The sequence below is a fragment of the Giraffa tippelskirchi genome, chromosome 2, assembly GCF_054371585.1.
Source record: "Giraffa tippelskirchi isolate mGirTip1 chromosome 2, T2T-mGirTip1v1.2.pri, whole genome shotgun sequence".
NCBI classification, from domain to species: Eukaryota; Metazoa; Chordata; class Mammalia; order Artiodactyla; family Giraffidae; genus Giraffa; species Giraffa tippelskirchi.
Genome location: NC_137276.1, coordinates 165,558,109 through 165,630,197, shown reverse-complemented (window position 1 = coordinate 165,630,197; position 72,089 = coordinate 165,558,109). Strand labels below are relative to the sequence as shown.

Below are 72,089 nucleotides of genomic sequence, written 5' to 3'. Positions count from 1 at the left end.
ACTTGGGGAAAAGGAAGAGACCTAAAGTTGACAATCCAGCCCAACTTCCAGAAACCATGGCTCACATTCCACTAGAAAATATCTATAAGGTACAGGAGGTTCAGTTAATTAGCAGTTCCATCCATAAGCCCTCTCATGAATTGATCTCATTTTGTACTTCCAAAGTACTGGAGGGTGGGAACTGTCATCTTGCTTTTACATACCAAGAAACAGTAAATCATGGAGAAACTGAGATTTCAACTTTGGTTTTCTAAACAAGGTGTCTTTTTAGCTGGCCTCTTTTATCAAATATGAATTTCTGCCAGATTCTCGGCCAGTTTTGAAGATGAGGAAGACACAGATTCTCGAGGAAATAATGATTTAATTGGAAACAGGCATGAAAACAAATGTGCAGAGTAAGAGGTTACAAGTACTATTGCCGGAGGACTAACTACAGGGAGACAGAAAGGTGGTCGGTCATGGCCTGTATGTGCAGATATGTAATAAACAGCCACCCAATGAAATCCTTCCATCAATCTTACTGAGCAGCTATTAATACTATGAGTCAGGCACCACTCTGGGTGTGGGAGGTTCAACAGTGAAGAAAACAGATAAAACCCCTGCCCTAACATTCTGGTGGGGGGAGCTTACATTCTTATTGCAGATAGATGGATAGATGAACGGAAACATGGTTGGGTGGACAGACAGATGTGTCTGAGGGAAAACCATCAAAGCCTTCATGGAGTAGATGAGTCTTGAACTAATCTCTTGAAAACTGAAGACAAGGTGTTGGTCAGGGGAAGGAGGGGAAATCTGGGAAGCTCTTCAGGAGAAGCAGCACAGAGAAAACCATGAGGGTGTTCATCAGTCAGGGCTCTCTGGGGACCCTCGGGTCATCCCCTGGGGCTAAAGTGTTGAAGGCAAGCAAGATATGAAGGTAGGGAGGCAGGCAGGGGCCCTGGAACTTGGATTTGTCATGCAGGTTATAAGAAATTCGTGAAAGGTTTTAAAGTTGATAACAAAACAGTACCATTAAGCCCCAAATACAGTGAGGGGCTCATATGTTGGAAAGAGTCCTCTTTCAAAGTAGCTTGTTTAATAATCTTACTCTTTACTAGGAAAAAAAAAATCTAGAACAGTCACTTGGAAGAGGCAGTGTAGGTTTAGAAACTGAATATTTCCTGATTAGCCAACGAAGCACTGATATTTGTATTGCTTTAGGAGAGCAATATGCCTATCACCACCCCAAACTTACACCCCTTCCTACAGGGTCTAAAGAAAAAGCAGCTATTCTTTTCAAGTAAAATCATTCCATAAAGGCCAATTCATAATATTCATCCTCAGATAAGCCACTGAACAATGACCGGCATCTGCCAACAGGCCACCCACCCAGGCATGTTTTATATCGTTAGGCAAAAGACTCACTTCACAAGCTCAGGTCTTTTACCAAACAGCAGAAAACTGTACAAGAATCATAATTACTGGTTCCCCTACAAAAGGGAAAGAAGATCTTGTTTCCCTAAAACAGGATTAAAACATAAAAATGCAGCTTTTCTTTTGTTTGGGAGAAAGGAAGAGGCAGCTCACAGAACCTGCACACAATTTTTCTGCCCAGGCAACTTGGATGCCGAGGTGAAGCCCACCCCTCCCCCACCCACCCCTCACAGCACTCCTCCCCTCCCCCACCTACGTACCTCTTTGGAGCACCAGGCACATTTTGGGTGGATTAGCAGGCATTCTTCACATGAGGTGGCACTTCCACTAGTGCATATGTTGAGACCTTCAAAGAAAGATAAAGATGCAGCCATTAGCTTCCAGCCATAAACTCTATTAATGGGCTTTTGAATGGGGTGGGAGGAGGAGTCACTTCCTTTTCTAACAGGGGGCCTCCCTGAAGCTGAGGGGTGCAGGCCCCTGTGCTAATTGCAGGCCTTTGCTCACTGGCAGAAGCTAAACACTGACGGTTTTTGAAGCACCCACCATGTGCACACTTGCGTTAGCAACTCCTGTTTCTTCTACTGTGCCTACCAGGATTCCCACTGTCTTCTTCCTGACACAGCAGGTCCTGTCTCATCGAGAACAAGGCCCCTTTATGCTTAGTCCACATGAAATATCATAAATAGCATAAAAAGCAAATAAAAAAAAGAACTGATTGATCATCTTCAGACATAAGAAAATCCTAAATCAGGTACTGTCACACCAAATCCATAGCGTACCAAAAGACAGCAGCAAAGTCCTTAAAGAAGAATGTAGCCAAGGAATACAACGCCAGCTTAAAGATACAGGTATCTATTAATTCAATATATCTACTAATAGATCAAGAAAATACATATCATCTGGGGAGATAATAAAAAGGTATTTGATCAAATTAAAAAACTACCCATTCAAAATCTATCCCAGATGTTCAAAAAAATATCAGAAACTAAGACTAGAAGGAATTGTCCTTGTAAAAATTATTTACCCTCCACCCTCTGTCACCATCCCACTAATCTGTGGAGGGGTCTCCTGAAGCAAACTCAAGTGTGGTATTCAGGTTAAATCCATTGTCCCCCTCCTCCCTCATCTCCCTTCTCCACTGTATGCCCCTCCCACTACCATCCCCAACGGCAAAGGCATCCTTGGTGAAATTTATCATCACCCCAGTCTTTTCCTTCTGGGACAGATTTCTTTTGACCAAGAGCAATACTTACTGGCTTCTCTCTAAACAGAAGTAACTTTATTTGGTCCTCACAGCACTAACAGACCCACTAGTCTCTTCTGGTCATTGCCTAGAGGCTCACTGGATAAATGGAAAAAAGAAAAACCCAGGGCCACCAGGCCTAGGAAGAAGGGCTCAGATCACAAAGGGGAAAAACAGAGGCAATAAGAGTAACAAGAGAATGTAGAGGAGAAAACAGGGGGAGGTTGAGACTCTTCCCCAGCTTCACCAAACAACATAACAATATTGGTTGTAAGACATCTTAAAACTGACTTCCCTGGAGGCTCAGACGGTAAAGTGTCTGCCTACAATGTGGGAGGATCCGGGTTCGGTCCCTGGGTAGGGAAGATCCTCTGGAGAAGGAAATGGCAACCCACTCCAGTACTCTTGCCTGGAAAATCCCATGGACAGAGGAGCCTGGTAGGCTGCAGTCCATGGGGTCACAAAGAGTCAGACACGACTGAGCGACTGAACTTTAAAACTATAACATTTCTCTAATTTGGTCATTTTAACTCCCTGATTCTTCTTTGTCACTAGCAGAAAAAAACCTACAGAAATCAGGTGACGCAGGAGGCTGCACTGAGTCACTGCACTGAGGCACTAGAGGGCAAACCATTTGGGATGAGAATGGCAGCTCATTCCCACTTTCAGGCAATGAAAGTGGGAGAAACTGGCAGGACCTGAGGGGCTGGGAAGAAAGAAGGGTGACTTTGGGAGCCCACAGAGGGTGAGAACGATGGCTTTCCCCAGCCAGAGACCCCGACGTGGAGCCCTGGGCACTTCATCTCCACCAGCTACCACCCTGTTGGGACCCCACCTCATACCACCAGAGCTGGGGACCTCAATGTCACTGCCAGGCCTTCAGTGGGACCTCCTGGGTACAACACTGGACTCGGAATGCATTTTACAGGAGAAACAAAACCAGGACCGATCACCCTGCATCCTCATTTCAGGAGGAAGAGTCCTTCGCAGGTCCAAACATTCACCAAGAAGGTATTAGAATTCAGTCCACAGGGAAGTTGGGCTTGCCTTCCATCTGCTTAAACGGACAACCTCCTTTCCCACTTTAAAATGAATCCACTCACTTGGAGACTTTCAAATAGGCACCTGAGCCTATTAAAAAAGAGAAATGATTGCAGGAAAAGTTTCCAACGGTCAGTTTCATTGTTTGGTTAAATCTCCTTACCTGAATCACTTTGCTGTACAGCAGAAATTAACACAACACTGTAAATCAACACTGTAAATCAACTATGTTTCAATTTAAAAAAATATTTCCCAGAATATTTAGCTTAAAGTTGACATTAAATAAATAGATGTGGGAACTTCCTTGGCCGTCCAGTGGCTGAGTCCACCTGCCAATGCAGGGGACATGAGTTCGATCCAGGAGGATCCCCCATGCTGTGGAGCAACTAAGCCCACGAGCCACAACTACTGACATCTGTGCACCCTAGAGCCCCTGCTCTGCAACAAGAAAAGCCACCACAATGAGAAGCCCTCACATGGCAACTGGAGTTATTGCTGCTGCTGCTGCTGCTGCTAAGGCGCTTCAGTCGTGTCCGACTCTGTGCGACCCCATAGACGGCAGCCCACCAGGCTCCCCCGTCCCTGGGATTCTCCAGGCAAGAACACTGGAGTGGGTTGCCATTTCCTTCTCCAATGCATGAAAGTGAAGTTGCTCAGTCGTGTCCGACTCTTAGCGACCCCATGGACTGCAGACTACCAGGCTCCTCCGTCCATGGGATTTTCCAGGCAAGAGTACTGGAGTGGGGTGCCATTGCCTGCTCCATGGCAACTGGAGAATGGTCCCCTACTCGCTGTAACTAAAGAAAGCCTGTATGTAGCAACGAAGACCTAGAGGAGCCAAAAATAAACAAACTTAGAAAAATAAATAGACATGGACAAACGAAATTAAAAAAAAAAAAACAAAACTCCTTATCTGACAGAACCCACTAGCTGCGCAGGGGCCGGAATCAAACCTAGAATGAAAGTGACTTTTCTCCTGTTTTCCTCAACCTTATCAAATACACACCCAGGCTCTTGTGGCATGTCATTTGCTTTGACATATAAAATAATTTCTATAAATGATGCATAAAATCATCCCTATAAATCATTTCTATAAAATCACGGAACTGCAGAACCTTGGAGCTAGAAATGCTCTAGGATCAGTTCACTAAGTCATCCCATTTTACAGCTGAAAACATGAGAAAACAAAAATAACTTGGAAAAAATAACAAGGAGCCCAGTCTTCCAGTAAAAGGTCAGAAGGGGCACCAGCAAGCAAGTACCCATCCATATGGGGTCCCTTGCCACCCAGGTACGGGCCACCTGACCAGTGAGTTTCAGGGTCCTCTGAGGAGATGTTGAACAGACTCTCAGTCAGAAAGGAATTTGAGGTTGGATGTCTCACTTCTGTCTCTGCCCCAACTCACATTAATTCACAAACACCACTTTCTAATTACCAGGGCCTCATCACTGAGCTCTGGGACCTTGGATAGGAGATCTCAGGTTCAGAGCATTAAAGGCTCCTCCTCTCTGACCCATATTACACTGGGCTCTGGTCTTCTGCTTTGTCAGCCTAAAAGACCTTGGACAAAATCCTGAAGAGGCTCCACAGGTGTGACAGGCATCCGGTATGAAAACATACTGAACAACTGTAAAATATCTGTCATACTACATTCTTAGTCGTTTCTGTTACTTCTTACATATTCATATGCAATAGTAGTTTCACTGCACTGACAGTGATTCCACTAAAATCAGGTTGCTATATTTTGTAATAACGAAATGGAAAGTAACCTTTAAAAATTGCATAAAAATAAAAAAACAATTTTAAAATATAAAAATAAAATTAGGTTGCTGTTGAGACAAATTCAAATTCAAGAAACCCTGCTCTATGCAAGTCCTAAATGCCAAGTACTGGATTAGGGGATGCTAGAGACACAGAGATGAATGACCCAGGCTGTGCTCCCTGGGAGCTCACAGCTGCCAGGGACAGGTCATGCCAGTCCCGCCAGGCACTCTGGGAACCAAAAGCATAGACCATGTGCTGACATGTGCCACAGTGCCAGTGCTACTCCCTTTGGCATCTCTCCTCCCTCCACCTATTAATATTTCAGCGAGTTTGGATTTGGCTGGATGAGTCATTCGGCACCAATAGCACTTTGAAAGGAAGGAAGTAATGAATAACAACGTTAAACAGCTGCAGTTCACAAATGTCAAGAGTGTTGTGTCTAGGTCATAGTAATAGGTGCTAGCAGCCCAAACGGTGGCCACAACTTTCCTTGGTTACTGTTTGCACGGTGACCATTCCCAGCTCAATGTCAACTGCCTGCAGCCCTTAACGTCTCTGAAGCCAGGGGTTTACTGCAAACCGTCATCTGAAAATACGCTCTCCTTCCGAAACTCAATGACTCATCCCTCCTTGTCATCAGTCTTATCCAGGCCGATCCTTCCTTCAAGATGCACGAAATGTTTCTCCTAATCCAACCCTTCCTGCCTATACCCTCCTCCAGCCCCACACAGCCCAAGCCAGGCCCTCCGCAGGTTTCTGCGGTCGCTTCCTGGCTGGTCTCCCTCCATTCAGCCTCTCCACACCTCTGTCTATCCGACGTGGCTGAGGTCACACAGCACCCACTGATGCACACCTCCAGTAGTTGGAATTTCCTGATCTAAAACACTCCATGGGATAATAGAGGTGAGTCCCAAGTCAGAGCAGCCCGAATGGCAGGGAGAGAGGAGACACAACACTAGTCAGTGGGAATAGTGGAAACACACAGCAAGCAAGTAGGGTGTGCACTCACCCTGGAAAGCAAACAGACAAGAACAGACTCTGCTGTTAATGTCTGTGCAATCACCATCATGATACAACTGAGAAGCCAGCAAGAGAAAACAATCCTGAATTACATTTTATTCATTGTTTTCAAGACAACAGAAAATAAAAACATCTCATCATTGTTGTTTGGGGTAAAAAAAGTGGTAAGGCACTGGAGTGCTTCTCCCCATGCCCCGAACCACAGCCACTCATGTGTCACATAATAGACAAAGTCTTTCCAGTGCTGAATCTAGCATTTAAATAGTCATCAGTCTAAAGACGTTACCACGAAGTGTAAATATACCCTAGAAAGGATCTGTCTCATTCATATCTTTACTGCCTTTCTGAACACCAAACATCTGCAGAACACTCAACAACGTCACCTTTACAGACATGATTTGTTTTTTAAAAAACATCAATTAATATATAGGATACTATGCAGCTTTAAAAAAGAATGTGCATGCTCTCTATTCCCTGCATACTGATATGAAGCTCACTCTGAGATAGTTATCAGTTAGGTTCAGTTCAGTTGCTCAGTCGTGTCCAACTCTTTGCGACCCCATGATCTGCAGCACGCCAGACCTGCCTATCCAATACCAACTCCTGGAACCCACCCAAACTCATGCCCATTGAGTCGGTGGTGCCATCCAATCATCTCATCCTCTGTCGTCCCCTTCTCCTCCTGCCCTCAATCTTGCCCAGCATCAGGGTCTTTTCAAATGAGTCAGCTCTTCACATCAGGTGGCCAAACTGTTGGACTTCCAGCTTCAATATCAGACTTTCCAATGAACACCCAGGACTGATCTTCTTTAGGATGGACTAGTTGGATCTCCTTGCAGTCCAAGGGACTCTCAAGAGTCTTCTCCAACAACACAGTTCAAAAGCATCAATTCTTCAGCACTCAGCTTTCTTTATAGTCCAACTCTCACATCTATACACGACTACTGGGAAAACCATAGCCTTGACTAGACGGACCTTTGTTGGCAAGGTAATGTCTCTGCTTTTAAATATGCTATCTAGGTTGGTCATAACTTTCCTTCCAAGGAGTAAGCGTCTTTTAATTTCATGGCTGCAATCACCATCTGTAGTGATTTTGGGGCCCCAAAAAATAAAGTCTGACACTGTTTGCACTGTTTCCCCATCTATTTGCCATGAAGTTATGGGACCAGATGCCATGATCTTAGTTTGAGCTTTAAGCCAACTTTTTCACTCTCCTCTTTCACTTTCATCAAGAGGCTCTTTAGTTCTTCTTCATTTTCTGCCATAAGGGTGGTGTCATCTGCGTATCTGAGGTTATTGATATTTCTCCCGGTAATCTTGATTCCAGCTTGTGTTTCTTTCAGTCCAGTATTTCTCATGATGGACTCTGCATATAAGTTAAAAAATCAGGGTGACAATATACAGCCATGACGTACTCTTTTTCCTATTTGGAACCAGTCTGTTGTTCCATGTCCAGTTCTAACTGTTGCTTCCTGACCTGCATACAGGTTTCTCAAGAGACAAGTCAGATGGTCTGGTCTCCCATCTCTTTCAGAATTTTCCACAGTTTATTGTGATCCACACAATAGATCCATCCAAAAGGCTTTGGCATAGTCAATAAAGCAGAAATAGATGTTTTTCTGGAACTTGCTTGCTTTTTCGATGATCCAGCAGATGTTGGCAATTTGATCTGCCTTTTCTAAAACCAGCTTGAACATCTGGAAGTTCACGGTTCACGTATTGCTGAAGCCTGGCTTGGAGAATTTTGAGCATTACTTTACTAGCGTGTGAGATGAGTACAATTGTGCGGTAGTTCAAGCATTCTTTGGCATTACCTTTCTTTGGGACTAGAATGAAAACTGACCTTTTCCAGTCCTGTGGTCACTGCTGAGCTTTCCAGATTTGCTGGCATATTGATTGCAGCACTTTTACAGCATCATCTTTCAGGATTTGAAATAGCTCAACTGGAATTCCATCACCTCCACTAGCTTTGTTAGTAGTGATGCTTTCTAAGGCCCACTTGACTTCACATTCCAGGATGTCTGGCTCTAGGTGAGTGATCACACCATCGTGATTATCTGGGTCATGATCTTTTTTGTACAGTTCTTCTGTGTATTCTTGCCACCTCTTCTTAGTATCTTCTGTTTCTGTTAGGTCCATACCATTTCTGTCCTTTATTGAGCCTATCTTTGCATGAAATGTTCCCTTGGTATCTCTAATTTTCTTGAAGAGATCTCTTGTCTTTCCCATTCTGTGGTTTTCCTCTATTTCTTTGCATTGATCACTGAGGAAGGCTTTCTTATCTCTCCTTGCTATTCTTCGGAACTCTGCATTCAAATGGGAATATCTTTCCTTTTCTCCTTTGCTTTTCACTTCTCTTCTTTTCACAGCTATTTGTAAGGCCTCCTCAGACAGCCATTTTGCTTTTTTGCATTTCTTTTCCATGGGGATGGTCTTGATCCCTGTCTCCTGTACAATGTCACAAACCTCTGGCCATAGTTCATCAGGCACTCTGTCTATCAGATCTAGTCCCTTAAATCTATTTCTCAGTTGCACTGTATAATCATAAGGGATTTGATTTAGGTCATACCTGAATGGTCTAGTGGTTTTCCCTACTTTCTTCAATTTAAGTCTGAATTTGGCAATAAGCAGTTCATGATCTGAGCCACAGTCTGCTCCCGGTCTTGTTTTTGCTGACTGTATAGAGCTTCTCCATCTTTGGCTGCAAAGAATATAACCAATCTGATTTCGGTGTTGACCATCTGGTGATGTCCATATCTTCTCTTGTGTTGTTGGAAGAGGGTGTTTGCTATGACCAGTGCATTCTCTTGGCAAAACTCTATTAGCCTTTGCCCTGCTTCATTCTGTGCTCCAAGGCCAAATTCCAGTCTAATCATTAAAAACTCAGACAAATCCCAGTGTAGGGACTATTTACAAATTACCTCCTCAAAAATGTCAAGGTCATTAAAAGATAGAAAAACTGTCACAACCAAGAGGAGCCTCTGGAGACATGACAACTCAATGTACTGCATGAGTTTCTGTTCTCCTAGAACAGAAAAAGAACATCAGATTTAAACTAAGAAAATCTAAGTATGGGTTTTAGTTAATAACAACATATTGATGTGGTTTATGAATTGTAACAAATATGCCATATGAATGCAAGATGCAAACAACAGGCAAAGCTGGAATTGGGGCATATGAAAACTCCCATACTAATGTCTCAGTTTTCCTGTAAATCTAAAACTGTTTTATGTATTTTAAAAGTTGAGGGTTTTGTTTTTTTTTTTAAAGATCACTGAAATCATGGTGGGAGTGGGGAGGAGGGTAGGAATCAACCAAGTGTCAATCATTCTGTCCGTATCAGGGACCTATAGGTAAGTGTTGTTTTGCAGTTGTTTTGTGAGAGCCGGGCAATTTACCTTATAGCAGGTGAGGCAGACCCCCTCCAACTTCCAGCCTCCTCTAAAAGACAGAATATGCAATGAGGAGGGAAGGAGAGGCCCACTCTGCTCCACCCAAGGGATGCAAACAAGGCTTCACAGAAGACAGGACATTTGGGCTGGAGTCATGTGACAAGGAGAGGATATCCTGGCATGAAAGATCCAAGAGCTTGTTCTGTCACTCATTGGCTACATGACCTTGGGCAAGTCACAACTTTTCCTGGCCTTAGCATCCCCCTGCAAGCAATTCAGGGGTGACTAAAACAACCTGTATCATAGGTGCCAGCTCAAAAAAATCTTGACAGACTCAAATGAGTTCTCTCTCTCGCACAACTGTTTCTTCCTAACAAGCTACATGCATAGTCTCTGACCTCAAAGCTAGTTGTAGAAGGCGGCAAGGAGGTGAGGATGGGTCATTCTGCCTCCAACACACACACGCATACCGAGTACCAAAGCTTGTGTCCACCCATTCATTCAACAAATATTCGTCAGGCACTGTTCTAAGCACAGATGAATACAATGACAAAACCAACAAAACTCCCCGCTTTCATGGAGCTTATGTCCTGATTGGGGGCTGAATGTTCAGAGAAGATGAACAATAAACCAGATAAGCAAGTACACTAGATGGTGTCAAGTGCTAAGGAGAAAAATCAAGGGAGGCAAGGAGACAAGAAGAACGTGAGGCAGGAGGTTGCAGTTTGCCTGAGTAGGACACACTGAGAAAAGGCTGTGGAGGCCTGCCATGCAGAGATCGGCAGGGCGAACATTCCAGGCAGAGGGAAGGCCTGTGATCCAGCCCGAAGAACAGTGATGGGACTGAAGTGCGTGAGGGGAAGTAGTGAGAGGCATTAGGTGGGGTCAGGGGAGGGGGCGGTCAGGGGGTGTTCATGCAGAGCCTGGCAGGACCCTGGCAGGACTTCTGGAAGCCACTGGAGGATTTTAGGCAGACTAACACAATCTAAGTTGAGTTTTAACAGGATCATTCTGAGTAAGAGTTGAGTATAACTCTACAAGAGTCAAGCAACTATTTTTGAAAAACTCTGGTGGGGGCGGAAACTAGCATCTACCACAGGGAAGGTGTCACGGCTTTCCCTGGAAGCAAACTTTTCACCATGTGGCCCAGGAATCAAACCCTGCAATCAACAGAAGAAGCAGCCTCACAAACAAATGGGTGCCTATAAAGTGTTCCTTTACATTCATAAAGGCCATTAATCTCATTTCAGCTTGAAAGAAGAAACACATCACAGCCCTCAGTCCCAATGTACTGAAAATACCTGTGATGCAACCCCACCCCCATTAACCCGGCTGCTCACTGCCACGTGAACGGGGTATTATCATTTAAGCACTAGGTAATCGTCCCACATTACATTAAAACTTCAGAATATTTCCGTGAGCTGGCTGGAGAAGAAAAAGTAGTTACCAGGGTAGGCAGGCACAAAGGGCCTTTTGCCAACTACTTAGATATATTCATTCTCCGTTGCCTCAGTAGCTAAATAAGCATGGAAAACAAGCAGGAGAGGAATACTAATTAGAGCTAATTAGACCCTGCCCTCTTTTGCCTCAATCTTCTTTATTAAAAGTCCCCCTAATTCAAGGATGATGGCGCTAAAGTGTAAATACCTAGGGTAAACAGCAGCCGACCCACCAAGCCCCCTGGTTTGCATTTCTAAACCTTTGCCTGGTTACCTGAGAGCTGCAAACCCAAGGCCAAATTCCAACAGCCCCATCACAGACCACGGAAATCGTGGCGGTGGGGGAGTGCTGCCAACAGGAGTCCAGTAAATAGGATAAAGGGCTCTCCTAGGATTTAGAGCATTCTAATGTGCAGGGCATTCACTAGAAGAACATTTGATTTTTTTTTTCCTTTTAATAAACTATGACAGCAAACATGACTCCAGTTCTGCAGCCCAGTCAATGCCATACTCCTCCCTCCTTAGTAGAGAGCAAGGGCCTCCCCAAAGAGAAACCCTTCCTTGGGTCCTGTCTGGAGGTCTTTGCTAATAAGGAGAGCAGAGAACTCTGGGATGGAGGGTTGTCAGCCTGCTGAGGACTTGTTTGAAGTGAGCCCCCTTAAATTAAAAGTCTGTTTCCTGCTGGATTAAACACACAGACAAAAGCAGTGCAAAGCAATACACTGGCAACTTAACCACTGATCTAGGGACACCCAGGCAGGCAGGACTCTGTAGATCGCCTGTTTCTCTTAGTGGGTAATGAAGGTTTTTCTGTCAAATTCTGTCCTAGTAGCAGAACACAAATTGGATGAAGTACCTGCAGTGCTTCAAGAAAAAGAGAAGACAATGGGAAGGAAGAGAAAAGAAAAGCTGTTTCAGACTTGCAGTTTGAAAGTTTGCAGTTGGCTCAGCAACACTGGGAAGCTAGGAGAAATCACACAGATATGTGTCAGTCCCTGGTAACCTTGAGAAGCTCCAGGGCATTAAGAGGGAGGTGGCCAGGTCTGGAAGCCAGTGATAGGCTTGCTCTCCCACTGCTCTGCTGATCCATGGAGGGATGGCTGAGCTCTAAGGCAATCGCAGGAGAAGAGACAGCACTGGAAATAAACCACCGTGGGCTCAATGCTTTTTTCCCTACCTAAATTGTGTCATGCAGGACAAAGGGCCCTGAACCAAAAAGCTATGAGGCCTATGGACAAGGAGAGTGGGCAAATCACTTCACTCTCCTGGGGCAACCCCCAAAATGGAGATCATTAAGAAGAAATATGTGAACTTTGAAAAGCAAATATCATAATGCAAATGGAAAATAATGGATTGAAAGAATTATTTGCAACTGGAAGTATTTAAGTTTTCATCAGAACCAGGATGTCAACCTGTAAGGAAACTAAGAAATCATCTCCTTCAGCAGTTCCTAAACTTTTGTATTTCACAGATTATTATTTAAAAAGAAAACAAAAAGAGAAGGTAAAATTTATATAGGATTGCTGATTTTTTTGTTGGCTCAAAATGAAAAACTACCTTGTTATCACTACAAATTATTAAAAAAAAGTTTTCCTAAAAATAAAAACGAATTTCAAATTAAAGGACAGTCCTTGTGAAGCAGGGGGCTCTTGGCAATAACATATTCCTGTGTATGACACAGGCTACATCCCTCTCTTTGCCCTTCCCTGGGGACTCATGAGCAATGGGCACTGGTTGCTAGATGGGTGTTTGGAAACCAGTGATCCACCCCAAGCTCTGGACTGATGAAAGAAACCTGTTACAGTAATAAGTCTGAAACACCGCCTAAAAAAGTTTTTGTTTGTCTAGACCTCTCCTCTCTCTCAGACAGCAACCTCCACTGGCTTCATGTAAATGAAACTCGGCAGGGGACCGTCCTCCCCTCCCTCTTAGCCAGACACATGGTTCGGAACAGCAGTCAAGAATTTGGGGCTTGAAAGTGAACCCAGTATCTCAACACAATTATCTCCTACCGGAAAAGAGAAAGTCTGGAGCTTCCTGCTTTTAGAGGGGACGGGATGGGTGCAGCTCCTCTGCCTGGCAACCCCAGCGCCAACAGAGCATCCTTCCTCAGCAGTCTCCCAACTCTGAAAACTTAAAGCAGGTAACAGAGGGTCCTCACACAGCCGCCAGCTCAGAGCAGGATCGCGCGAGTGCAACTGAACACCCCCTGCTCCAGAATCCGGGGGAGTACGCTGCACGGGGTGTTTGTAAACTTCGAGATAAAGCCAGGCAGAAGGAAGTAGATCGCGAGATCCCAGGTGGGGCTGTGGTTTCGGACGTGGGTCTCCCCTCGGGTATGCGGGAGCTTAAGGGAGGAAGGGGTGTTTACATCTTTAAAGAAAGGCGGCTGGCCTAGGCGGGGTGAAACTCTAGGATTCGCCTGGACATCCACGCTTGCAAAAGTCTAGCTCTCTTAGAGTAGCCGTGAACCCCACGCTTTGGCTTCGGGTCACGCGCCTCCAGTTACCCCTCGATCCCCGCGATCAGGACACCGGTGGCATCACCCGGCGCCTCCCAGCAGCCCGGCCGCCCCGGACCGGCCACAAGGGCCGCTTTGTGCCGGGAGTTGCAGAGCCCGGATCCCGACGCGGGGCTGGCGGCGGCCCTCCCCGCGCACTGGGCGCGGGCGCTCGCGGGCTAGGTCAGCAGACGGGCAGGGCTGTTTACACAGGAAGGCTCCTCCTCGCCCGGGAGGGGACCAGGGGCCGACGACAGCCCAGCGGGGCTGCGGCGGGCCGCGCGCAGGGTGGCGCACGCAGTCTGAAAGCCCCCCGCCCGGTCGTCCCCGGCGGTTCGCCTCGGGTGTCCCCGAGGACGCCTCCCACCTTCAGACAACTGCCCTGGCCCCTGCCCCTCCAAGACCCCAGCGGGCGGCTCGGGGCGCCACGAAGTTTCTTTCGGCACAGCGGGCGGCGCAGCTTACCTGGGAGCCGGGGCACGAGCGCGCAAAGCCCGAGGAGGCAGCAGTACAGGAGCGCAGGGGCCCGCGGCATGGTGGGGCGCCCGGCTCAGCGGCTGCGCGGGCGGCGGACTCCGCGGGGGCGTGCGGCCGGGGAGCGGGGGCGGAGGGCCGGGGGCCGCGGCCGGACGGGAGGCGGGGGCGGCTGCTCTGGCCCGCGCCCCGCCGCCACCATCCCTCCCGCAGCGCTCGCCGCCGAGTCCCGGAGCCGCCGCTGCGCCGGCTCGCCGGCTGGGGGTCGCCGCTCAGGACGGCCCCGGCGGGCGGTCTGGGCAGAGGCGGGACAGCAGGCTCCGCGCTGCGGCCGCGACTCTGGCTCCGGGACGCGTCCCGGGCGGAGGCTTCCCCGCGCGCCGGCAAACTCTTGCCAGTCGCCTCCACCCCTTCCCTCCCTCTCCTCGCTCCGGCCCGCCGGGCTCCACTTTCCTCCTCTCCTCACTCCTCCCCTTCTCTCCCCTTCCCGGCTCCCGCCCGGCTGCCACACGGTCCGCTGACGGCGAGGCGGGGCGGGCCGAGCTCCGCCCCTCGCGGGGACCGGCCCGAAACGGGAGGCCGAGGGCATCCAGGTGGAAGTCGCTTCCGGCGCACCTGGAGGCCGGAGCGGGGGTCGAAATCCCGGGGTGGGGTCTGCCGGGCTTTCCTAGCAGCGTGGGCCTGCGGGAACGCGGCAGGGCACGCTCCATGCGACAGCAGAGATTACTTGGGGTTGCTGAATTTAAGGGGGCGGAGGGAATCGTGCAGTGGCAGTCTGGTCTTCCTTCCCAAAGCAGCGCTCGCCCGAGAGACTGAGGCACCGGCGCGTGTTACCGGGAGGAGAGTCGCTCCACGGGGAACGTGGGGCGTGGAGGCACACCTGAAACACTCTCTCCTCTCTTTCAAGTTTTGCCCCTTACGCGGATTTGAGATTGGTCAATATGTCGCTATTATGCGTTTTTCTTATCTCGATACGCTGGCGGTTTCCGTAAAGCGAAACAAATTAAAAACAGATGCTCAGCCTTTCACCTTATTCTTTACGTATGAGCTGGTTCTAAAATTGACTGTGAGGGGTGGGGTGGGGAGTTTCTCTTAACACATATTCAAAGGACCTGGTGGGCTTGGGCTGCGCCACGTTGAGGGGGTTAAGACCGAAATGGTTTCTAGGCCACAGAAGAGGCGGTCTTCACGTAGAAGGAGGTAACACTAGGCTGCCCAACACGTACAGTACAAAGAGCTAGCCAGACACTGAAATGTAAATACCCTGTTAACTCTTGAAATCCTCCCCACAACCCTACTGTTAACCAGGTGAGAAAACTGAGGTAAAGAGATTAACGTGCCAAAAGCGGCAGAGCTGGATGCCTTGTCCAAAAGTTCAGAGTGCCTTTGGCTAGAAGCAGAAGCAGCAAAAAAAACCAAAGTGATATGACCTTTGCAGGTCAGGAACTAGTCGGACAGATGGCTCTGGAGGGGGGTGGGGGGGTGGGCAGCAGTTCTAACTGACCAGATTAGAGAGTTTGGAGTTTAATTGTGCCCTCCCACCCCACATTCTACCAAGGTGGTGGCCAGAGGATGATGCCAGAGGTGATGCCAGAGGAAGTCAATTTATTCTTTTTTTTTATATATAAATTTATTTATTTTAGTTGGGGGCTAATTACTTTACAATATTTATTCTTGTGGTAACAATGTGCATAGAGGTCAGGCTCCAAATTCCACTTGAAAGAGGGTTTTAGCCATAAATTGCATGTAAATATCACTGTACTTAAATATTCCCCATGTTCATTCTGATATAAGAGTCATGCTTGTCCTTAAACATATTCCAGTAAAATTGGTGCTGCAGGAGCTTCTCTGGGTTTATCTTGGGTCTTTCTGCCTCAGCTGAATGACCTTGGGGCTACTCTTATCCAAGCTTGAGAGGCAATGATTATAATTAATGGGCAGCCAGTGAAAGAGTTTGAACTGAGAGGTGGCAGTGCCAAGTGGTGATTTTCAAAGATTTGTCTGATAAGGATGTGATGGATAGATTAAATGGAAGGAAAGTTGCAGAAATTGAGTAAATATTGCATTGATAAGTACAATTAAAAACTTGCATTTATCAAGCATCCTCTAAGTTTATACCCTGTGGTGTCTGATATGTGCACCACCTCCCCCACCCCAGCATGGCCCTTCACTGTTCAGCCCCAACACACACCCCTGTTTACCTGGACTGCATCTGGAAAGAGCTGCAACCAAATCTGCCCTCCTCCAGTCCCACCCTGGTGGTTTCCAACCTGCCCAGACCTGCTATAAACCACTGAATCCCAAGTGATGACAACATTCTTCCATGTTCCATTATCACAGAACTAGTTTGGAAGTAGGTGCCTCTTCTAATTCCTCCCAAGCTTTTGTTTTCTGGTGTGTGGCTTTTTCTTGTCCAGTCACCCTTCATTCTTTTTAGTAGCTAGAGTGGAGAAATAAGGCTTGACGTGTCAAGTCTCTCAGTCGTAGTCGTGTCTGACTCTTTTGCTCCCCCATGGACTATAGCCTGCCAGGCTCTTCTGTCCATGGGATTTTCCAGGCAAGAATACTGGAGTAAGTTGCCATTCCCTTCCCCAGGGAATCTTCCTGACCCAGAGGCTGAACCTGGGCAGATTCTTTACCATCTGAGGCATCAGGGAGAGTGGAAGTGCCCTTCAAATGCTTTGACTTCCTCTGATGAACAAAGTCAGCATGCACTGATGGTCCCTCTCAGGCGGGAGACAAGGCCGTGCTTCCCACAGCCACTGGAATATTGTTAGTTCTTGTTGTGGCTGCCTCTACAACATCCCATTTCTGATCGTTGCTGAGCTTCTGGACCCAAAGGAGGCTGCTGGTTGGATTGAGTTTGAGTCTCAAAGTTTGAGCACAGATAACCCAGAGGAATTTTATGTTTATTAGTTTTAAAATAAGATTAATTCCTCAGAAAGTTAAAAATAGAATTACCATATGATCCAGCAACTCCAAACTCCCAAATGAATTGAAAGCAAGGCCTCACACAGATAGTTATACACCCACATTCATAGCGGCTATATCAACAATCGCAGAAAGGTGGAGATAATTCGAATATCTGTTAAGAGATGAATGGATAAATAAAATGTAGTATATACATACAATGAAATATTCAGTCTTAAAAAGGAATTAAATACTGACACGTTATACACAGATGAACCTTTAAAACATTATGGTAAGTGAAATAAGCAAGACACAAAAGGACAAATATTGTAGAATTCTAGTTATATAAGAGAACTAGAATAAGTAAATTCATAGCTTCAGAAAGGATAATAGAGGTTACCAGAGGCTGGAGAGAGGGGTGAATAGGAAGTTATTAATGGTACAGAGTTTCAGTTTGTATAATGGAAAAGTTCTGAAAATGGGTCATGGTGATGGTTGAACAACATGAGAATATTTAATTCCACAGAACTGTCCACTTAAACCAGTCAATCCTAGAGGAAGTCAACCCTGAATATTCATTGGAAAGACTGATGCTGAAGCTGAACCTCCAATACTTTGGCCATCTGATGCGAAGAGCTGACTCATGAGAAAAGACCCTGATGCTGGGAAAGATTGAAGGCAGGAGGAGAGGGGGTGGGGCGACAGAGAAGTAGATGGCTGGATGCCATCACCAATTCAATTAAATAGACACGAGTTTGAGCAAACTCCGGGAGATAGTGAAGGACAGGGAAGCCTGGCGTGCTGCAGTGCATGCGGCCGCAAAGAGTCAGACATGACTGAGCAACTGAACAACTTTTGTGTTATCTATATCTTATAATAATTTTTTTTAAAACTTGAAATCAGATTAATTAAAACTTTTAGGGCTTCCCTGAAAGAGTCTGCCTGCCAATGCAGGAGATGCAAGTTTGATCCCTGGTCTGGGAAAATCCCACATGCCATGGAGCAACTAAGCCTGTGCACCACAACTATTGAGCCTGTGCCCTAGAGCCCAGGAGCTGCAACTGTTGACCCCATGCTCTGCGACAAGAGAAGCCACTGCAATGAGAAGCCTGCTCACCACAACTAGAGAAAAGCCCTCACAGCAACGAAGACCCAGCACTGTCAAAAATAAAATTAATTCATTAAAAAGAAAATTTTGTATTTCAAAATTCAGATTTCCATGCTAACTCACTTCCACAGGTAAATTGTCCTATTGTGTAATTCAATCTATGATCCAGGTCAAAAATATTTCACTGATACATAGTTACAATGTAATATGCAAGGGAAAGAAGGCTAAGGGGGAAAAGAACAACCCTACAGTTTTCACCTTACTTTAGATAATATGCTTAATTTACTCTGCTTTTATAATAGTCATGCCTGGGGTTTGTCACAGTGCTAGAAATGAATGACCTTGATGACAGAATGTTATCAAATTCTTTTGCAGCAATTGATAGGACTATGAAACATGTATAAAATTTTCTTTAATGTTAATATTATGTTGGTGAAAAAGTAATTGTGCTTTCAGACCATGAATTTTAAATCATTATAACTAGGGTCAAACACATCTTTATTAATCAAAATAGGAACCATTACAATCAACACATTTTTGCCAATGAGAAATAAGTTTGTTTATACCTGTGGCATAAAAATCCATGCTTCAGGATTTGACAAACTCTTGGGAAGTATTTTGTGTTTCCTGCTGGTTGTGGAAGCATTTTCTCTGCAAAAAGTTGTCAGGATGCTTGAAGAAGTAGTAGTTGGTTGGCGAGAGGTCAGGTGACGATGGCAGATAAGGCAAAACTTCATAGCCCAATTCATTCAACTTCTGAAGCATTGATTGTGATGTGCAGTTGGGTGTAGTGGTCGAGAAGAATTGGGTCCATTCTGTTGACCATTGCTGGCTGCAGGCATTGCAGTTTTCAGTGCATCTCATCAATTTGCTGAGCATACGTTTCAGGTATAATGATTTTGCCAGGATTCAGAAAACTATAGTGGATCAGACCAGCAGCAAACCACCGAACAGTGACCCATGACCCTTTTTTTGGTGCAAGTTTAGCTTTAGGGAGTGCTTTGGAGCTTCTTCTTGGTCCAACCTGAGCTGGTTGTTATGGGTTGTTGTATAAAATCCACTTTTTCATTGCATGTCACAATCCAGTCGAGAAATGGTTCATTGTTGTTCTATAGAATAAGAGAAGACAAAACTTCAAAACAAATTTTTGGATTTGCAGTCAGCTCATGAGGCACCAACTTATCAAGCTTTTTCACTTTTCCAATTTGCTTCAAATGCTGAATGACCTTAGAATGGTCAATGTTGAGTTCTTCGCCAACTTCTCATGTAGTTATAAGAGGATCAGCTTCGATGATGGCTCTCAGTTGGTCGTTGTCCACTTCCGATGGCCAGCACTGTGCTCCTCATCTTCAAAGCTCTCTTTTTGTCTCCTTTGCAAAACTTTTTGAACCACCACTATATTGTACGTTCATTAGCAGTTCCTGGGCCAAATGCATTGTCGATATTTCAAGTTGTCTCCGCAGCTTTACAACCCATTTTGAACTCAAATAAAAAGATCACTTGAATTTGCTTTTTTCTAACATTATTTCCCTAGTCTAAAATAAATATAAAATAAACAGCAAGTAATAAGTCACTAGCAAAAAAATAAAGAAATGTGCATTAAAATGATGTATGACATGACTGCATTTAATAATGTATTCCAATATCAAACAGCAAAGTTCAACAATACAAAACCACAATTACTTCGCACCAACCTAATAATTAACTGGCTTTTTTTTTTTTTTTTTTTTTTGGTCCATGCTGCACAGCTTGTGAGATCTGTTTCCTGACCAGGGATTGAACCGGGCCATGGCAGTGAAAGGCCGGAATCCTAACACCTACATTACCATGGAAATCCCTAACTTGTTATTTTAAAAATATAAAATTATGTTCCTTTTTATAAGAAAATGTTCTTTATGGGTTTTTCTACCTCTATGTGACACGATCCTGGTTAGGAAAAAGCACTCCCCATGGCATCCCATACAGGACTGCCAAGGAGAGACCTAAAGGCACTGTCCACATAATGAACAAAGGAGATGGGCAAATGACAGGCCATGAGAAGCACAGCAAGTTCCATTTTGATGAAAATAGCCTATTATGTTAATTGGCATGTAGTTGATCTCAGTAATTTTTGTTTGTTTATTTTGAGGTTAAGGACACATATTGTGGTTATGCCAAAGCTCAGATGGGTGGAATTTCATATTGAAAGACAGAATACAAAACAGTCTTGATGGAAATTTTCAGCAGTGAGGTAAGGTGTTTCTGCTTGCTGTTTTTGCTTTTAATGTACAAATGTAAGTCATAGACACATCAAATTTCTCTGAAGCTGTTAAGAAACTTATTTTAAATTTATTTATGGAGAAGATAGCACACCCTTGATACATAAGTCATGTTTTTTTCAACCTCTCTGTTCATGGAATTATCAATTCTGAAAATGCTCATGAATTATTATATCTTTCTGTGAGCAATTTTTTGAAGATTAGTTTTGAAAATATTTTTAAGATTATATATTCCAGAGGGAATGTATGTTTTCCAGCTTTCATGAACTGAGATATTTTAAAACAATATCCATTAGTTATAGTAAAAGTTGTGATATTTTTCAATGAATTTTGACATGTCTGTTTCCTTTTTAGAAAACTTAAAAAAAAAAAATTGTTTGTAGAGCTTAGACCCAGAGGAGACTGCTGGAGTCTTTCTATAAATGCCCCTTTTCCACTTGAGCAAAGCCATTACAATTTGTTTCTTTTTTCCTAGAAGTTATCTCATACCACCTAAAGGGCACATGCTTTTCCAGTTACTTAAATAAAAAGTACAATGAATAAAGACAAATACACACACACTCCTTTTTAATTAGTCATATCTAGAGACTTCTAGTATAAATGCCAGGAAAAAAAGGAGTAAGGAATGGGAAAGGGGCACAGAACAGGTAATGGCCCATGCAGATGTGGCCTGGGAAGAAATGCGACAAAATGAAGGTACATGATAGAGGGCAGTGAACACCAATACTGGAGCTATCTTAAGACCAGAAGGAAACAGCCAAGAACTTGGGAACGCTCTTGGAAGCCCAGCCAGCATTCTGCCTTGGCCAGTGGAGGACCGCTTTTTTTTTAATCCTCCTTTTCACCTACAATCCCTTCCTTGCCATCCCCCACTTCCATCTTGCCCTTCTCTTCTGCCTTGTCTTAGCTCTATCAGTGGTCCTTCAGGTAATGCTGTAGCTAGGAATTCAGCCACTTTTTAAAAGGTAGGACTTCTGACCCCTACCCCTTTCTGGGGGCCAAGTTCAGGGGTATGATGGGGAGTGGAGGCTGAGCTGCTACTCAAGGACTGGGTCTGCAGAAGTCAAGAGCCAGCAGCCCTGCAAGATGCCTCCAGCCCAGGACCCAGCTTTGACCATGTACGGGGCTACTGCCCCTTTGGTAGACTATAGCTCTTCGTATTTAATTGCTAGTGGAGCAAAACTATAAATCTGAACTTAGAAGAATTCAGTTCCAATCCTCAGTACCATCAACTAGCTGGGCAACCGTGTGATCACCTGCCCCTCCCTGGACTTCAGTTTGCTCACTTGGAAAGCAAAGGATCTGATCCATGCCAGTGCTGGCTCTATAATTACTGCTTGTGAACTCACATGTGTTTGGCACTTGGCAGCAGGCTCTGGTTTACATAACCTGTTCTACCAACTAAAAATTGTCCTGCAGAAAAACCACTGCCCTTTAACAGCATGCAGGACCGGTTGAACACATTCTTTACATGGGAAGATTTTGAGGGCCTATCTTGAAAGTGAACTCTGAAAAGGACCACTTCACTTCTTTAAGGGGTAGCCCCCCACCAGCTCCCTGGCTAGTCTACTCTGGTTATTTAATCATCAATCATAGCACATTCTTCATGCCATGTAACCCAAGTTCCTTCTTTGGTAGTTTCTTCCCTAGCCTCGCTGGAGTTTGGTCACTATCTGCTCCAACATTTCAGAGGCCATACAATAAAACACAATGCCTGCACTACCCACCAGAGGTTCCTCCAAGGGTCAACTCAATATTCAGACTCACAAGCCTTCTGGAGGCCACATGTGGCTTTAGTCAAGAAGATGTAGGGAAGAGCTAGCCAGCCTGGCAGCATCAAGGGTTCATCTCATGGGAACTCAGCCCTCAGTCTAGCATAGCGCTCATCTCAGGTACAGGAGATAAGAGCCTGGTTGCACAGATGTAGGTGCCTCCCCAGCTTAGAAGACGTTATATTTTGTAGTAATTCCAGGAGTATAGTTTCCAGGTTCCTCCCAAAGACAAGCACAATTCAAAAAGTCGCCACATTCAGAGAGGCCCAAATAATGGCTCCCAGTCAAGTATTTATAGTTCAGTTAGGTATTTATAGAACAAATCAGTGTTGTAAAACATACCTCATTTTCCCTCATTTGGACACTGGGGCTTTGGAGAAGTAATGATAAGTGATAGAGCCAAGATCTCCTGACTCCAAGGGCCATAGTTCCTTCTATTCTATCATAGCTGCCTCATTTGAGTGGAACTCTGATCTTCACTATGACGATGGCCTAGTCTTAATTTGAGTGTACTTAAAAGAAATATATTTTAATATCTTCTCAAGTGCAATGTAATCTCATGTGCTTAGTCACTCAGTCATGTCTGACTCTTAGCAACTTCATAGACTGTAGCCCACCAGGCTCCTCTGTCCATGGGGATTCTCCAGGCAAGAATACTGGAGTGGGTTTCCATGCCCTCTTCCAGGGGATCTTCTCAACCCAGGAATCAAACCTAGGTCTCCTGCATTGCAGACGGATTCTTTACCATCTGAGCCACCAGGGAAGCCCAGTGTTATCTCATAATTGGTCTTATTTGTGATCATTTCAGAAAGTATTTACATACACGTTAAATTAGAAAATACATCTGAAAACACCTGGCACACAGTGGGCTTTCAGTAAATGTTCCTTGAGTCTGCCTTGTACTTCCTAAATTGGCTCCCCACATGATTTCTTAGGGCAACAGTTTTGACCCACTAGTCTTCTGAGTCATGTTATACAGGGTGGCCTTCCAGGGTCACAGCAAACTCTTCATTACATGGAGCTCCATACTTTATAACTACCCTAATAACGTTCATCCCCAAACAACAACTAACAGCAAGCACTGGGTCTTTTACCCTTAGGTCAATAGGCTGCAATGTAGTTAGCTGTGGAGATTTGTGTCTCCCAGACTAGGCCACCCAAACCATGTTTTCCAAGTGCAGCTGAAGGACAAAGCCAAGCCAGACACAAAGCAGGAAACCCACGAGCTATAACTTGAGCTAGCTGGGCTCCCTCCTTCCAAAGGGGCCAGGGAGGGCATTGTAAGTGTCTCCACATAAGAAGGACTTGAGTGAACGCCTTAGTAGATATAGCCGTTCAGCCTTCTCGTCAAGAAAAGCAGGCAGGGTACATAGTTGGTGTAATTGAAAGATCACACCAGGAATCAATGATTAAACAACACAAAGAAGACCCATCATAACCTGGCCATGACACTCGCCCTCATAAACACATTCTCACCTTCGCACAGCAGGCTTCTTCTCCACAGAAGGCTGTATCCTTGATCTTCCCAACTAATAAACTTGACTCATCTTTCCATACCCAGTTCAAGCCTTCTAGAACTGATGTTTGTAGAACGTTTTCCTCCATGTTCTCAAAGGGCTTGGTCCTTGCTTCCTCAGATGAGTTGAATTTGAAATTTTTGCGTATGGCATGACTGACTCTCTGCCTTAACTAAGAATTGAGAGTAGGCACTTAAAATGTATTTGTGGGATAAAAAACAAGGTGAAGAGCATAGGGAACTATAGTCAATATCCTGTACTAAACCGTAATGGAAAAGAATGTGTAAAAGAAAATTACTTTGCCCTACAGCAGAAACTAACACAACACTGTAAATCAACTATAATTTAATAAAATAAAATTTTAAAAATTATTGTGGAATGACTCATTTAACAAATATTTATTGAGTGTATACTTTGCGCCAGATATTGTTCTAGGTTAAGGATGGAATGGTGATATTTATGAAATAAGAATCCTGAAGGGTGAGAAAATGTAAGGTAAAGGGAGGGACAGGAACAGAGACAGGCTAGCTGTTCACAAAGCACCCATTTCCTGCTCTTGCATGTGTGGCTCTGCTGTGTTCCTGCCTCCCTTGGTGTGTTGAGTGTAGTTGTGTGACTGGGTTCTAAGCCAGTGTGATGTGGGAAGAAAGGAAAGGTATTAACCCCAGACCCGACCCATGAAAATCTCTGTTGCATGATCCTTCACACTCTTTCCCTTTCCAGTAGATTGATGCAGATGAGTATGGCATGACCTTGAGAAACATTCAAAATGAGCCATAGCAGGAAGGAGCCTGGATCACCACTTAGAGGATAGAGAGGGCTCACAGCAGCACCAGGAGCAAAAATAGATGCTTCCGGGCTATCAGGCAGTCCACGGCCCAAAAGGCTATTTGTGTTGACCCTTTTAAGGTGTTTTTTTTTTTTTTTTAAGCATGAGACTTAAAATAATAACAATAGAAAATTTTAAAGCATTAGTTTAAAATGATAGATGTTCTATTATGAATCAGAATTATGTACCATTTAGAGGGTATTGTATAAGTTAATTCTCAAGAAAATAGTAAAGCTGGTTAGTTAGGGCTGGTTAAGAGAGGCTTTCTGTTATGGCCTAAGCTTTTTTTAAAAAAAAAAAAACAAATACCTCAAAAGTGTCATTACAAACAGACATTTGGACAATCAACCTTATTATAATCCAGACACTTCTGATGTTTTTCCCTAATTCTATTCTTTGCTTCCATAGTCCAGTATATTCTTTGCTCTAGGATGTTACTTCACTAAAATAGGGGCTTCATTCTTTCACTCAGTGAGTTTTGTTGAGGACCTTCTACATACCAGAGAAACAAGACAGAGGGTTTTTCCCCAGAAGCTCAGGAGCAAAGAAGGGCTGGCTGATAAGGGTGGTACTAGGGACGGGTGGGGATAGCGGTGTTCAGTGTCAACCCAGTGGGGGCTTGGACCCATCAAGAGGTTATTGTTTCCAGCAAAAGGAGAGAAGCCTCAAAGACTCCTCCATCACCACAGCTGGGCAGAGAGAGTGCAGTTTTCATTGAAGAGAAGCTGGAGGCCCTGTGCCCAGAGTGGGAGGCCACAGCCGCAGCTGGGGTCATCAGTAATCCACAGCAGGCATTTTGTATGTGGTTTTAGATGAATTACTTTAATGGAGAGAATACTTTCTGAAATCTGAACAATTGCATAAGGATAGAATTTTCATTTTTGATAATAAAGGCCCATTAATCCGTATGCTCCAGGAAGTCCTGTTTGTATCTGGCACCAGGCCTAGTAAATACAGGACACTCTCAGTTTCAAATACCATGTATACGAACCACCGAAACAGCCTACATATGTTAATATTGCGTGTGTGCTAAGTTGCTTCAGTCGTGTCCAACTTTTCGACCCCATGGACTGTAGCCCACCAGGCTCCTCTGTCCATGGAAATTCCCAGCAAGAATACTGGAGTGGGTTGCCATTTCCTCCTCCAGGGGATCTTGCTGACCCAGGGACTGAACCCATGTCTTGTAAGTCTCCTGCATTGGCACACAGGTTCTTTACCACCAGCTCCACCTGGGAAGCCCCTATGTTAATATTTTGGCATTAATGACAGAAAGGTAGACTCTGGAGTCAGATTACCTGGGATTTGAACCCAACTGGGCTTCCCTGGTAGCTCAGCTGGTAACGAATCCACTTGCAATGCAGGAGACCCTGGTTCAATTCCTGGGTCAGGAAGATCGGCTGGAGAAGGGATAGGCTACCCATTCCAGTATTCTTGAGTTTCCTTGGTGGCTCAGGTAGTAAAGAATCCACCTGTAATGAGGGAGACCTGGGTTTGATCCCTGGGTTGAGAAGATCCCCTGCAGGAGGACATGGCAATCCACTCCAGTACTCTTGCCTGAAGAATCCTCATGGACAGAAGAGCCTGGCAGGCTACAATCCATGAGGTCATACAGACCTGGGTTTGATCCCTCAGTTGGGAAGATCCCCTGGGGTAGGGCATGGCAACCCATTCCAGTATTCTTGCCTGGAGAATCCCCATGACAGAGGAACCTGGTGGGCTCCATGTAGTCCATGGGGTTGCAAAGAGTTGGACACAACTGAGCGGCTACACACAGCACAGCAATGCTAACACAGTGCTAATTACTACCTGCACAACTTTGGGCAAGTTTCTGGCCTCTATTTCCCCAACTACTGAACAAGGGTAATAACAGCATTACTTCACAGTTATTGTGAGAATTTAAGAACTGTGCCTGGCATATGTTAAATACTCCCTAATATATTTACTATTTTTATTGTTTTTTCAAATTGTTTCTCATCTGGAAGCAGGAGAGTTCTTTTATTAGACCACATGTCATGATTGTGGGCTCAGAAAATGTTAACTGAGGCTGCATGAATAATGAAACCTTTGATGTTTGCCCCAAGCTTCATTTTTGAATAAAAGTATGTACATGTTACAACCTGGCCATTGAAGAGAAGATCCCCATACTGTGCCCCAGGACTCTTCCCAACCCCATTCTCAAAAAATCCAACCAGACCCTGCTCACCTCATGAAAGCTGATGAAAGACAGAAACCTCCCTCTCGTGGCATTTCTTTTTTAACATAAAATGATGAATTTTTCAATGAAAATGGATTTTTCTCCTTTTTTGTTTTGGCAATCCATTAAATAAAACATTGATTATCTGAATAATCAATGCATCATTAAGATGACACTGACATTACTTCAATTCTCAAAGTATTATAGGCCCTCTAGAAACAATTTATGATCTCTAATGATCCAGTCAAAATTACTCAAATATTGTAACGAGTGAACTGATAATATTCATGTTTACCTGTCACAAGAGGAAGGAATGAAGAGACCAAGAAAAGTCAAGGGGGAATTATTTAGAATTGTTGCATTAAAAGTGAGCAATTTCAAACAAGGCTTTTAAAAGAACTATCCCACCCAAAGTTGTTTTTTTGCAAGCCACAGGAGACAGCACCACCTACTGGCCACGTAATTTGCCCAGGGGTTAAGAAGGAGGAAGAGGGTGGCTATTAGCTCAGAGGTAAAACTGCCCCAAAGATTTAAGTTTCCAGCTGTTTTGGTGTTGATGCCACCTGGATGGCTGAGTCCCTTCTTCATAAAGAGGCTCAGAGCCCACTGAAGCTTTCTTGTCCATAAAAAAACTCCTGATCTCTAGAATCTCTGGAGAAGGAATGGAAAACGATGTGATCTGGGTTTTGACTGCAAAGAGCCAAGCCGCTGGTCTAGAGCAATGGTTCTCAAACTCCCCCACACATTTGAATCACCTGCAAAGCTTCAACAAGCAGGATGCGAATGCCTGATCTAGACCAGTGGAGCACTCTTGGGTGGGACCCAGGTATCAGTGACTTTTAAAAATCTTCTCAAGTGACTCCAATGTACAGCCAAGACCTGCTCCTGTTGGGGCAGTGGCCCATCCCCAGCTAGTTTTGCCTGACGCTCATCTCAGCCTTCAGGCTGAAGCAGAGATAAGCCAAATGACGTGTGTGCTCCTGTGCTGTCTCGGGGCTGTAATCAGAGGATGCCTTCCTTGGGGTCAGAGAGGCTCCCACATGAGCATCTACACCCCACTTTTAAAAAACAGCTCTATTGAGGTCCAATAAACTTCATATACACAGGTTATAATGTAAGTTTTGCTATACCCGTGAATAGTCATATATGGATGGGACTGCTTTTTAATACACTGTCTAGGTTTGTCATAGCTTTGCTCCTTGGAAGAAAAGCTATGACAAACCTAGACAGTGTATCCGTACAGTCAAAGCTATGGTTTTTCCAGTAGCCATGTATGGATGTGAGAGTTGGACCATAAAGAAGGCTGAGCACTGAAGAATTGATGCTTTTAAACTGTGGCGTTGGAGAAGACTCTTGAGAGTGGAAGATCAAACCAGTCAGTCCTAAAAGAAATCAACCCTGAATATTCATTGGAAGGACTGATACTGAAGCTGAAGCTCCAATACTTTGGCCATGACTGAGCAACTGAACAACAACAAATACCCGTGAAACCTTCACCACCATCAAGATGATGAGCATACTCTTCGAGGCTGAACTGAGAGGCTCCTGCTTTATACTGTTTCATAACTATTTAATATTCTATGCCAGGCATTGTGCTGGGTGAGAAAGAAACACAGACTTACCTAGTACAGGACCTCTTTCCTGGGGAAACGAGTTCCAGATCTCAGCTGACACAAGGGAGGTGATGCTTCTACTTAAGAGGGCTGTGTAGAGAAGAGGAGGATTAGAGAAAGCTGGTCAGAGGAGATAGTGGTTTAGCTGTTCTAGACAGATGGAGGTGTATGTTAGGCAGTTGAAGGAAAGGGGTGTGTCAAGCATAGGACACAGCATAGGCCAAAAATGGAGGCAGAAGGAGGTGGCATGTTTAGGGAGCAGCTGGTGTACCAGTGTTAGTGGGGAGGGGGAGTGGGGAGGAGGAGAGGCATGGGGTGGGGAGGAGTGGCAAAGCTGGAACTGTTGGTGCAGTAGCAGGAGTGATGAAAGGAGCCACAAGGAGTCTGACTGGATTCTCTGAGCTTCATTCTCAGTACAGAGCCCCCGAGAGCCCTAAGCAAGGAAGTGCCATGATCAGACTCACATCTTAGAAAGTTCATTCAGACAGCCCTCTAGTGTTGCAGGACAGTCAGTTAGAAGACCTTTGCAGAAGTCCCAGTGAGCAGAAGCAAAATGAATTATAGCATATTATATAAGAATCAAAAGCAACTTTGGAGGCAAGAGCCATTTTCATAAACATTATACACACATATATATATTTAGAGCATTATTTTTATTCACACAATAGCAATGAAAATCTCTCAAGAATGAATGTACTCTGGTCCATGAAGCCCAGAGTTTTGAATGGCCCAGGACCTTTGAGAAGTGATGGAAACTGACATAGTGTAGTGAAGAGGGGCATGAGACAGGTGGGACACTTAGAGAAGAAGTTCAAATAGCCTACTTTTAGCACTAAATCCAGAATCATCTTCAAATGTAAAGGAGGTAACATGCATGTCAGACCTAGAGTCTGTGATGACAAGTTACAGTTGTTCAGTCGCTGAGTCGTGTCTGATTCTCAGCAACTCAATGGACTGCAGCACAGTAGGCTTCCCTGTCCTTCACTATCTCCCAGAGCTTGTTCAAACTCATGTCCATTGAGTCGATGTTGACATCCAACCATCTCATCCTCTGGCGCCCCCTTCTCCTCTTGCCCTCAATCTTTCCCAGCGTCAGGGTCATCTCCAACGAGTCGGTTCTTCACATCGGGTGGTCAAAGTCTCGGAGCTTCAGCTTCAGCATCAGTGCTTCTAATGAATATTCAGGGTTGATTTCCTTCAGAATTGACTGGTTTGATCTCCTTGCTGTCCAAGGAACTCTCAAGAGTCTTCTCCAGCACCACAGTTCAAAAGCATCAACTCTTTGGTGTTCAGCCTTCTTTATGGTCCAACTCTCACATCCATACATGACTACTGGAAAAACCATAGTTTTGACTATACACACCTTTGTTGGCAAAGTGATGCTTTTTAATATCCTGTCTAAGTTTGTCATAGTTTTTCTTCCAAGTAGCAAGTGTCTTTTAGTTTCATGGCTGCAATCACTGTCCACAGTAATTTTGGAGCCCAAGAAAATAAAGTCTGCCACTTTTTTCATTTCTTCCCTGTCTATTTGCCATGACGTGATGGGACCGGATGCCATGATCTTCGTTTGTTGAATGTTGAGTTTTAAGCCAGCTTTTTCACTCTCCTCTTTCACCTTCATCAAGAGGTTCTTTAGTTCCTTTTCATGTTCTGCCATTAGGGTGGTATCATCTGCATATCTGAAGTTGTTGATATTTCTCCTGGCAACCTTGATTCCCTCTGTTGATTCATCCAGCCTGGCATTTTGCATAATGTATTCTGCATGTAAGTGAAATAAGTAGGGTGACAATATACAGACTTGATGTACTCCTTTCCCAATTTTGAACCAGTCTGTTGTTCCATGTCCAGTTCTAACTGTTGCTTCTTGACCTGCATACAGATTTCTCAGGAGGCAGGTAAGATGGTCTGGTATTCCCATCTCTTTAAGAATTTCCCCCAATTTGTTGTGATCCACACAGGCAAAGGCTTTAGTGTAGTCAATGAAGCAGATGTTTTTCTGGAATTCTCTTGCTTTTTCTATGATCCAGCAGGTGTTGGAAATTTGATCTCTGGTTCCTCTGCCTTTTCTAAATTCAGCTTGAAAATCTGGAAGTTCTCTGTTCATGTACTGTTGAAGCCTTGCTTAAAGGATTTTGAGCATTACCTTGCTAGTATGTGAAATGAGTGCAATTGTACGGTAGTTTGACAAGTTACAGTGGTCAGTCAATTTTAAGTTATATCTGCATTAATTCTATCAACTCATTGATTGATACCAGATGTCTTTACTGTGGGCATTAATAGCTCATATGAGTGTGTTTCTTTTATTCTGTTCACCAGTTAGCCTTGAGAACACAAGAGTAAACACAAGCTGTATCGGTGAGGCTACTTTCACCTGCAAAAAGAGAAATAATTACTCAAACTGGCCTAAAAGTAAAATCTAAAGCTCTCAGGTATGGTCTGATCAGAGCATCAGCTCCATTTTCACATGATTCTCTCAGTTTTGCCCTCTATGTGTCAGTTCAGCAAAAACTGAAGCAGTTCAAGGCCTCATACCTCAAACCCACTCTCCAGGACTCTCTCCTCCCACAAGTCTCCTACCAATATTTAAGCTTTATTCTAATTGTATCCACTTAGGCCATGTGCTCACTAAGTCAATCACTGTGGCAAGGGGGCATGGGATTCCACTGAAAGGCTTGGGCCAACCAAGGCCTACATTTGAAGCTGAGGGTCAGGGGGTTGGATCAGTCCCATTCAAAATGCTTGATTGCTTCATAATGAAAGAGTAGTGGGATATGCAGGGGAAGAAGCCAGAAATGTCTACTCTATGATAAAAAAAATATTATCTTGGGTAGGGACTTCTCTGGTGGTTCAGTGATTAAGAATCTGCCTTCCAATGCAGGGGATGAAGGTTCAATCCCTGCTCGAGAAACTGAAATCCCACATTCCACAGTAAAACTAAGCCAGCACACAACTACTGAGCCCACGTGCTCTAGAGCCTGTGTTCCACAAGAGAAGCCCACACACTGAAACAAAGACCCAGTGCAGCCAAATTGTTTATTTTTAAATTACCATGGGTAATCCAACTTCACCTAATGACCAGATGTTAATCAATTCGGTTTACCACATGTCAAGTTTGCTATTAAAAGTGAAACTTAACTGCCATTTGCATCACCCCAAGCCGCAAACACAAGGAAGGACACCATTTATTAAAGATACGTTATTTGTTATCTTTTATAGTTGACAGTCAAGAACAAATAATAATAAAAAATACCTTTCAAGGAGACAGGACATTAGACATAAGCAACGATACTGTTAACATTAAAGAAAGACTGTGCTCGAGGTGACTGCCCCTATTCTTGGCTGTGTGTATGTTGGTGGCCACTGCTGAGCCTCTGAGGGAAGGCTGATGCTTTGGTGAAGTACCTCTGGAATCTGTATCACAAGGCTCGAGGGACATTTCCAGTCCAGGCCTTCTAGTTGACATTAAGAAGGTCCTGGATTGCCAGTAACTGCTCCACAAAAACTAAGAGACATGTCTCTTTTTCTGTCCCCTGGGCGTGAGGCCAGGTCACAAACTCCTGGCAGGGGAATGAAATCCCTATATTTGAGGAACAGAAGTAGCATGTCTGTTTTAACTTGCCAGAGAATGAACTTGAGCACCTTGAAGGATGGTATCTCCTCCCATTGCCTGGGACCTGCATAGCTGGTGTGTAAGAGTCTTCCAAAATTAGGCCACTTATCTGCAGTGTATCAACTCCAAGCAACATTCTTCCAGACTCTTCCAGGAGTGAATAATCCTGGGGAGCTTCCTTCTAGATAGGAAATGGTTATTGTTGCCCCACCAGGAAGAAAAACTAACCACTGTTCTGACTGGAGCAAATCAACTATCTTGCAAATGCTCACAGTATCTATATGCATTTAATTTCATAGGTACTTAGTTAGCAAACAAGCTGTATTCATTGCAAATAGTCACAACTTCCATTTGGAGAGGCTAGATGTTGGATGGAAGAGAAGTACCAAAGGCCAGATCTTCAAGGCTGCTCCCTTCTCCATCAGTCTTTTGAACATTCAAAATAAAAGCTCATATGTTAGGTTGAGGGGCTGTCGGACCCAAATTCTTCCAAAATTCTAGACAAAATGAGAGGGGAGGAAAACTCTTAGAAAAGAAGTATTCCAACAGAAATGTATAAGAAAATTTAGTTTCATAAGTGGTTAACATTGTTTTAAATATTATTTGAATAATATTTTTCAAATAGCTCTTTATGTACTTTGGCTTATTTGATCTTTATCCTCTGAAGTAGGCTTCATTTAGTCCATTTCACAGATAGGTAAACTAACCCAGAGAAGTCAAATAACCTGTCAGAGATCACACAGCTCAGAGCAGGAAGGGCCAGACTGTGAACCAGGTCTTTTGGATTCTAAATCCCATGCGTACTCAGCCACTAAAGGCCTTTCTTCAGATGCAATACTTGAAGTAAGCATTCCACCAGTGTGGAGAAAGGGAGGCTTGAAGAGAGTTAAATGGAAGGTTCACCTCAGGTAGGACCAACAGGCGTCTGTGGGACATCCATTCTTGACTACTGCTGACTGGACCTTGTGTCTAACCCCACATGGGCGCACTTTGTACAAATCACCCCTTCATGTATACATGAAACACTTAGAGTCCATGACTAAAGGAAAATCAACCATGAGATTTTAAAATAAAAACAACTCAGATTTTCCCAGAATATTCAAAGTGCGTTAAGACTCTCAAAGGATGACCCACTCACCTGGACCACCTGCAGAAGCTGAGTTCAAACCTGGGAAGTGGGGATGCTGCGACCCCTTTCCTGGCCTTTCCCCCAACCTCCTAGGTCCTCCTTCTCCTCAGCCTAGTTTTCTTCTCTCCTGGGATGCCACACCCCTCCTTCTTCCTCTTTCTCCTCACTCTTCCTCTTTTAAACAAGTCATTTTTCTCCTTGCCTCTTCTGTTTCCCCCTCTTCTCCAGCCCCTTCTCCTTTTCCTTCTGTCTTGCCACTCCTCCTTGCAGGAGTTTTCTCTGACAGGCTTTCTCCTTTCAGTATTTCATTTGGTGACACTGAGCAATGCCAGCTACAATTCTCTAATACAAATCTCATGAGGACAAGCTATTCACCTTGAAAGTCCTCCCAAGGGAAAGAAAATATTACCAGGCTCACTTGTTACTTTAGAAATTGACCAAGTTGCCTTGTGGTCTGGGTGGGGAGGAGAGGAGAGATTTGCCTTTATGTGGGCTGGCTGGAAAGGACCCATGCAAACAGAACCATGCTTACATCCAACGGTCCTTCCCAAGCCAGACCTAGGTTGGGCCCTAGGGCCTTCAGCAGTCTAAAATTATCATCACAACCACTGGAGTTATAGCCCAAGAAATGTATAATTTAAAGAGACCTTAAGGGTATCTGAATTAAGCTTCCCTTTTTACAGCTGAGGAAATAGATGGCAAGAGAAATTAAGTGGAGTGTCTAAAGTCACATAGATGGTCAGTGTTAGGGACCAATTGGTGGCTAATTATAATAGCTTCCTGATGAAAAATTAAAAAGGTCTATCGGGGCAGCCAGGTCCTAAGTCTGCCCTGGGTCATTTCACTCAACAAAGGCAAATAGAAAACGCACAATACTCACCTAATAGTCTGCTCGGGGTAGAATACCCTGCCTTGTGTAGGGGTTCTCTGGCTGGTTGTCTCTGGGTAGGTTCACCCTGATCTTAGGGAAGATGCTCCCCTCTGCTCCTAGATTGCTAAAGCCAGTCTCCTTAAGTCTCAGATGTTGCAAGTCCTTCTCAATCAAGATCTCTTCTTCCACATCCCTGCCTTTGTTCTTTAACCTGTAATTGGTAACAGATATTAGGATCTGACAGTGGTGGCAAGCTCCTTGAAGCAAATGTTAATATTCTTTTTTAAATATTTAAAACTTTTAAATAATTTCAAATTTACATGTAATTTACAAAAAAAAAAAATACACAAAGCTCCCATACATCTGTCACCCAGAGTCCCCAACTGTTAACATTCCTGAACCATTTAAGAATAAGCTACAGACCTGATGCCCATTACTGGTAATACTTCAGTACTTCATTCAGTGTAGATTCCCTGACTCCTCATAAGCTCCATGTAACCATCAAAACCAGAACATTATCCTGATCCAACATTACCATCTATTAATAATTCTGCCTGTCATATTACATATTACATTGCTAATAATGTTAGTATTCTTCAGTGTGCCTTTGAATTACTTATGGAAATGATAGTAAAAGTCAAAGCAAAAGGATGATTTGTGATATAATTTTTCATTCAAGCAAAGTCAATTCTATAGAAGCACCTCAATGAATAAGATGAGTTCAAGGCATAAAGATCTTAAGGAGAAATAGAAGTTTCCCAGGATGTGCTGTGAGCCCTCAAGGACCTCAAATGAAAGCATTCAATGCCAAGTGGAAGGATTTGAGGTGAGGGAGGCACTTCCCCCCGTCCCCCCAGTTAACTCTAATCATGACCCTTCTTTCCTTCTGGCCCACGGTCACCCGCAATGCTGCTCTGTTAGAGTGGGTGGTAGGCCCAGAGGCATCCGTAATGGCCACAGGACAGTCCAAGAGTGACTCTCAGACACTGGGGTGTTGTAAAGGAAGACCCACTCACCTGCTGACCCTGATGGCCAGCCTAGCCCACCACAGAGTTCTTCCCTGTGACAACACTCCTGTCTAAGGTGGCTGAGAAGAGTCTCCCTTCCCTTGGGAATGGGCAAGAAATTCTAATTCTTGGAGGGCTTTAGGAATAATGAATCCAAGGCTGATCTAAGAGCAAAACCAGGCTCTGCAGCAGGAAGAGGGAACTGAGAACCAAGGCTGTTCTGGGACACAAGTGCTATGGCAGCCCCTGAGGGCCCTGGAGACCATGGCAGTGGGCTGGTCCACCGTGGAGGAGGCAGCCTTGCTCCAGAGCTGAATGTCCTGGCCCACCTCCCCCTGGGAAAGGGAAGGCCATGTTCCCAGTTCCCAGCTTGGCATCCTTGCAATCAAGTCTCTTGGGGAAGAGTTAATAACAAAATGGAGTGAAGGGCAGGGGGGAAAGAAGAAACAAAATATTTTAGGAACGAAAACTATTTGTCCTCTCACATTACAGTGCAAGAAAACCTATTTGCCAAAATATAAGCTATGAGCCAAATGTTACTTTTAAAAAGTAGCTTTTCTTTTTTTTTTAATCAGAGTGGCTCCTCACTTGGCACATCTAGAATAGAATAGATGATAGCATTACATCCTTGTTAATGGAGGGAACTTTATCTAAATGTAGAATGAATGAATGGACCCTACTTAAGTTTTTAAAAAGGGCACTTAAGGCACCAAACTGAAAAAACGCCATGCAGAGATAACGTTTCTACTTAAAACCCAGGAGGCTCAGCTGAGGTGTCCTTGTCCTTGTGTTAGTCACTCCGTCACGTTCAACTCTGTGACCCCATGGACTGTAGCCTGCCAGGCTCCTCTGTCCATAGGATTCTCCAGACAAGAACACTGGAGTGGGTTGCCATGCCCTTCTCCAGGGGATCTTCCCGACCCAGGGATCAAACCCAGGTCTCCTGCATTGCAGGCATATTCTTCATCATCTGAGCCACCAGGGATGATAGGCTATTTGCAGTGAGATTCTGGGCAGGGGTGACTTGATGAAAATTATATTTGACAATGTCAATGGAGTTAAATATTGCTAACAAAATAGTTTTTTGTTTGTTGTTTTTTTTTTTTTTTTGAGCAAATAAAGGTTTATTGTAGGGCAAACAAGGAGAATGAGTGGCTCATGCTCAAAAAAGCCCAAACTACCCAAAGCATTTTTAATGACATCAGAAAATGGTTGCTATGTCACTTTATAGGCTTCCCTGGTGGCTCAGATGATAAAGAATCTGCCTACAATGTAGGAGACCTGGGTTCAGTCCCAGGCTTGGGAAGATCCCCTGGAGAAGGGAATGGCTACCCACTCCATTATTCTTTCCTGGAGAATCCATGGACAGAGGAGCCCGACGGGCTACAGTCTATGGGGTCACAAAGAGTCAGACACTACTGAGCAACTAACACTGATGTCACTTTATAGTATTAAGCAAAAACAAATCTCAACAAAAATTTAAAAGCACACAAGATACAAAATTCATTTTAAACAGTAGCCAGAAACCTAGAAAGATGTATGCCAAAATGTTGGTTGTTTCAGGGTGGTGGGTTTTATGGGTGATTTTTTTATTCTGCTCTCTTCCACAAGTTCTATTTTCTTCAGTGAATCATGTGTAGCTTATAGAATCAGAAGAAAGTTCAGATAAGATAAAAGGTCAATGGTATTAGAGAGGTCTCGCCTTATTTCCCTTCTCTTGCCCGGGAAAGGCTGGCTGTGTTTGGAAACCAGAATGTAGTGCTGCTGGCGCTGTGACCCAAGAAAGGGATGCTTTGTCCCATACCTCATTGAGACGATGAGTGCAATCACCATGCCAAGAATGAAGATGCCAGCAATGGTGCCCACGATCGTGAGGATCAGCTGAAATGCTGAAAGGGAAAAAAGAGTAGGAACAGCTTCCCCCAAGCAGACCCCCCCTGTCTACTGCACAGGTACGGGTATTCCCAGTGGTTTCTGGCCAAGAACACAATGGGGCTCTGGTCTCTGACCCCCCTTCCAGGGCCAGGATGAGTAGGTGGCTCACTTCCTTTAACCCTATGTCCACTGTCACCCCCAACTGTGTCTTCAGAACTCAGTCAGAAGAGATAAACTTGCCAGATGAAAGAAGACCATAAACGCAAAGGAGGCCATGGTGGCAGGACCTTCCTGGGCTTCGTAGGGAGTGGGATCCCACCTGAGGTCCATGCTACCTCCTTACTCTGCTGCCTTCGCCTGCCACCATAACTGATTTTGCTGATAAACTTAGGGGAACCAGGTTGGAGTTAAATTTGTCACTAATAGAGGAGCCAGGTAAAGGCTGGATGGAATTGGTGAGGGAAGAGTCTGGAGGTTCATTTCCACTCAGTCTCCTCTAGATCTGCTCTGTTTGGTGCTCCTGAGCACTTAAAATGTCCTCCTGGTGTGGCAGGTCAGTGTAACGTACACAGTGGATTTCAAACACATAGTATGAAAAAATTGTAAAATATCTCTAATACTCTTATATTGATTGCCTGCTAAAATGATACTATTTTCCATATAGTGAGTGAAATAAAATTTTATTGAAAATCAATTTAACCTATTTCTCTTTACTTTTAAAATTTTACGTAGAATTTTTTAAATCTGAAATTAAGTCTGAAGATCATGTTGTATTTTTATTGGTCAGTGCTGCTCTAGATCCCTTTGATTCTTCCTGCTCCATGACTGCCCTTTATAACACGTCTAACTAACCAGGATGCATGGGGCCATTGATCATTAAGTCTGGAAAAAAGCCTCAAAAGTCATCTGATCCAAACTTCTCATGTTATAGATGGAGACACTGAAAGCCCAGAAGGAAGAAATGACTTATCAAACCCAGGCTCACAACAAAATACAGTAGAAAAGAAAAGCATTTCTAATCACTAACTTTGTGGCTGGCTGGGAAACTAACAGAAATATTTCCTTCACCTTGGGTCATTGATCTTTTAGTTCATTATATAAAATTTTAAATATAATACAGTTAGTATTGTCCCAGTCTGGTGTAGGGCATGGAAGGAAACAAAGCAACTGAATTTACAACAACATATCCCAAACTTGGAAAAAGGAAAAAAATTGTTAAAAAACACTAGTAAAACAAAAAGATGATTAGAGTATTTAAATGTCTGGTTTCTAGTTTTGCTCCACTATGAACATAAACATTTTTGAAATATACTGGTCTTTATCCTTTCTAGTAGCAGACAATGAATATTTAATCTAATGCAGGAAATGAATACAATGTTGGGACAACCTTCTTTGGCCTGGGAGGGACAAGTCCAGCGGTTCCAGCCCATCTCTTGGGCTGAGTTCTATTGTTTCCCGTAGCTGAGAGGCTCTATCTATGACCTAAGGGTGGGCATGAACTGGCCTGACCCAGAAGACAAACTCCAGGCAGATTTTCTCTCTCTTTATGAAAAAAGTCAGAGACTTTGGGGGACTGGACAGAATTTTGAATGTGGTCAATGTCTGTTTCTCAGAAGCTTAATAACAAAGCAAGACTTTTCTACTCACAGTCTGTACAGTTGACTCCACTGTAGCCAAACGCACACCTAAAATACAAGAAGGAATAGGAAACTGTGGTAAAGAACCTTATGAAAGCAGGTCAGAGTTCCTGCCCAACCTCCATGTCTTCCATGCATCCTTCTTTCATTGTCTCCTCCCCGTTCTGTCTCCTCTTTCTCTTTTCTTCCTTATGCACCCTGATCTTCCAGGTAAGTACCTTTCATGGCTCTCGGGAAGATTGAGGGGGCACATAATCCTGTGTGGTTCCATTTGCTACCAACTGAATGCTCCATCTTCAGAGCACTGGGAGGATTCATCGGTTTGGGTGAAGCTGATTCCCAGAGACCTAGCACTTAGTGGGGCCCCTCAAGCTGTGAGACCACGTGGCTCACTCTGCTACTTATTTGCTGCCCTGGGAGCAGGGACTTGCCATTCATATTCTCTGAGCTTTAGTTTCATCACTTGAAAATGGGGGAATGAATACATTCCTGAAGTGGTTATATGAGAAGCAATACCTCTTGTAGTTCCCAGCTCACAGATAAATGTTCAAAAATTGATGATAGTGGTGGTGATGCTCGGTACCTCGTGCCAGTGAACCAACTTTCCAAACGTAAACTCATACATACATTACAAGCTCTGTCCTTTTCACCCAGCCTTAGCTATGAGAAGATGAGAAAGGGGTGATTTCTCTTACTCTCGACAAGTCCCATTACTGTCTTGCTTGTATCCTGGCAGGCACATGCAGTTAGCACTCCCGCTGCTCGTCACTAGGCATTGCTTCTTGCTCTCTGCATTGCAGGCATCAGGACATGTTGGACCCAAATCTTCAAAAGAGAGTGATTTCTAGGTAATTTTCAGAAACAACCTCTTCAACCCCAAAGTGACACATCACAGAATACAATTTTTTACATTGCTTTTTCCTGGTGAAACTAGGCGCTCAGTGGCTGTGAAGTGGTACATGGACCTCCTCACCAGCTCTTACCCAAGGCCCCCTCCAGGCCCATAGAATGAAAGCCAAAATTCACATCCCTCAGACCCTGAAATGCACATGGAAGCTTGAGCAGGAAAGTGTGTACTTTGTGAGAATGCAGAAGGAAAGGTGAAGGAGGTGAACCATTTGAAGCAGATGGAACACTTACCAACACACATAAGCATCTGTGGGATTGGTCTCACCAGCCCCTTTTTGCACTCACATAGTGAACCACGGTCACAGTCATTTTGGTCACTCGGCTTTTCACAACCATAGTAATCACACAGTGATTGCTCTGAGAGGCACAAATAATTCAAAGACATACTTAGCAAGACAATATGGATAAGGTAACTTGTGAAAACACCCCGTTCCATTGTGGTCATCACTGCCTTTTAACACACTTTGGGATTCAACCAACAAAAATCCAAGATTCTGAAATTCAGCTCCCCAGTGGGTCTCTTCTGTAAATATTTCCTTATATTATTCAATTAAAATTAATTCAATCCCATGCAGGAGAATTATGTTCAAATGCTATTTTCCACCTAGCTCTTTGCTGGGTTCCACAAAGGACACAGTAGCTGCATAAGTTTTGGATCTCATCTTCAGAGAGTTACATGTTTGTATCCATAGAGAGTTGCAACCAGCAATTTGTAGCATAGACTTTAGGTACAATGGGAATTCAGGGGCTCAGGTAGCTAAAGATAACATGGAGAAGGTGGAAATTGGGCTAAGTCTTGAAAGAGAGGAAAGATTTTAATAGTCTGAGGCAAAGTCTAAGTGAAGTAAACAAGGGGTGAAAAGAAGGAAAGGATTGTTGTCTGGGAATGATGGGACTGTACTTGGGCAGGGGGGAGAGACAATGTGGTGAGGTGAAAGAAAATAGAATTCTTGGCTCTGCAGTTGATTGGAGACTTTTTGTTCAATCATTTGATTTTTGGTGGGTTCAAGTTCCCTTCCACCTGTGAAATGGGGCTAATGCAAGTGTCTACTATAGGAGACTCAACAAATAATCATTCCTTTGTTCATTCATTGGTATAGCAGGGTTAGAATGCTAGGTTAAGGTCACTGACTTTTATCCTACAAGTCTGAGAATCCATTGTAGATTCTGAGCAGAAGCATGGCATGAGAAAGCCATCTTTTAAGAATGTTAGTCTAGAAACAGATTGGAAGGCATTAGGGACAAAAAGATGAATCTGAGAATAGATTATGGGGAGAGAATAGGAGCAGGGAGAAGATATGTGGTTACTCTCTTCCAAACATCCGAAGCCTATAACTAACCTTCCTTTATCACCTGCTGTTTGAAAATGCCTCTAAATAAAAACTCAGAGAAAGAGATTTTACAACTGTTGACACAGAAAACAGACTCTGTCTTTGCTGCAGAAATGAGAGAGCAGCAAAAGGTGTTTTTCTCTAAAAGTTTCGAGAGCTCTTCCTTCCACGTGCTGGGCAGTTCGTGCTCCTGTGGCCATCTCTAGCTGGCATCATTTGGTAATCTGTTAATGTATCTGAGAGCACATGCCTGGTCTCAGAGTGGAGAGATGCTGAGAGGAGCTGTCAAAAAGAGCAGTTCTTAGAGCTGAGGCTGAATAATTTCAAGTCTGCCAGGCTCAGAGCTAAGGCAGTTCTGCTGCTGCTGCTGCTGCTAAGTCGCTTCAGTCATGTCCGACTCTGTGCGACCCCATAGACGGCAGCCCACCAGGCTCTCCCATCCCTGGGATTCTCCAGGCAAGAATACTGGAGTGGGTTGCCATTTCCTTCTCCAATGCATGAAAGTGAAAAGTCAAAGTGAAGTCGCTCAGTCATGTCCGACTCTTTGCGACCCCATGGACTGCAGCCTACCAGGCTCCTCCATCCATGGGATTTTCCAGGCAAGAGTACTGGAGTGGGGTGCCATTGCCTTAGAGCCAAATGAGAGAACAGCAATGGAAACCCTAACTTTATCTTGAAGAATGCACTGGTTATTTTCATTTGATGACCATTATAAGTGGTCCATCCCCAAGCTGATGGGGAATCTCAACTTCCTCACATTTGCTAGAAATCTCATCTAGCCAAAAGCAGGGTGTACAGTAAGGTTTTGTCTTGCCCTGCTGACAGTTTCATCTTCCAGGCGGGTATAGCTATTCTGACTACATGAATTGCTACTCTGGACCAAATTCTGACCCCCAAGGAGAAATTTATTGGCAAGTAGAAGTGACTGGTTCCTTGGAAGACAAGGACCAAGTGATAGCTGGAAAGAGGAGTATGACTTTGAGAGAGTAAATATCGAAATGTTCAGAAAGGCTAAGGTGTAGTTCCATGGTATGAGACTCTGGAAGATGAAAACAGTTCAGGAAAGTAAGAAGCTTTGAAAATGTAATCCTAACTGTGTAGCTGCAAATGACCCGCAACGAGCTATAAAAAAAAAGTGGGAGAAGGCCAGGTAATTTAAGAAACTGGCATGGTTTGCACAGGAAGTTCTCAGAGGAGAGACATAAAACAAAATATAAAAAGAAAGTCCCGAAGCCAAAGGTGGAATATTAAAAGTATGACAGTCTAGAGTCCCAAATGAGTTCAGGCTTGTGACAAGCAAAACCCCAAACAACAACAACAACAAAAATCCGATTACAAAGAGCAAAGGGTTAAAAATAAAAAATGAGCAAATAAAGAGTGTGTGTGCTTTCCATGTCACAGGGACTCATGGAAAGGCCAGGCCTGGTTGGTATGTTTATAAAACAGCTAAAGTGAATTGTTACAGCTCTTCCGTGGGCATGTGCATCTGCCTAAGGGGAAACTGTGTAGGTAAAACTTCCTATAAGCATTTGGAAAGCTGTAACTTGGTATAGAGCTCTCTTGTTTCCTCCTTTCTTCATCTTTCCCAGTCCAGAGGCTAGTTATCCAAGGCTACCTTCGAAGGAGAGGGAGAAACTAGTCAGTTTGATGACTTAGAGGATGGTTATAAAGGAACAGAAGTCAAGTGACTGGGGAGAGGGAGGGAGGAAGAAAGGACAGGTTCAGAGAAAACTCTGAGATGTCTGTGGATTCAATTATCCAGTTCTTCTGGCCCCCTTCACAAGTAAAGTAAAAAATTTACTTATAAAAATTTACTTTTATTTTTTTATAATAGAAAATGTAGATAGGTCTTCAGGTAAATGTTGAAAAAAATTATTTAATACTTACTGTCATATCCTATAAAGTTACTTGTGCTCTTAATTGCACTTGTAATGGCATTTGATATGCTTTTCTCATCTTCCTTTGTAGTTTCTGTAAAAATGTTTACTACTTCTACGTCAACACCCTGGTCACTAGCACGCATTTCAGATCTTGCTGAAGGGGATGTGCTAAAAATGAAATGAATCCATCACTTGATGAATTGAACTAAAACATCACCAAATTGGTCTTCAGACCTCCCAGACTCTCAAATCTCCCAGAGTTAGTCCCGACCCATTGTTTTATATCCACAGTTGAGGCTCGAAGAGGGAGGCCTAGGGTTGCTATAAGATAGCCATTTATAGGCTTAGAGATCTCTATTCAATATGCATTCAGAGGAAATCTAGGGCTACCATAAGGTCCTATTGGAAAACACTTGGAAAAATTGTGGACGATCATTTCTAGGCACCTGGATTGAACCAGAAGTAGAATCAGTGACATGTGAAATAGTAAGCTGTCATTTTCTGCGGAAAATCAAGAGTAGATCTGATGAGCTGTAAAATCTCAGATTTGTGCCTTGAGAGAGACAAAGGGGTATGTATTCCTTTCTGTGCAGAGAGAGAGCAGTAATCAACTATATTGAGTCTGGATCCTTCCCAGAAAGGGCCCAGAAAGCCAGCAGGCAGCTTCAAAGTATGTGTGTGTGACTAGGCCTGGGCACACCTGACCCAGAGGAGAACTGATCCCAAGAAAGGAGGGGCCATAGGAAGCATCAGACGTGCATGCATGCTAAGTCGTTTCAGTAGTGTCCAACTCTTTGTGACGCTATGTACCGTAGCCCACCAGGCTCCTCTGCCCATGGGATTCTCCAGGCAAGAATTTTGGAGTGAGTTGCCATTCCCTTCTCCAAGGGAATCTTTCCAACCCAGGGATGGAAACAGCATCTCTTTAGGTTTCCTGCATTGGCAGGCGGGTTCTTTACCACTAGCACGGCCTGGGAAGCCCAAGAAGCATCAGAATGTAATACCAAATCACATCACCTTGCTGCAAGACATCATAAGGGTCTTTCCCTCTCTCTAAATAGCACTACAGTTTGGGGTCCTGAGATCAGCTGTGCCAAGTTCTAATTCTTTGATTTATCCAGAAAAAATCAAGTGATACAACCACTGAGAGAGAAAAAAAAGGACTTTAAAAGACTTCTTCCCTCTCTGATTTGTGGCCATGTGTTTTTAAGACTCAGGATATATTTTTGCTGTCCTATTGTTTTCCTATACTCCATTCTGACTTTTGAATAAATACAGAAGTTTGAAAACACAGCCAACCCTACTTATATAATGTTTGCAGCTATATGGGTTCTATGGAACAATCCAGAAAATCAAAAACATGAACCAAATTCTGTTTTTAGGAATGATCACCTCAAAAAAAGGAGTCAAAAAAGCAAAGTGGGCTTTAGAATCTTAAAGTTTCACGACTTGTTCATGGCAGGACTCAGAGGTAACAGAGGAAGGTACCAGGCAGTGAGAACGGGGTGCCTGGTACAAACTCTTCTTTATCAGTTGAAAGATGACCAGAGATCTATGGTATAATTTTGCAGTGGGGCTAGGAAAGAAATGCCATCCATAATTCATTCATCATCTAAAGAACCTACTAGCATACAGTTCAGGAGGCAAGACATTACTCATGGAAGAGTTCAAGGAAACGATGGAGTGGCCGTGTACTCAAGTGACAAAAAGTTGTCATGTACACAACCAGGGCGTTAGCCTCCAAGTTAAGAATCCAGAGATCTAGACCCAGGGGAGCCACCATCTTCTCTGGCCCAAGACCAGTCAGTCCTAACTTCCCTCAGCCCAAGTGTCCTCCTCTGTCCAAAAAGAGATTGGAGTGTTAAAGGAATTCTGAGGATCCTTCCAATTCCAACATTCAGGCAGTAAATAAAGAGCTTGGGGATTCCGAGGAGAGAGCACTGGTCTGGAGCCTAAGAAATGCCCTCTGAAGTGAGATTGAGGTCCATCTGCCCTCCAGTGCCCCCAAGCTGGGGGAGCTGCTCCTCTCAGGACACTGAGCTCACAGGTAAGATGCTGTCACCAAACTCCCCTGGCTCCCTTTCAGTAACTCCCTAAAAACGGAAGGAGTGCCACAGTTTCAGGGAACCACCCCCCACCAAATGACTCCGTGGGACCAGCTGTCCATCACACTTGCAGTGGCCCCTATTCTGGAAGGGAAACAGATGGGAACGAATACATGTTGAAACTGACTACATGCCAGGTACTTTGCACAGGGAATCTTTCCAACGGTATCTCATTTGCTCCCCACAGGGTTCTGGGAAAGTTGATCAGAGTAAACCAGATATACGGATTAGGTAACAAAAGTTAAGAGAGGTTAAAACACCCACCCAGTCACACAGCAATAAGGTGCCAAGGCTGGGATTCAAGAAGAGGTTTACCTGCTACCTGCTGCTGTCACACCTCGCTGTTCCTGCTTTTATCCAGTCATTCTGATGCATGAACTCCCTGTTGTCCCTTAAACCAAGCCTAACACCCTTCAATGATGTATAGCCTTCAGTAGTTGTCTGCTGTGTCTCCAGCTTCCAGCCACTGTGTTGGGGCCCAGCCTCTCTGCCTGCTGCCTGTACTATGCCTCCTGTTAGACTGTCTCCTGGCTACCAGTCACATGTGCCCCTTACTCATCGCCAAAATCAAAACTCACTATTTTTAGGGGGTCTTCTCTGAATTCATCTTTTTCCACAAAGGATTTGACAAAGTTTATGAAGATAGATGTGATAATAAAACCACAGAGATATAAATACATTCAGTTCAGTTCAGTTCAGTTCAGTCGCTCAGCCGTGTCCAACTCTTTGTGACCCCATGAATTGCAGCACGCCAGGCCTCTCTGTCCATCACCAACTCCCGGAGTCTACCCAAACCCATGTCCATCGAGTCGGTGATGCCATCCAACCATCTCATCCTCTGTCGTCCCCTTCTCCTCCTGCCCCCAATCCTACCCAGCATTAGGGTCTTTTCCAATGAGTCAACTCTTCACATGAGGTGGCCAAAGTATTGGAGTTTCAGCTTCAACATCAGTCCTTCCAATGAACATCCAGGATTGATCTCCTTTAGGATGGATTGATTGGATCTCCTTGCTGTCCAAGGGACTCTCAAGAGTCTTCTCCAACACCACAGTTCAAAAGCATCAATTCTGCGGCGCTCAGCTTTCTTCACCGTCCAACTCTCACATCCATACATGACCACTGGAAAAACCATAGCCTTGACTAGACGGACTTTTGTTGGCAAAGTAACGTCTCTGCTTTTCAATATGCTATCTAGGTTGGCCATAACCTTCCTTCCAAGGAGCAAGCGTCTTTTATTTCATGGCTGCAATCACCATCAGCAGTGATTCTGGAGCCCCCCAAAATAAAGTCTGACACTGTTTCCACTGTTTCCCCATCCATTTCCCATGAAGTGATGGGACCAGATGCCATGATGTTAGTTTTCCGAACGTTGAGCTTTAAGCCAACTTTTTCACTCTCCTCTTTCACTTTCATCAAGAGGCTCTTTAGTTCTTCTTCACTTTCTGCCATAAGGGTGGTGTCATCCGCATATCTGAGGTTATTGATATTTCTCCTGGCAATCTCGATTCCAGCTTGTGTTTCTTCCAGCCCAGCGTTTCTCATGATGTACTCTGCATATAAGTTAAATAAGCAGGGTGACAATATACAGCCTTGACGTATTCCTTTTCCTATTTGGAACCACTCTGTTGTTCCATGTCCATTTCTAACTGTTGCTTCCTGACCTGCATACAGGTTTCTCAAGAGGCAGGTCAGGTGGTCTGGTATTTCCATCTCTTTAAGAATTGTCCACAGTTTATTGTGATCCACACAGTCAAAGGCTTTGGCATAGTCAATAAAGCAGAAATAGATGTTTTTCTGGAACTCTCTTGCTTTTTCGATGATCCAGCGGATATTGGCAATTTGATCTCTGGTTCCTCTGCCTTTTCCAAAGCCAGCTTGAACATCTGGAAGTTCATGGTTCACGTATTGCTGAAGCCTGGCTTGGAGAATTTTGAGCATTACTTTACTAGCATGTGAGATGAGTGCAATTGTGCGGTAGTTTGAGCATTCTTTGGCATTGCCTTTCTTTGGGATTGGAACAAAAACTGACCTCTTCCAGTCCTGTGGCCACTGCTGAGTTTTCCAAGTTTGCTGGCATATTGAGTGCAGCACTTTCACAGCATCACCTTTGAGGATTTGAAATAGCTCAACTGGAATTCCTTCACCTCCACTAGCTTTGTTCGTAGTGATGCTTTCTACGGCCCACTTGACTTCACGTTCCAGGATGTCTGTCTCTAGGTGAGTGATCACACCATCGTGACTATCTGGGTCGTGAAGATCTTTTTTGTACAGTTCTTCTGTGTATTCTTGCCACCTCTTCTTAATATCTTCTGCTTCTGTTAGGTCCATACCATTTCTGTCCTTTATCAAGCCCATCTTTGCATGAAATGTTCCTTTGGTATCTCTAATTTTCTTGAAGAGATCTCTAGTCTTTCCCAATCTGTTGTTTTCCTCTATTTCTTTGCACTGATCACTGAGGAAGACTTTCTTATCTCTCCTTGCTATTCTTTGGAACTCTGCATTCAGATGGGAATATCTTTCCTTTTCTTCTTTGCTTTTTGCTTCTCTTCTCTTCCCAGCTATCTGTAAGGCCTCCTCAGACAGCCATTTTGCTTTTTTGCATTTCTTTCCCATGGGGCTGTCTTGATCCCTGTCTCCTGTACAATGTCATGAACCTCTGTCCGTAGTTCATCAGGCACTCTATCAGATCTAGTCCCTTAAATCTATTTGTCACTTCCACGGTATACTCATAAGGGATTTGATCTAGGTCATACCTGAATGGACTAGTGGTTTTCCCTACTTTCTTCAATTTAAGTCTGAATTTGGCAATAAATACATTAGAGCTGCTTTTTCTGCACGATTCTGTTTACCTTAGAGAGTGCTTTCCTCAGCCTGCAGCACTTGTGTATCAATATGCTTCAGAGAAGGCCAAGATGGAATCACTAATTTCTCGATAATCCTCTACCTCTTTGGGTTTCCAAATCGCACACAGCCCTGGTCACTACATGCTGATATGCTCACTGCATGCCTGTTCTTACTGTAGAAAGAACTCACGACAGGCCCTTCAGTGACCAGTCGTGTGACTGGGGTCTTCCTGTCTGCCTCATTTCCCCCTATGAAGGAAGAGATGGCTATGAACCATTCATTCTCCTCCTGGCCCCCTGGGATGCACATTCCAGGGACTGGCCAGGTGTGGTTTGTTATTCCCAGGCTACACTCGGCCCACCCAGGCCAGGGTCAATGTGCATCTGAGTCCTTTGTGGTACTCAGACTGACCACCTCTTCTTGACCTGTGACTGGCCACCCTAGGACTTCAGTGCCATGTGGGGAATGCAAGAGGAGACCAAAAGTTAAGGAACACAACCTGCTTCCAAAGTACTCCGTGGGTCCACAGGTAACTTACCTTACTTTAACAATTACAGTCTGTCCATAATCAGTGTTGTTAAATGTATTTTCAAACTGTGGAGAAGAAGAACAGATTTAATAACAACTACAGCAAGGGGGAAAAGTAATAGTATATCTAGGTTTTTAATATAAACCCATTTCTAAACTCATTTATGTAACACAGCAAATTTATTCTTTACATGTGCTCTAACACCTTCAGTAATTTCTGCTCTAAAATAGGATGATTCTGGTATAAGTCAGAGCTACCCAGGAAAAAGATGGAAACCTGAAGCACTCAGTCAAATCAATACTCTTAAATATAGCGTGACTGACTTGTTTTCTCTTTTCAAAGTCATGTGAAGTTTTGCATCTTTGTTAGACTTACCTATATACATACTTCATACATTCATCAATTTACCCAAGGAAGACTTAAATGCTTACGTTTCCAAGGCATCATGCCAGAGACATAGATTACCAAGATGGGCAGACCCAGCCTATGATCAAGTTACACCATGTAACCTCAGATTACACCATGAAGCTGACAGAGGTAAGTGCCAGAGATAATACAATCTACCATGAAAGTTCAAAGAAACGCTCTTTCAGTTTCAGAGCACAAGACAGGGCTTCATAAAGGAAACAGGCCGTAAAGCATTTCAGTAGGTGGCTTGGGTCCAGGGAGTAGACAGAGGAAGAAATAGCTCGCCCCAATGCTTGGAGCAGTGTGGCTTAGAAGACAGCTGAAGTGTCAAGTTTCTCCATTTGTCAGCGTTTGCAAAATTTAACTTCTTTGAACCTCACTTTCTCACTGGGAAATTTGAGACAGCAGTAATTCCCACTGAATAGGGCTCTAATGTGTAGAAAATGAGATGGAATACATGATACATAGCTTTGTGAGCTGGAAGGGGCTCCAGCACTGGTAGATCTTATTAGGCCTGAATTGTGTTCTAAGAGCAGACAACTCTAGATACTTGTAAACAAGTGGCCAGAGATGAAGATGAGACCTCTGGCAGGGGTGAGGTGGAGGTAGGGTGGAGGTCCCAGCTAGAAGGTAAGTTATTTGATGCCAAGAATGAGTTCATTTTCTCTTTCTTATGATACCACCCACACCTGCCCATCCCCAACTTTTATCCCATAGCACTCAGCATAGGGCCATCTCCAGGAAACACTCAACAAACACAAGCTGACTGATGATTGAAGAAATTAAATGTGAAATCATAACCTTGGACATGTCTTCCTCTCTTTGGACCCCAGTCTTGAAATTTATTACATGAATGTTGAACTGGGTTGGTGCAACTTTTTATAATTCAAGAATTTTATTATTTTTCCCCGCACTTTAAAAGATCATGGCAACCAGTGTAGTTTTAAGAGATATTAAAACATTTCTCTTATTCTAGTCAAATTCAAATAAATTTGATACTCTAGTTAAGGCTGAGCAGCCTTGTATCCAGAACATGTCTGTATTCCTTTCAATTCTTTTAAATATCAGGAAGAGCTGGTATTTCTGTAAACCATCAGAGCACTGGGAGTCTACTTAGGATCAAGTTCACTGGATGACCTCCAAGGCTCTATCCAGCTCCACTGTTGACCATTGGCCATTTAAATCTCTTAATCTCCAAAAAAATTTGCAAAATTAGCATCTGGCATAGGAAAAAGGTTTTCCTTTTCTTTTTTCCTTCTTCCAGGTCATCCTTCGAGGATTTGAGGATATACACTTACTGATCTGAAGGTCCAAAAGGCTGCGCATGCAGGCAGGAATTATGCAAACAGGCCTGCCAGGCCCCTACTGCACAACAGAGCCAGCAGGGGAGGAGAAGCAGCCCTGAGGGTCAGGCAGGTCTGGGTTCAAATTCCTTGTCTCCACTCATCAGCTGGGTGACCTTCCGTCAGTTTACTTAGCCTTCCTGATCCTTGACTATCTACCTCATCTGCTAAATAGTATCATAGTACCATCTTCCCCATGTGTCTATTTTGAGAATTAGAAATATACATAAGATGCCAGGTACAGCATAACAGGGAAACTTCAAATCCCTATGCAACCTGTCTACTTGGATCTAGCTGGGGACAAAATAGACCCTGAGAGACTTCTCAGGGCCTGAGCTGGCACTGCCCTGGCTACATGGTCTGCTAAGAGGACATTAAAGTAAGTAAACTGTCTTTCTTTTCCTATCTCCAGGAGTTGCAAAGGAGTTCTGGCGTATACCTTTCAGATTAAAAGTTTCTTGGATATTATGAAGTGCTCTATCCCCTCCCCGGCACCTCTGGGACCATGAAGATCTGACTGAACAAGTCACTAAACTAGTCTCTGAAGACCAGGGGCCTAGATCTGTAGCAGGAAAAGGCTCTGGACACTCATATACCCAAATCATGTTGGGAAATGCAGTGGCCACAGTGACCAGTGCTCAGTAAAGCCACATGAGACAACTGAAGGATTCCCTGGAAATGGAAACACTGGTGTTGCTTATCCTCAATGTGCCAAATATCGTCTGAGCAGGAAATTGGAATGCAGATCCAGGGTAAGAAGCTAAGTCATGGCCAGCAGGCCCTCATGCACAAGAGGTAAGGCAAAGAGGCTCAGGCAAGCCTGGGATACAGCAGACACAGCTTTTATAACAGCAGTGCCAGGCACCGGCTGTTTGGTCATCAGCACTTGCTCTCCCTGTACTAGCTGTAAGATCGTTTGGATAATCTTTTTTCATGTTTTACCAATTCTAATAACAAAATTCTTTTATAATGATATAATTTCAAATGGAAACACACTGTCATTGAGTAAAACGTTAATTTTTTTCCAAATTTGTATAAAATGCTTTATTGGTTTCTTTAAAAAACAAAAACCATAAAGCATGATCGCTTCTACTTTAGAGCCTCTAATCTAATCAAGTTTCATTTGAAAACTGAGAAGACAAGATTAAAAATGTCATGCCAAAAGCACACACAACTACACACACAACTAATAAAAAACACAAAACTCTGACAAACCTCACATTCATTCTCATGCCGTGCTCCAAGGATATTTGACATCTCTTGATTTTTGACTTAAAAGAGGTGTTTTTATCCTCTTTACATAATTTTTAATCTGTCGCTAGATGCTGTTATTCTGTACTTTGTGGTCCATTTTCATGGCCACCATGCTTCCTGGGCCCCCATTAAGACATTAGTTTTTTAAAGTCTTTCTCCACCTAGAGTTCTGAGATATTTCCAACCTAATATTTTTCCCTTCAAAACTAAATTTTGAGAAACACTGGCTGGACACCCTCTCTGAGACCTTCCAGACCTTCCTGACATATGTGGTTCCAGAATAGAGATCTCCATCTCCTCCATGTCGACACACTCACAGTAATCAACATGAAATGAAGCTGTTCATTTTGACCTTTTTGACAACGGGATAAAGAAGTAATGTTTATTAATTCAGATGGAGTTCCTCTTCTGGACATTAAAGAAGCCAGACTAGTCTAGAAATGTATGCAAATTTGACTGTAAAAAGGAAAAAATACAATTTTTCAATTTTTTCTCTTCAATTCTATGGAAATAATTTATTTTAAAACAGCATTACATTTATTTGCCCACTTAATCAGCCTCTGTAAGAAAGAGTACAGCATGGCTAGAAGTGGCTTTTGAAGGCCCTCGATCGTGCCAGGTGTTATCTCTGGTTGTGGGATCACAGGGAGGCCCCTAGGTCCTAGAGGAAGAGCCCAGGCAACCAGGAAGCAGTGGCACTGGGAATTTGGAACAGCTACTGTTTACAGACCAAATAGGGTGCATTTCCCTGTTTGAAATACTGGGATAGCTGTACCAGCCTCTACCACCCAAATTTCAGTCTATACAAGTCAGTGTTAGAATAAAGAATATTTATAGAGGAAGGATGTTTGGAAAATACTTACAAATGTAGTAACTTGAGTGTATAAACTCTGATACTCCTCAGAAGCTTTATTTTCAAATTCAGGTGTGTATGATGTTTTCAACTTAATTATACCAGGGAATATCTTTCCTGAAATTCGAGCAGAATGTTTCTGTGATATTCAATGTAAAGAAGGTCCATTTTTCTTAAAGCATAGATTATTTTTTAATTCTAAACATATGACGATACTACAGTAATTCTGGAAATATGAAAAACATGATCCCAAAGCCAACCTAATCTATCACAATTATTCTCATTTTGCTATATCTCTCCCAGCTCTTTTGTGTGTGTATGTGTCTAGTTTATATCATTATAATTGCAAGTTTATATCATGAGTCTTCTTTACTTACTATTAATAGTAAACATTTTTTCAAAGCATTACTCAGTCTTCATAATTATCATCTTAAATGCTATATAATATTCTATGAAACACATCTTTCCTTCATTGATGCAGTCACTCTTTGTTTTCAATGCTTTTAATTATTCAAAAGGAAAAAAAGTTTGCACAAACATCTCAATGCACAAAACTTTTCTATATTTGGGGTCATTTACTTAGAGTGGATCCTCAAAATGAGATTACTCATGCTAATAACAGGAACAGCCATTTGCCTTGGGGATATCTCTAATCCCTGTGCCGACACAATGCATTCATTTCCAGTGCAGTTGGCAAGAAGGGATATTTCTTTTTCATAAAACAGACAAAAACATATAGCTCAGGAAACAGCCTTGGACTTCTATAGCACCCAGCTGATCTAACCAAAAAAGTGTAGTGTCAGTTTGATCTTAAAGTCCATTTCCAGAGCTGAGAAGTTCTTAAGTCTCCAAAAATAAGATTTGGTATTATGGTACAAGCAAATCCTGTGACAAAAAAACTGAGCCAAAGTCAGAGACCAGGTTCCTGACTTGTCTGACTCTGGCGTTTTAGGAAATCACATCATTTTGCATCAGTGTCCCCATGTAACAACACTGCTTTGTATTTATGCAGTCTTTGTAGTTTTACACACCTACACCTATCATTTTACACACCTACCTTTCCACACCTATCATTTTCATTTTGACCCCATGGCACTGATCCTTCAACCAGATAAGTGAAGGGACCCATTCCCTCCCATATCTCTAGAACAGTTCACATATCTGAATTGGTCCATTTCCTCTCCCACTGGGTTCCAGTGAGATAAAGACAGAAACTTTTTTCCTGCTTGGCTGGCCTTTGTTTCCTCCAAACTTTCCTCTTTTAATATTCCAGAAGCTCTTTTTGTCATTATTTTAAGTTTTCTATTCCCTTTAGGCCTGAGATGCACATCTCCATTGTTCATCCTTTGTAACTCACCTTTATTGCATTTGGAAGAGTTATAGTAATATCCTTCTGGACACAGGCAAAAATAATCATTATGCAGATTAACATACAAAGAACCATCCTTACAGGAATCCTCTTTGCCAGGTGTGCTGGAACCTGAGATACAGTAGAAAGAGATTAAAAATCCGCAAGTGACAACAAATAACACCTGGAAATATACTTTTAAATTTTCATGTCTCCCTCCTGGGCACTTTCTATTACCTGGCCATGTTACACCATGGTATACCCTTAGAACAGTTAGAAACAAACACATATTTCCTATGTCTCTAGGAAGATTGTTGCTAAAATTCTAGAGCCAAGCACTTGTCAATAGTAAAGGTCAGAGTTTGGTGAGTAACAGTCTGCTCAGAAACAGATCCCTGTGTTCTAATTCCAAGGAGTAAGGAAATACTTTGGATCTCATGGATCCTCCAGAACTTTGATGTCCGCTCCTCTAATACTAGGGGGGGCACTCCAAAACCATTTTAGAGAAAGCACCATATTTCTTTAGGAAGATATGAATGAATGACTTGCAGGGAGGACCAGGCAAAAACTACCCCCCCCCCCACACCGAACAAACTAGATATTATACTCTGGTTAGCATACATGGTATACAGACCCATGAGGAAAGAGAAGGCAACAACGTGGATTAACTCAGTGAAAATTCTAAGACGAAGTGATGAAGGACCACTCTACTTTCTGGCTTTCTGAGTGGGTGACTGAAATGGTGAGAAGAATATTACTATGGTTTCTACAACACTGGCCAGGATTCCTAGATCAGACAGTGTGCAACATCTTTCCTATCTTTGGAAAACTGACGAGATCCAAGAAGAGAAATCACCAGTTAGCCAAATGACGATCTTGACTAGCCAGTTCCCTCTGTCAAATGAAATGATTCTGAGCTTTGATTTCAGAATAGATTGAGTGACTGACAACCTTCAGAGCTGTCTTAAAATTCTTATGGTTCCATAGGTGGAATTAGTTGCTTAAAAAAAAAAACTACATATAAGGTACAATGTATATAACATGGTCTCTTTTTCATTGAAGTATAGTTGATTTACAATATTAGTTTCAAGTGTACAGTATAGTGATTCAATATTTTTGCAGATTATACTACATTAGAAGTTATTACAAGATGAAAGTGAAAGTGAAGTCGCTCAGTCGTGTCCAACTCTTTGCGACCCCATGGACTGTAGTCTACCAGGTTCCGCCATCCATGGGATTTTCCAGGCAAGAATACTGGAGTGGGTTGCCATTTCCTTCTCCAGGAGATCTTCCCGACCCAGGGATTGAACCCCGGTCTCCCACATTGTAGGCAGACGCTTTACCGTCTGAGCCACCAGGGAAGATAATGGCTATAATTACAAGATAATGGCTATAATTCCCTGTGCTATATAATATATCCTTGTTGCTTATCTCTTTTATACCTAGTAGTTTGAATCTGTTAATCCCATACCCCTAATTTGTCCCTCTCCTCTTTGGTGGTTACCAAAGTTTGTTTTCTCTATCTGTGAGTCTGGAGAGGAGGGAGATTTAGTTTTTACTGCATATGCTTTTGCCCCATTTAAGCTGTTTTTTCCATAACTATGGGCCTAATTCACTTTTATTAAAAAATAAAATAGTGCTAGTGAGGAATTCTTATACTGATGGGAATATAAAGTATAGCCATTTCAGAAGACAGGTTGGCAGTTTCTTACAAAACTAAACTATATGACCCAGCAAGTGCAAGCCTTAGTATTTACCCAAAATAAATGCTAAGTATTCACTTAGTATTTACCAACCTTTTTCCACTCAAAACCCTGTAAGTGAATACTTAGAGCAGTTTTATTTATAACTGCCAAAACTTGGAAGCAATTAAGATGTCCTTCAGTAGGTAAGTGAATAAACAAACTGATACAGCCGGACAATGGAATATTATTCATGTTCAAGCCTTGAAAATCAACATGGAGGAATCTTAAATGCATATTACTAAATGAAAGAAGCCTATCTAAAAGGCTACATACTGTGTGATTCCAACAACATGACATTCTGAAAAGGCAAAACTATGGCAACAAAAGATCAGCAGTTGCCAAGGGTTAGCAGGGAAGGAGGGGTGAATAGGTAGAATACAGCAGATTGTTAAGAAGGTGAAAATAGTCTTTATGATGGCTACATATCATTTGTCCAAACCTATAGAATATACAGCACCAACAGTAAACCCTCATGTAAACTGGACTTAGGGTGATTATGATGTGTCAGTGTAGATTCATCAAGTTGTCACAAATGGACCCTCTAATGAGGAATGTTGATAATAAGGGAGGCTGTGCTGGTATGGGGGCAGGGAAACATGAGAAATCGCTCTACATTTCTCTCAATTTTGCTGTGAATCTAAAACTTCTCTAAAAAATAAATTCTATCTAAAAAGAATATTTTTAAGTAAAAGAAAAAAAAAAAAACCAGGCTACCTGGACACAGGAGGCATAATGCAGTATTTCACAAACAACAATAAGCGTCAGCTCTCTAACAGGGTGTTAACCAATATTCTAATAAAGTAAATGGCTTTTTAACAAAGCCTTAACCACATTGCAAGGATGATTTGGAAAAGCCTAGGGAAGAAATCGAGTGCAACGCCATTTTGGATATACTGATCAGATAACTCCTGGTGTGGCTTTCTCCTTGGCAATAAATGACAGACTCAGTAGCATTTGTGTGTGCCAGGAATAAAGTCACAGGATGCTACAGTGGGAAAAGGATTTTGTGGCTATTTAGTTCAATCATCTCTTATTACAGGTGAGTATGTTGAAGCCAAAAGAGAATTGGTTTGGCCCATGCCTCACAGTTAGTGTAGGGCCAGAACACAAGAAGGCTGCCTTACTCTGAGAGAGGGTCTGCTGCTGCTGCTGCTGCTAAGTCGCTTCAGTCGTGTCCGACTCTGTGCGACCCCATAGACGGCAGCCCATCAGGCTCCACCGTCCCTGGGATTCTCCAGGCAAGAATACTGGAGTGGATTGCCATTTCCTTCTCCAGTGCATGAAAGGGAAAAGTGAAAGTGAAGTCGCTCAGTCGTGTCCGACTCTTAGTGACCCCATGGACTGTAGCCTAACCAGGCTCCTCCGTCCATGGGATTTTCCAGGCAAGAGTACTGGAGTGGGGTGCCATTGCCTTCTCCGGAGAGAGGGTCTAGGGAAGCAGAAATGGCATAGAAAAGCTCCCTTTCCTGACTACAGGAGAACTGATTGTGTAGCTGTGTCCCTCCTTACCTAGCTTTCACAGCGGCCCCTCCAAACATGAAAGATGGGGAAGCAGGTTTCAGTGCACCCTCTGGCTCCATTTCCTTAATCATTTATTTCTTAGATCTACCCAAGATTACTGAGGAAGCCAAAAGAAGAATGTATAGGAAGACATCAACTTGCTCTTTGACCCTGGGCAAGTGGCTGCCCTCACTGAACCTCAGTCTCCCTAACTGAGAACAGGGTTTAACTAGATCCTTTAAACATAGGTTTAAGGACTCTTTTAGACCAGGGGTTGGAAAACTACGACTCAATTCTTGCCAGTCCTCCTTTGTTTTTGTAAACTAAGTTTTACCAGTACACAATCAGCACATTCAGGTGTTTATTGTCCATGGCTGCTTTGATGTTAATATCAAAATGGGGTAGTTGTTTAACAGATCTTATTACAGCCCACAAAACCTAAAATATTTATTAGTTTGCCTTCACTGATGAAGTTACTGACCTCTATTCTATACCAAACTTTGGGAAATGAAGCAAGTGTTTCCCGTCTCAATAACTTAGGCCGGAGGTCAGTCTTCATCTCTTAGATGGTATCCCTAAACATCTGTCCTTTGGACCATGGCCCTGGTGATGTCACATGTTTTCAATAATATTTGATGAAGAATCAGGGTAGAACTGACTCCTTTCTTCAGTAGACCAAGGCTCTGGTAGTGGGGCTAGAGATCTCATCAGTGCTCATTAACACCTGACCTCAGAGAAACAGAAACTATTTCCAAAAATCTTCTAGGGAGAGGGAAGCTGCAAAAGTAGCTTTCACAAAGTCCAAGTTTATACAAATATTCCACATCTGGCAAATAGCTTGAAGAAAGAATAGACTGGAACTGCAGGTAATCTTTTAGCATCTCTGCCATCACTATTAGCCTGTGTGACCCAGACTTTTTAATTCCAGGGTTTTATATCCAAGGACACCTTGGGTTTCTTTATACACACTTCCCTTCTCTGGCAGAACACACATACCTACCATCCTTCACAATGCTGTGACTCCTTAGTGAGGAGCTTTGAGGGACTTGCTCTTACCTGGAGTAAGTATGGTAGAAACATATGTATTTGAAGTGGTAGCAGGAATTGTACTACCTGGAGGAGAAGTAGGTGTACTCGTAGCAGTGTTAGGAGTTATACTCTCTGTGGTAGCAGTAGATGTACTTGTGACAGTAGGGGCTGTAGTATCTGTGTTAGAAGTAGGTGTACTTGTGACAGTAGGGGCTGTAGTATCTGTGTTAGAAGAAGGTGTACTTGTGACAGTAGGGGCTGTAGTATCTGTGTTAGAAGTAAGTGTACTTGTGACAGTAGGGGCTGTAGTATCTGTGTTAGAAGAAGGTGTACTTGTGACAGTAGGGGCTGTAGTATCTGTGTTAGAAGAAGGTGTACTGGTGACAGTAGGGGCTGTAGTATCTGTGTTAGAAGAAGTTGTACTTGTGACAGTAGGGGCTGTAGTATCTGTGTTAGAAGAAAGTGTACTTGTGACAGTAGGGGCTGTAGTATCTGTGTTAGAAGTAGGTGTACTTGTGACAGTAGGGGCTGTAGTATCTGTGTTAGAAGTAGGTGTACTTGTGACAGTAGGGGCTGTAGTATCTGTGTTAGAAGTACGTATATTTGTGATGGTAGAGGTTGTAGTGGATGTGGTAGAAGTAGGTGTACTTGTGACAGTAAGGGTTGTAATATCTGTGTTAGATGTACTTGTGGTGGTAGGAGTTGTAGCAGCTGTGGCAGAAGTAGGTGTACTTGTGACGGTAGTAGCTGGGTTTGCAGTATCAATTTGGTTCATCACTGGAAGAATAAAGACACCAAGTTTCAGAAGACAAAACACTGAACATATAATGGCAGCTGCTATTATTTAATATTAATTAGTGCCTAATCCAATTTTTCCTGAAAAAATAAATGTAGTGGACTATATTAAAAATAAAAATACATGACTACTTCTAAAAAAACCGACACAAATTAAAAATCAAACAGACAAAACTGGAAAAATGTTACTAGGGAGTTCTCTGGTGGCCTAGTGGTTAGGATTCTGGACTTTCACTGCCACGGCCTGGGTTCCATTCCTCATCAGGGAACTGAGATCCTACAAGCTGTGCATCATGGCAAAAAAAAGTTACTGAAAAGTACAATGGCAGTTGGCCTGTTAGCTCAGCTGGTTAGAAAAATATGAAGTTAATATCATTTATTGTATTAATTGTTATTAATCATAATCTAGTAATATAATGTGAAATACTAATTATATATTAATATCAACATATCATATTATTATGAGATGTAATATCATTTGTGTCTGTAGTTGCAGAACTGTCAATCTGAGTTTAATATTCCTCAGAGTAGTTCTCAGTGAGGACAATTGAAAGTGCCACCAGGGGATGCTGTTTACCACCTGGAAGTGGCTTCCTTTTGTCCTTACAGTTCATGGCAATTATCCCTGTTTACAATTACAGGACATATTAGTTGAGGGATGGTAGAGAAGGGGGTATGTTTAAAGAATGATGAAAAATACCCCATTAAGGTACTTCTTTCAAGATGCTTTCTAGTGATGTGTACCCAATTCTTAATTCTAGACACAGAAACTTTTTTAAGAGTAAGATGAATAGACGTGATCTTTGCCCTAAGAGCTATGGTAATCATCAAAATCACCTTTTTTCCACTCTTAGGAATCCCTGGACACATGAAGTAGTAAACTCTTAGTGATCCCATAATCACTTTTCTAGAATGCTTAATTGTCTCCAAGAGCTCTGAGAATGATGGTCAGTTTAAAAGAAATAATTAAAAGAAAAGTTTTAGTGAGGAAGCTATTCCTAAACCTTCGGCTATAGAAAACTGCTGAAGATGCTAGCAGATTTCCCCTTGGGTGTGGACACCCCTGGATGGTAGAATCTGGTTCTTCACCTTGAACAGGGCCTGGTTTAACCAGTCAGTCATAGGCAAGTGTTCTTCCAGGAACAAGAGAATAGTGGACCAGCTGGCCATTTGACCGCTGCTACCCCGCTCCTGCTGCTATTCTCCCTTACCAAGGGCTTACCCTGTGCCCAACAGTGCCTGTGGAACAGATACGAGCATCCACATTTGACAGAAGTGCCACCAGTACTCAGAGGGTTAAGGGATTTGCCCAGAGGTAAACCCTAATTCCCATGTATAAGGGGCAGAAAACTGTTGATGCCACCTTCAGGGATTAAACCAGGTCCATGCTCTGCATTAGGACACACATGACATTTGGGGGTTAAAGAGAAGGAGATTCTAGGGCACTGAGCCCTTGGAACTACTAAATGGCTCTTGTCTGGCCTCAGAGGACTTTCAAGGGCAAATCTCTGGCTCTCTGAACCCCAAATCCTAGTCCAGAAATTTCTTTTCACTGCTGTTCTATCTACCTTCATCACAGACTGAAATGCCTTGTGCCTTTGAGCCCCTAGGAAACTTCATCCACAACACAGTCCACCTAATGGGGCTGTGGGAATTAATAGCTTAAGACTGCTGATTCTATCTCAGAGACAACAAACATGATTAAAGGAATGAGAAAATTTTAAGTGTTCCTTACCTAAGGCTGGAAAAAGGAGGGCAAGAGCGAGGTGAGCGAAGGCTTTCATTTTGGATGTTCTTGCTAGGTAATCCAGGAAGGAAATGATTTGCCTCCAGCTATCTTTCTTTTAAACTCTCTCTCGGGTTCAAAGTCTAGTCATCAACTGACGTCAAACCCAACAGAGGCAATTACTAGTTAGGGTTTGGTCATATAACGTAGGTCTCTCTCGAGATTTTGAGATCAAAGAGGTGAACCAGACCTTACGGATTATTTTTTCTGTCTTATAGTCCACAATAACTCAGGACAGTCCATCCAAACGTCCTTGGGAGATTATGGGGTGGAAGGGAGAATGTTAATGTCTTTATATCCCAAACATCCCCAAGTTATCACATTTTAGGAGGTCACCATTCCTCTAAACACCCAGTAAGAGAGTCTGGGCCCCTCGTGCTGCATTAGAGTGCAGGAAATCTAGTTTCCTCCAGCTGTAGTTCTGAGAATCCCTGAGGTGTCCTCATGTGTTTCCCCAGACTGTTGTTGAGCTTTTATCATCTTTTGCTGTGGATCACTACCGTGGGTCTCTTTGATGACCACTTCCAACAACTGTGTATTCATGTCTCCAAGTTTCCCTGGCTCCCCACATTTCACTGTAACTGGACATGGCCCCCCACTAATGTCCTCAAAAGCAGTTAATATAAAATTGTAGCATTTAACTTTACTGAGAGCTTGTGGGTGACAGGTCAAGGAGGGGAAGAAAGAGAAAAACTCAAAAAAGATATTACTTAATATCATGACTCCTGCTTGTTCACAAGCCACGTCCCCCCTCAAAGGTCCCCTACTCACCTCTTGTTCCTTAGCCCCTGACCTCTCACATTTCAGGAACCAGATTATCTCTTGGATGAGAATCTTTTTTTTTTTTTTAACTTTGCTAACTCTTTAGAAATATATATATATATATATATATATGGCTGTGCCAGGTCTTAGTTGTGACACATGGGATGTGGCATGTGGGATCTTTAGTTGTGGGTTTCAAACTCAGTTGTGGCATGTGGGATCTAGTTCCCTGACCAGGGATCGAACCTGGGCCCCCTGCATTTGAAGCACAGAGTCTTAGCCACTGGACCACCAGGGAAGTGGGTGAGGGTCTTTTTAATCCAATCCTCCCTCTTTAAAAGTCCAGGACCCCAACTCTCTCTGCACTCTCTCTGCAATTTGGCCCCAGGCAGAGGAATGAAGCCAGTAACACCTCGTGAATATTAGCCAGAATGTTAACTCTAACCTTAGTGAAAGCAAAAATTTTTATGTTATTACACAGCAGGTGAGTTCCCTGTTGTCCCCAAAGTCTTCATTCAGGAATAGGATTTGGGATTAACATAGCTGAGAGGCCCATTTAAATATTTTTCTCAAGCAAAGATACCTCTCAGGCCCATACCTTTGTGTTATTCTCAGCTTGAACGATTCCTGGAAGCAAGAGTTAAACAAAGGCATTTAAAAATTCTTTTTAAACTTACTTTATCGAGGTAGATATAATTTACTTCAATACATGAATCCATTTAAAGTATAAAACTCAGTGAGCTTTGATAGATGTATATTCATGTGAAACCACTATTACAATCAAGATACAGAACGTTTCTATCACACCCAAAAGTTTCCTCTTGCCCTTTTGCAGTCCATTCTTTCCTCCACACTCTAACCCAGACAAGTACAGACCTGCTTTCTGTCACTGGAGATTAGTTTGGTTTTTCCAGACTTGTATATAAATGGAGTCATACAATATGTGCTATTTTAGTGTCTGGCTTCTCTCCCTCAGCACATTGTTTGTGAAATTCATCCGTATTACTGTGTATCAGTTCTTCCTCCTTCCCTACTTCTTTTTGCTTTCTTTTACAATTTTATTGAGGTATACTTTATGTAAATGGAACATGTTTAAAGCTTTGACATGTGTGCATGTATATGCTAACTTGTTTCAGTCGTGTCCAACTCTTTGTGACATTATGGACTGTAGCCCGCCAGGCTCCTGTATTCATGGGATTCTCCAGGCCAGAACACTGGAGTGGGTTGCCATGACCTCCTCCAGGGGATCTTCCCGACCCTGGATTAAACTCATATCTCTTACATATCCTGCACTGGCAGCCAGGTTCTTTACCCCTAGAGCCACCTGGGAAGCCTTTTGACATGTATACACACCCATGAAACCATCACCATAATCAAGATATCAAATGTTCTTTTAATTTGCAAAAGTTTTCTTGTGTTCAACCTTTCCCATACCTGCAGTCTAACATAACCACTGATCTGCTTTCTGTCACTACAGATTAATTTGTATTTTCTAGAATTTTATACAAATGGAGTCAAACAGATGTACTGGGTTTGTTGCTGTTGTTCAGTTGCTAAGTTGTGTCCAACTCTTTGTGACCCCCTGGACTGCAGCATGCACCAGGCTCCCCTGTCCTTCACTATCTCCTGGAGTTTGCTCAAATTCATGTCCATTGAGTCACTGATGCTATCTAACCTTCTCATCCTCTGTTGCCCCCTTCTCCTTTTGCCATCAATCTTTCCCAGCATCAGGGTCTCTTCCAATGAGTCAGCTCTTTGCACCAGGTGGCCAAAATATTGGAGCCAAAGTACTGGGTTTGGGAGGGGTTTACTTTTTGATCTGGCTTCTTTGACTCAGCATAATTATTTTGAGATTCATCCATATTATTGTATATATTTAATAGTTTGGTTTTTTCCTACTTCTGAACAATATTCCATTGTGTATATATGCTGGACATACCGTGGTTTATCTATTCATCTGTTGATGGACATTTATGTTGTTTCCAGTTTTTGACTATTACAAATAAAGATGTTATGAGTATTTATACACAAGTTTCTGTGTGGTCATATGCTTTCATTTCTCTTGGGTAAATACTTAGCTGTGGAATGGTCACATCATATGATAGGTATATGTTTCAGTTCAGTTCAGTCGCTCAGTTGTGTCCTACTCTTTGCAAACCCATGAACCGCAGCACGCCAGGCCTCCCTGTCCATCACCAACTCCTGAAGTCCACTCAGACCCATGTCCATTGAGTCGGTGATGCCATTCAACCATCTGATCCTCTGTCATCCCCTTCTCCTCCTGCCCTCAATCTTTCCCAGCATCAGGGTTTTTTTCAAATGAGTCAGCTCTTCGCATCAGGTGGCCAAAGTATTGTAGTTTCAGCTTCAGCATCAGTCCTTCCAATGAACACCCAGGATTGATCTCTTTTAGGATGGACTGCTTGGATCTCCTTGCAGTCCAAGGGACTCTCAAGAGTCTTCTCTAACACCACAGTTCAAAAGCATCAGTTCTTCAGTGCTCAGCTTTCTTTATAGTCCAACTTTCACATCCATACATGACCACTGGAAAAAACCATAGCCTTGACTAGACGGACCTTTGTTGGCAAAGTAATGTCTCTGCTTTTAAATACGCTATCTAGGTTGGTCATAACTTTCCTTCCAAGGAGTAAGCGTCTTTTAATTTCATGGCTGCAATCACCATCTGCAGTGCTTTTGGAGCCCAGAAAAATAAAGTCAGCTACTGTTGCCACTGTTTCCTCATCTATTTGCCATGAAGTGATGGGACCAGATGCCATGATCTTAGTTTTCTGAATGTTGAGCTTTAATCCAACTTAACTTAATAAACTCTCAAATTGTTTTCCAAAGTTGTTCCATTTTACATTCCCATCAGTAATGTAGAAGTTCCAGTTGCTATCCATCCTTGCCAACACTTGGTTATTACCAGTTTTTATAATATTAGCCATTCTAAAGGGTATGTAGTGGTATCTCACTTGGTTTTAATTTGCATTTCCTGATGACAAATGATATGGAGCCTCTTATCATGTGCTTATTAGCTACTCATGTCTCTTCTTTTAAAAATATTTGTGTCAAATCATTTGTCCATTTTTAGTGGACTGGTTTGTCTCCTTATTTTTGAGTTGTCAGTGTTCTTTATATATGTCTCACAAATATGTTCTCCCTTTCCACAATTTTTACATGGCATTTCAATGTAATATATTCACTTTACAAAAGGCTAACCAGGATTTTAAGGAAACTAAGAAAGTAGCCTGAGGTCACATAATTAGCTGCTGCATCTCAATTTCTGTTTCCTAAACAGGAAGAGCCCACTGCTCTACCTTTTCCTGGGTTCAAGACATCAAGAGAGGAGTATACACAGAGTCCTACTGCCAGTGTCTGCTAATGACACTCTACTACACCAGTGTCAGTGTCTGCCATGGCTTTCTATTCCAGTTCTCTACTGAGGACACAAGAAAGTGTGACCAGGAAGAGATGGAGATCTGCTAGGCATCTGCCTTCCTGACTCTTCCCTAGCAAAACATGAACAACAAGAAGGTCAGGCAGTCCTGAAAGCATGAATCCACAGTCATCTTTTCTTAGGCCTTTTTGAACCCAGGCCACACCAGCTGGCAACACTCCAGGACTACAGAGACAAATCCATGGACCTTCTCAGGAGGGGAAATGCTTCTTCCTCATTGCTCATATTTCCTTCCATGTGGAGCAGCTCAATAAGTGCCATGCTCCTGGCCTCTCAGAGCCTTTATTCACTCTGTCCCAAGTGAGGTGTACCGACTTATCTCAGAAGAATAAACTGGGAATACTCACCTCCGATCCTGCCTTTCCCTTCTGGGAGAGCACCTGGGTACTCAGAACTGTTGTAACTGGGAGGGTCAGGATTTAGTATTAGCCCTAAATCAGGGACTTACCTGGTGGTCCAGTGGTTAAGAATCTGCCTTGCAATGCAGGGGACAGGGTTTGATCTCTGATCAGGGAACCAAGATCCCACATGCTATGGAGTAACTAAGTCCATGGGCCAGAACTACTGACTTCACATGTCTCAACTAGAGAGCCCACGTCCTGCAAACTACAGAGTTCATGCGCTCTGGAGCCTGCAGGCCACAACTAGAGAGAAGCCCAAGCACTGCAACGAAGAGGCCACCTGATGCAACCAAGACTCAAAACAGTCATAAATAAATAAACATTTTAAATAAGGAGGGCCCAAAATCACAATCTCCAAAATAAGATCCTATTGCAAGTGATATTTGTCTCCATTTCCCATATTCTGTCTCATTTCTCACATGATTCAAAACCTGGGCAAGGAAAAGGGGTGATTTTAGCACCACACCAGCTATAGTTTTTGTCTTTATCTGTAAGTCAAAAACACAGGCTCCACTTTCCCATAAAAACAATGTTATATGTAGGTGATGTCACAGATCAGCTAAAAAGAGCTAAGTTTACCTGTAATTACTTGGTTACCACAGAACTATACTTCAGCAGAGGCCTTATCAATGATCTATTGGCTATAGAGACAGACAGGACATGTTCATTAATTTAAAACTATATCTGAATATTCAGACATAGGGTAAACAGAAGAGTGCTAAGTCAGAGACATTTAGGATTTGAATCTGGTTTGTCAAGAGCCCCTCTTCAGCTACTTTGATTCCGCAGCATAATGCTCCAAGGCTTTGGGGAATCATTAGAAACCAAGAATCTCTATCAAGATTAAATAACTAGCCCACAGAATTTTTTGTCAACAGAATCAAATGTTGCAAGAAATTTTAACTGCCCTTAACTACTTCTCCCTAATTCTAGTCCCTTGATACATAGTCTTCTCAGATTCACTATCAACATCCTATTTGGATAATAAATAAAGTGGATCAGTTATTTTCCTATTTTAGTAAACCATCCCCAGAGAAATGCCTTGTGGAAAAGCAATATTCCCAACTCAAGTGTTTAACTGATGACATTTTGACAAAACCATTGCCAATCCTGGCATTTATATCTACTGAAATTAACTTTTCACCTAATGGATACTTTACAGGAATAAAGTCAGGTGATTGTTCAATTGATATCAGATGTCTGGAGCAGTTCTATATATCTATCAGACACATCAATGAAGCAGTGAACAAGATGGCAATGGTTTCTACTCGCCTGGAGTTTATAGGGGCAAATGGGTGGGCAGCAAACAATTAATTTCAGACAGAGATAAATGCTATGAAGAAAATAAAACATAACAGGATAGTGACGGGTGAGTTAGAAGGTACTTCTTTATATAGGACAGTAAGCAGAATTGTCTCATGGGAGTTGATATCTGAACTCAGACTTGGTATTAAGAAAGAGGCTGCCATTCAACCACAGGAGAAGAACTTTGAAGGCAGAAGGAGCAAAGAGAACAAGTTTTGTGTTTGAGGAGCACTGTTGTTTAGGAGGTGATTGGAAGGAGGTGATGTCAGAGATGCAGACCGTGGCCTGATTCTTCAGGGAGTACAGATCTTATTCTAAGTGCAAAACAGGAAGCCGTAGAGACGGCTTTTATAACAGGTGAATGACAGAGGGGTTCTCTGTGGTCTCCTCTAAGAGAACCACCTGACTATCCATCTGCAGTTCACTTCCTCCATGTTCTCACCATGTATGAAATGACTGTCTCTGTTGGTTTGAGTGTCTGTTGCCCACAAGAGCTTCCCTTCCTCGTTCACTCCTCCGTCTCCAGCAGCGAGAAAGAACACTAGCACACAGCAGGTGCTCAGCAAATATTTACGGATTAAGGGAAAGAATGGACAAACATAATCCAATTTGTTGAAGGTGCAGGGAGCACAGGATGCAAGAAAATAAGATACTGTTCTGGGTATTCAGACTCACCATAATTTATTTTCCAAAAGTTGACTGACATAATCAAATTATTCAGAAAGGGAAAATAAAGTTAGTAAAGAAATGTAGGTAAAGTACTCAACTTTACACTCATTTTAAAGACATGCTACTAACCAGAACAGAAATGAAATGACATTATGCTTCTGTTTAAAATATTCACATTTATAATAATAATTTCTGGTGAGGGTATAGGTAATTTAACATGCTGGTCAGTTCTACATCCCCCCTCCCCCAAAGGCAATTCAGCAGCCAATGTTCAGTTCAGTTCAGTTCAGTCTCTCAGTCGTGTCCAATTCTTTGCAACCCCATGGACTGCAGCACGCCGGGCTTCCCTGTCCATCACCAACTCCTGGAGTTTACTCAAACTCATGTCCATCGAGTCAGTGATGCCATCCAACCATCTCATCCTCTGTCGTCCCCTTCTCTTCCTGCCTTCAATCTTTCCCAGCATCAGGGTCTTTTCCAGTGAGTCAGTTCTTCACATCAGGTGGCCAAAGTATTGGAGTTTCAGCTTCAGCATCAGTCCTTCCAATGAATATTCACGAGTGATTTCCTTTAGGATGGACTGGTTGAATGTCCTTGCAGTCCAAGGGGCTCTCAAAAGTCTTCTCCAACACCATAGTTCAAAAGCATCAGTTCTTCGGCGCTCAGCTTTCTTTATAGTCCAGCTCTCACATCCATACATGACCACTGGAAAAACCATAGCTTTGACTAGACGGACCTTTGTTGGCAAAGTGATGTCTCTGCTTTTTAATACGCTGTCTAAGTTTGTCATAGCTTTTCTTTAAAGGAGCAAGCACCTTCTAATTTCATGGCTGCAGTAGCCATCTGCAGTGATTTTGGAGCCCAAGAAAATAAAGTCTGACACTGTTTCCATTGTTTCCCCATCTATTTGCCATGAAATGATAGGACCAGATGCCATGATCTTAGTTTTCTGAATGTTGAACTTTAAGCCAACTTTTTCACTCTCCTCTTTCACTTTCATTAAGAGGCTCTTTAGTTCTTCTTCGCTTTCTGCCATAAGGGTGGTGTCATCTGCATATCTGAGGTTATTGATATTTCTCTTGGCAATCTTGATTCCAGCTTGTGCTTCATCTAGTCCAGCATTTCTCATGATGTACTCTGCATATAAGTTGAATAAGCAGGGTGACAATATACAGACTTGACATACTCCTTTTCCTATTTGGAATCTGTCTGTTGTTTCATGACCAGTTCTAAGTGTTGCTTCTTGACCTGCATACAGATTTCTCACAAGGCAGGTCAGGTGGTCTGATATTCCCATCTCTTTAAGAATTTTCCAGTTTGTTGTGATCCACACAGTCAAAGGCTTTGGCATAGTCAATAAAGCAGAAATAGATTTTTTTCTGCAACTCTTGCTTTTTTGATGATCCAACAGATGTTGGCAATTTGATCTCTGGTTCCTCTGCCTTTTCTAAATCCAGCTTGAACATCTGGAAGTTCACAGTTCACGTACTGTTGAAGTCTGGCTTGGAGAATTTTGAGCATTACTTTACTAGCATGTGAGATGAGTGCAATTGTGTGGTAGTTTGAGCATTCTTTGGCATTGCTTTTCTTTGGGATTGGAATGAAAACTGACCTTTTCCAGTCCTATGGCCACTGCTGAGTTTTCCAAATTTGCTGGCATATTGAGTGCAGCACTTTCACAGCATCATCTTTGAGGATTTGAAATAGCTCAACTGGAATTCCATCACCTCCACTAGCTTTGTTCGTAGTGATGTTTCCTAGGGCCTACTTGACTTTGCATTCTGGGATGTCTGGCTCTAGGTGAGTGATCACACCATCATGGTTATCTAGGTCATGAAGATCTTTTTTGTACAGGTCTTCTGTGTATTCTTGCCACCTTTCTTCATATCTTCTGCTTCTGTTAGGTCCATACCCAAACGCAATTCAGCAGCAAATATTAAGAGCCTTCAAAATATCCTTACGTTTTGACTGAGAAATCCACTTCTAGGCATGTATCCTAAGGAATTATTTTCAATTGAAGGGAAAATTATATGTGCAAATACATTTGTTGCAGTATTATGTATATTATAAAAAATTAAAAGGAACATTTTATAGTCAAGACCAGAGAAATAGGGACTTCCCCAGTGGTCCAATGGTTAAGAGTCTGCTTTGCAATGCAGGGGATGGCGGTTCAATCCCTGGTCAGGGAAGTAAGATCCCATACGTCTTGGAGCAACTAAAGCCCACACCCCACAACTACTGAGCTCGCCCGCTCCAGAGTCTGTGAGCTGTAACTAGAAGTCCGTGTGCCCCCAGTGAAAGATCCCACAGGATGCAACAAAGATCCTGAGTGCTGCAACTAAGACTGATTCCAGTCAAATAAATAAAGAACAGAGCAATAACTGTGTTGACTATCCTTGATGAAGCAAATGATACATGGCTTAAGAGAAGCCTAGATACAGCAGTAAAGGAGAGCGCTTCTTCTACTGTGACAGTGTGTGGAAAAAAGCAGGGTTCTCCTTCCTACACTGTTGCTGGGAATGTAAAGTGGTATAGCCATTATGGAGAACAGTATGGAGGTTCCTTAAAAAACAGAAATAGAGCTGCCATATGACCCAACAAATCCCACTCGTGGGCATATGTCTTGAGAAAACACTAATTCCAAAATATTCATGCACCTCCAATGTTCATAGCAGCACTATTTATAATAATTAAGATATGGAAGCAACCTGGATGTCCATCAACAGATGAATGGATAAAGAAGATGTGGTATACATAGACAATGGAATATTACTCAGCCATAAAAGTGAAATAATGTCTTTTGCAGCAACATGGATGAACCTAGATATTATTGTACTGAGTGAAATAAGTCAGACAGAGAAAGACAAATATGATATCACATACATGTGGAATCTAAAATGATACAAATGAACTTATTTCCAAAATAGAAACAGACTCACAGACATAGAGAACAAACTTATGGTTACCAAAGGAGAAAGGGATGGAGGAGGGATACATTAGGAGTTTGGGATTAACAAACTACTGTATATAAATTAGATGAACAAGAAGGTTTTGCTGTATAGCACAGGGAAATATATTCAATATCCTATAATAAACCATAATAGAAAAGAATTTGGAAAATATATAAATACACATAAAACTGAATAACTTTGCGATACACCAGAAATTAACACAACATTGTAAATCAACTATACTTCATGTACTTCAATAAATTTTTTTAAATGGCCCTCTCTAGGGCCGCTTGGCCCTAGAGGGAAACATGGACCAATTAATGTGCTGTGAATTGTTGGGAGGCAGTATTATGGTTGAGCTTTCTTGAGATTTTCTATTCTCACACACAGTTGATGTCAAGGGCTCAGAGGAAGGTTCCAATGCTGACACATGGGCATTCTATCACTGGAGCTAAGTTTCAAACACCTTGGCCTTCAAAAGAGGGAGGCATTAACTTTAGGAGGCTGGCTTGTAAAATTCCACAATCACTTACCTGCTCACCTCACTGAGTTTAGTCAGTTCTCAAAAAAAAATTTTTTTTGCATCATGGAGAGAGTCAAATTTTGTGAACTCCTTAATTCCATTTGATTATCAGTCTTCAGGAAATTCAGCTCTGAGAGAAGTCATACAGAGGGGCTTTCCCAAGGAAGGCTTCTCACCTACTTCCTCCTCTGCTCCTTGCTTGTGGGGAGGTTTATGAAAGCCAGAAATCTCTCTTCTGGCCACACACTGTAATTCAGTTTTCCTTCTAGAGGAAGTGAGTGGTTCTAGAGAGACTATAGCACTGCTCTCTGGATGCTAGTGCTGGACCTGGGCTTGCTGCTCTTTGAGAGGAAAACAGTCACAATAAAAGGGAGTAGGTTTGCACCTGCTGGCCTTCTCCAGCCAGTTTTTCCTAAAGTGAGAGGTGATGCAGTGAGGGCTGTGCCTCTCGGAGTCTGTGATCTGGACCTACAGCACCAGTATGGCTTGGACCTTTTTAAAAACGCACGTTTCAAGTGCTAGCCCAGACTTAATGAATCAGTGATCTGTGTTTTAACAAGACTCCAGGAAACGCTGATGCATGCTCGGGTGTGACAGCCACTGTGCCCATGGTAAACAGATGATTTTAAGTCGTCTGTGGACACAGTACTGGAGAACATTGGTTTACTTAGAGGGGGGAGGTAACTGCATTTTCACATTTATTTCAGTCATTCTGATTGTGAAATCTCATTTATTGCTAGCATATCTCTTTCTTGCATTGTTTCCCATTACAGGAAGAGAATTGCTCAAAGAGCCTTTGACAATCATAGATACCCACCCAGAATCCAATCACACTTTATTTTAATTGTATTTATTTTATGGTGACTTTCTATTCATGGAAAATGAAACTAGTTTTTTATTTGAGGTGATGTAAAGTTTATTTTAAAACTAAATTTATTTAGGTCTTGAAAAAAATAAGTCAATTTCAAGAAGACAGATTATGGAAGACAAAAGTAGAGATGATATATGGTTTGTCAAGAACCCACAGAATGCTAGGACATATCACTGCATGCATGTTGAGGAAGACAGTCTTTAAAAATAAGGTGGCGGGGGAAGCAAATAGGTAAATGAACTGAAAAAGAAATATGAAATATCAATAACATGACAAATGTCACATGAAAGTAGTAAAAGAGAAAACTGAACCAAGCTTGCATTGGAGCTGAGCTCTGAGTTACTTTCTGATAACTGAATTATTTTCAGATGAGCACCTGTTCCAGGGAAGTTGCCCCCCCAGCTGACTGTCAGTCTGGGGAGAATGTAATGACATTTAACCTGACATTCAAGGCTCAAACTCGGCCTTCAACTTTCCCAGTGATCTTTCACCAGACATTCATCTTGGTTGCTGTTTTTCTTCGTCACCTATAAAATGTCTCTTCCAAGAAGGAATCTTTGATCTGGCTTTCTCGGGAACAGTTTTCTTTACGACAAATTTTAAATAAAACTTGAGAAGGCATTCGTAAGCAATCTCCTGAGAGGCTACATAGCATCAGGAATCAATGAGATACTCTATGGGCCTATTTTACTGAAAAGATGAAGAGAATGACAATGCTTGCCAAGGACAATGTGTGTGAGAAATAGGTCTCACACACAGTCTTTGGGGGAAGGGAAATTTGGCAATATGCATTGTAGACCTTTAACAATAGACCTATCGTTCCACCCAGCAATGTTCCATTCCATTCCATTCCAAGAATCAAACATTCCAT

At 43.0% G+C, this 72,089-nt stretch overlaps 2 protein-coding genes across 3 annotated transcripts in view; both read right to left on the bottom strand.

Annotated features, from left to right (window-relative positions):
* The window catches only part of ITGB5 (integrin subunit beta 5), a 116,210-nt gene extending 101,439 nt beyond the window's left edge, over positions 1 to 14,771 (bottom strand). For both annotated transcript variants that reach the window (XM_081571712.1, XM_081571713.1), the window contains exons 1-2: positions 14,282 to 14,771; positions 1,674 to 1,759 (exon numbers count right to left, since the gene is read on the bottom strand). In XM_081571712.1, coding sequence (XP_081427838.1) covers positions 1,674 to 1,759; positions 14,282 to 14,351 — 156 coding nt within the window. In that variant the 5' untranslated portion in view covers positions 14,352 to 14,771. The remainder of the gene's footprint in view (positions 1 to 1,673; positions 1,760 to 14,281) is intronic.
* A 16,901-nt stretch (positions 14,772 to 31,672) lies between these two features.
* MUC13 (mucin 13, cell surface associated) lies at positions 31,673 to 60,277 on the bottom strand. The gene is made up of 12 exons (XM_081573660.1): positions 60,229 to 60,277; positions 57,726 to 58,475; positions 53,434 to 53,556; positions 52,087 to 52,193; positions 48,228 to 48,283; positions 42,748 to 42,908; positions 39,761 to 39,886; positions 39,316 to 39,445; positions 38,631 to 38,668; positions 36,913 to 36,997; positions 34,111 to 34,312; positions 31,673 to 32,598 (listed from the first exon to the last, which is right to left on the bottom strand). Exons 1-11 carry the CDS (start codon positions 60,275 to 60,277, stop codon positions 34,111 to 34,113), a joined length of 1,827 nt encoding a protein of 608 aa, XP_081429786.1. The 3' UTR covers positions 31,673 to 32,598.
* Between the last annotated feature and the right edge of the window lie 11,812 nt (positions 60,278 to 72,089).

Coding starts and splice junctions, on each gene's coding strand:
- MUC13 (XM_081573660.1), bottom strand. CDS start 60,277: ATGAAAGCCTTCGCTCACCTCGCTCTTGCCCTCCTTTTTCCAGCCTTA. Junction 42,909..48,227: donor ACTGTAATTGTTAAAGTAAG/GTAAGTTACCTG, acceptor TTTCATTTTTAG/CACATCCCCTTCAGCAAGAT. Junction 38,669..39,315: donor AGTAATGGGACTTGTCGAGA/GTAAGAGAAATC, acceptor CTTGTATTTTAG/GTGTGCGTTTGGCTACAGTG.